Raw genomic sequence first — 72089 nt, 5'->3', positions numbered from 1 at the left:
TGAAGAATATTAAATGAGCATTAAATGCAGTATTTCTCTAACATGGAGACGTAGAGGCTAGACAATGACGGAAACTATTGATGCAGTTCAGTAGCTTAGGAATGCAGAGAAGGAGGGCTGAACTGATAGCTAGAATCATAACATACTCTTGGCAGACTCAGAGGCAGAGCCAGGCTGAGCCGGGCACTGCGAGGCAGGAAGTAAGTGAAGGGTTGAGGATACAGGTGGGGGCTGTATCGCTCCTCAGCGAGGCTTCAGGAGACAGGAGCTGAATCTGGTGTCCAGGCCCTTTTGAGGCCTAGAAACGGGGACTTTACAATGGAATAACGTGCACACTGAGAAACGTGGCAACGTAGCTTTACATAGGCCTGATATTCGTAGTATTCACGAGAACTGGAAACTGGCATACTAGAGGTGGACACAACTGTAATTGCGTCATTAATCGAACATGGGGAATACATATGCATATTAATCATGCATAGATAACATATGATGGAGGACGCGTAGGGACACAGAACATGGCAAAATTTACTTTTCCACATTCCCTCCTTGTCACTACGTTTCCATCAGGAAACATCAATGTTCATGATACCATCTATCATTTCATACAGTATCATTTGCTCGTCTCGAATATTCTTGGAACGGGTTTTAGAACGGGGCTTGGTACTAGGAATACAAGAGGTAGCACAAATGCCGCAAATCGCAGGGCCACATTGTATACAGAGGCAGCAGCTGAATATGATCGCTACTGCAATACCTAGAAAGGACAAGACTTTCCATCCCCAAGCGGAAATTATATTCCTGAACCAACCGGACCATGTCCAGGTGCCTGGATCTTGGTGTAACAGATGCGCAATTTTATGGAGTCTGGTTATAGCTGAGTAAACAGACGGCGCGTTATTAGGAATGAAAATGCAGCAACTAGATCCGATGACTCTACAGGCCCCGCCCCTATCGGCCAATATGACGTCAAGGACGAGACGATTCTGTAAAACGACAAATCTCATAGCAGATTGCTCTTCGGTTAAGTTACCTAGAGCAGAGGCAGTCTCATTGACTACTACTTCAAGGGTTCTGGTTAACCTACGAATTAGCTTACTATTCTGGATAGGTCCTATAAAGAAGAAGAAACCTTTATTGAAATCTGTATACTGTTCTAGAGCAGTTTCAGTATAGTCGACAATGGGGGACTCAATCTCCCTTCTATGTCTAATGTGTACTAGATGTGTGTTTCTGTGATAATCAGATGGGGCTAGGAAAACAGGTGGCAGTAGGAAGGCAATGTAACAGGTTCCCTCCCAATCGAGGGGCAGACGAACATATGCGGTCTGACCACAAATAAAATAAGAATGGCGTGAAGCTTTGAAAATAGATTTCCCACTGTCACTATATTTGACAATAGTAGTACAATCGCTATGTCCTACATGTACGGAACCATTATTTCTAACACATAATTCGCCTTTGACTGGTAGTACTGAAATAGCAGGTAAGTCTGGAGTGGAATCAGACTGAACATTCAGGACCATAAAATTCGAAGAATAATTACCTAAATTGTAAACTTCGTTTTCTAGATCTAACCCTATTCTGTGGGGAAGACCTTGCTTGTCTGGGAAACATGTACTGTTAAGAAAAGACATATCTGTTGAGGATGACGTTAACGTGGACCATGCTCCACACGAACCATTATGTGAAAATGGATAAGGAAAGAGTGGCAGAACTCCCTTCGGTGTCTGGAAAGGGGGGAGTCGACCACACACCCAACAATTTGTGGCATTGCTGGTCTGGTGTGAATAATGTAACATGCGGATAAAGGAATTGTTACGCATAGCGAGGCGGTAAGAGAGTTCATGAGGAGGCAGATCACTAAACGTGTGCTCTACTGTAGCATTAGAAGACTTATTTACATGAGAAACTGGAAAATACAAGTAAAACGCATAACTGGTGCAGGAAATCATAATACTGAGAAATAATATGAAACATAGAAAAACGATACATCGGATTGAGTTTTGACTAACTCTCTCACCATGGGGGTCTATTTTATACATGTCAGAAACCGGTCTAACCGTTTCACCTAGGGGAGGACTTAGACAATCAAACTGGCTGACTTATTTTACTAGACCTTAACTTGAGTTTATACTCCTGTTGCGGAGTTTTCTCTAACAGGGAGGGTGCAGTATCATTGTCTTTTGCGGGACAGTCCTTAAAAATAGTACTTTTGCAGTCCTTTGAATCCTGGGAAATGTTCTTTGAGACTGGCTTCACTCCATAAAATTTTTTAATATGCGAAAGATGCACCCAGCCTTTGCGTCCCTCCAACTTCACGGCTGTACGGGTGGCCAGGAGGACCTGTCGGGGCTCCTTCCAGCGAGGCTCCAGCGGACTTGAGCGATCGAAATTTCGCACTAGGACCATGGATCCGGGAACGATTTCATGCGGTGCCACCTCGGTATTGTCTGGAAATGCGGCGGCAACCTGTGAACGACAAGAGTTGAGGGCAGACATCAAGGAAGCTAGGTAATCTGTCAGCATATTACTTGAAACATCGGTAATACTTCGGGGTCTAGGAGTACCCCACATATTAGGGGGGCGGCCGAAAACGACCTCATACGGGGACAGGCCTGATCTGGAATGTGCGACCATGCGCATATAGAACAGAGCGACTGGCAGAGCTACGAGCCAGTCCACACCTTTCTCTTGACAAACTTTTGCAATTCGGATTTTCAGGGTCTGATTATGTCTCTCTACGAGACCGGCTGCTTCAGGATGGCGTACACAATGGAACTTCCACTGGTACCCTAACAAAAGGGACACGTGTTTCATGAGTTCAGATGAGAATGGTTGGCCGTTGTCAGAATATACGACCCTAGGGAGTCCATAACGGGGGAAGAACTCACGAACCAACTGCTTGGCAGTGGTCGCTGCTGTGTAATCTGGGATTGGATATGCCTCCGTCCACCTGGACAAAGCGCATACAACTACAAGGACATACTTGAAACCTCGACATCGCTCCATCTGAATGTAATCCATCTGGAGGACTTCAAAAGGGTGGTCAGGGGGTTGGAATCCACCTTGTTCCACCGTGACACTTTTACCTGGATTAAACTGACAACATATCATACAGGTACGGACCTTCTGCTTGGCTGCAGCTCGTAAATGCTTGTTGAACCAAATATTCTGGATACTGTCTAACATGGCTTTTTCTCCTAAATGTGCTGGACTATGTGCGGTATTAATAATGACTTGAACCATGGAGTCGGGGAGAAACCATGTGGCTCTACCCTTCGTTAACCATCCTTGATCTGTCTGGACCCCTCCTTGTTCGGACCATTTCTTGATTTCATCGGGAGTAGCATGTAACTGGATATCTATGACATCTTGAGTAGGGTCTTTAACTGTCATACATGTAGTCGGATCTGGAGTAGGTGTCGGTGCCTTATTAACTGGAATGTCTGGTGTCTGAGCTGTAAGCTTGGCTGTGCGATCTGCTAGATCATTACCTTGGGAAATAGTGTCAGTAACTTTCGTATGTGCTTTGCACTTCATGATAGCAATGGATGTCGGTAAATGTATTGCATCTAACAGAGCCTGAATAAGGAGACCATGCTGAATCTTGGTTCCATGAGAAGTCATGAAACCTCTCTCCTGCCAGAGCACTCCAAAGTCGTGTACAACTCCAAATGCGTAACGTGAATCGGTGTAAACATTAACTTTCAGGTTCTTGGCGTGTATGCAGGCTTGAGTCAGAGCAACTAGCTCTGCTGCTTGAGCAGGCAGGGTGTCAATACGGTGTGTTTCAATAACTTCAGTGTCAGTAGTCACTGCATACGCGGCTACTAGTTCTCCTGTACTAGTTCTCATGCATGAACCATCCACATAAAGTGTCAGGTCGGGATCTGGTAATGGAATATCTGTCAGATCTTGTCTTGGCTTTGTCATGATGTTAACTACTTCCACACAGTCGTGGGTGGCAGAATTCGAAGTAACTGATGGTAACAATGTAGCAGGATTTAAAACGTTGCAGCGTCTGATTTCTATGTGTGGCTGGAACAGTGTCAATTCATAACCTGTTAAACGTGCAATTGTCAAGTGCTGAGTTTGTGTTCGGTTTAAAAGAACTTCCACGGAGTGTGGGACTTGTACTGTCAAGGAATGTCCTAATACTATGGAATCACTTTGTCTGATAGCTAGTGCTGTGGCTGCAACTGACTTGAGGCACGCAGGCAGAGCCTGGGCTACAGGATCTAATGTGCTCGAAAAATAAGCACAGGGCTTGTACTGTCCTGCTTGATCTTGTGTGAGGACAGATAATGCTGTACCTTCACGTTCAGTGACGAAAAGTGTAAAAGGCTTACTGTAGTTCGGTGTTGCTAGAACTGGAGCTTGGCATAGGGCTTTCTTTAACTCATTGAAACTAAGTGTATGTTCAGATGTCCAAGGGAGGACAGTCGATACGGCTGCCTCCTGTGTCGTTAACTGTATCAGTGGCTTGGCTAGAAATGCATACTGAGGAATCCATTGTCTGCAATAAGAAGTGAGGCCAATAAAAGCACGTACCTCCTTCTGGGTCTTGGGCTGAGGAAGACTCGCTATTAACTGGATACGGTCTGGTGTCAACTGCCTACCCCTCTTGGACAGTAAGTGTCCTAAGTAGACCACTTGCTGGACACAGAATTGAAGCTTAGAAGGGGACACCTTGTGTCCCATCTCGGCTAGGAAATACAAGACTGTAAGGGATGCTCGCTCGCAAGCACGTTCAGAACGGGCTGTGATCAGTAGATCATCGACATACTGGAGCAGGGCAGTGTCAGTTGGCATGTGAATGTTGTCTAGTTGTCTCTTGAGTGCTTGACTGTAAATACTAGGACTTTCTGTGAAACCTTGAGGAGCTCGTGTGAACATATAGCTCCTTCCATTTAAACAAAATCCGAAAAGAAACTGGCTGTCTGGATGAATGGGAACACTAAAAAATGCGTTCTTGAGGTCTATGACTGTAAAAAATGAGGCTTCAGAATCAATGACTGTCAACAGGGAAGAGATATCTGGGACAACTGGATACTGGGGAATAATACATTTATTAAGTTCTCGGAGATCAATCACTAAACGATATACTGGAGGTGCATTCGGATCAGTACGTTTCATAACAGGAATGATCGGAGAATTGCATACATTGGAGTCGGTTTCTACAACTACTCCTTGAGCCATGAGCTCGTCAATAATTTTGGATAAGGCTGCTACAGCCTCAGGTGGCAATCTGTACTGCCTGATTCGTGGCAGGACTACACCTGGCTTGAGAGTCACACGATGGGGTGTGATTTGCATAAAGCCAACATCAGTTGGACCTTGCGCCCATAGATGCTGCGGAACATTGGACAATCTGGGATCAAAATCTCGTAATACATAGTGACCCTTAAAGTCACGTAGGAACAATCGTATTCCCTCTGGGGAACAGCATATAACTGCACCTAATTCTTTCAGTGTTTTAATGCCTAACAGATTTTCTGGACATGACTTAGTAAGTAACAGATCAGTAGTGCGGGACAATGGACCTACTTCTAGAGTAACTGGCTTTGATATTTCATTTACAATAGGTTTTCCTGAAAATCCAAGGGAAACATTTCTTGAGCCTGAGAGCGGAGCCCCTGGAACTTCGGCGTGGCTTATAGTGGTCCTACTTGCCCCTGTATCAATCAAAAACTTTCTGTCTTTCCCTAATACTTGACTATGAACATAGGGACCTTCTTGATCTACAGGTATCTCGATGAGAGGCAAGCCTACCTCCCTCTCTAGGCTGTTTCATGAATATGGCTGATACTCTGGATACTCAGACTGTGCATACTGTTACATCTGCTGTGTAACATGCTGTGTTGCAGCGATAGGCTGCGGAGCTGTAACTGTCTGTGGTGCATTCTGTGACTGAGGAGTCTGTGAAACTTGCTCTTGTCTCGGCGGACGTGGTCTTTCTTTAGTCTTACCGGTAGCTATGTTGTGTTTCAGAACTGCACACTCGTTTATAAAATGACCTGGCTGTTTACAATAATTGCAGTTCCCTTTAACGGGAGCTGCAGGATGACTGGCTTGATTTGTACCCCTCTTCTGACTATCTTGAGGAACGGATTGTGCAACTAGTACTTTCATTTTCGTGTCTTTCATACGTTTTCTCTCATGTTCTTGCTCTTCTCTGATTCTATTCTGGTGATATTGAAGCATCTGTAACATCTGGGACGGGGTATTAGCTTGCCAGGTACTTTCGACTTTCAAAACTCGGTTTTTAATTTGTGGACTTGAATTCTCGACTAATTTAGTAACAAAAAGATGAGGGTATGACTCGCTACTTGTCTTGAGGCCACTGTTTATGGTAAAACATTTCTCAAATCTGGAATAGTAATCACTAATATCTTCGTCTTGTTTCTGTTTACATGCTGAGATTGCATCCCAGTCTTCTTTTCTAGTTGTCAATAACCTAGGCAAAACTTGTATTAACAGTTCAGGTAATTCTTTACATTTATCTCCAAGACCGGTACCTGGTTCTCGTGCCTTGTCTTCAGCTTCTAGAACTGCCCAATCGATCTTTTTCTCTCCCACCTCCCATTCTTTTTCTTTGAGTTTCTCATATACCCCTGCGGGCAACAGGACTTTTAACATTTTAATAATATCTGGATACGTGTATTCTCCCATACGGAGCATGTCCTTTAATTCTCGGTGGAACCCTGCTGGATCTTTATCATGACAGGGAATTAACTTTTTCATCTCTAAGAGTTCCATCTTTGTGATAGGGGTGTAAACAAACACTCGTTGCATTTCACCACCGTCTGTCTTAATTGGATGTACTTCTCGTAACGGATTCTGTCTATCTATGTAAAAGGGTTTACTTTCTGGGGGTGAGACATGAACAAAATGTGGGTTCAGAAACGTTCTGTATTTGTGGCGCTGTTCTAGAATGACACTAATTAAATCGGTACCTAAACCTTTCCATTTATACTGGAGTAACTCGTTCAGGACATCGTGTAACGGACCTGGATCAGAATGTTGACCCTCATACAATGTAATGAGGTGCTGGATCATATACATACCCGCCAGTCGTTGCTCGGCTGGGGGCAATTTCAGAAACATTTGTGCCACTATTTCGTCTGGAAAAGTGGTAGAATCAGTAATCCATCGGACTGCTGATCGGACTAGTTCTTGTTCATGCATGGTACTTAACTCGCTATAACCGATTCGTGATTTCAGAATGTGATCGGTAGCTTGAAATACTTGTTCCAGAGAACCTTGTTCTGGTGCTGGATGATGAAAAATTGACTTGTGTTCTAGGCGCAAATGGCGATCTGGAAATCTAGATTTTCCTACATACGCTATTCTGTCGGGATTCTCGTCCTCTACCTCTTCTGTAGAAGAGTCATTTTCTTTCTCGCTTACTTGTGCTTCTTTACGTTGTTCGTGTACCCTTATTATTTCTTTACGAATCTTCTTGTACATACTCTCTATACTACTGATAGTCTTGTGCTTACCCTCGGCTATATTATCACTCCACCTTGTCAGGACTTTCATTTCGGCTCGATCTTTGGTCGGATAATCTTGTTCCCTTATTAGACAATTAATCAGAAACTTTAATATCATGAGCTGGACTTCAACTTTTCTTTGGCACATGACGTCACTAATACTTTCTGGATCATTCCCTGTACGGATGAAACGATATATTCTGTCTAGATCTTCTTTCATATCTGGTAGGGTGACTAGATACTCGGTCACTTTTCTCACGCGTAATGAATATAAAACCATACTATCCTCGCCTGGGACTGGATCATAGCCACATTCGGTAAGGGCTTTTCTTATTTCTGCAACAGACTGATACCTGGGCGTACGCTGTGACGCTTGTGCATGTAATTCGGCTAACGTTAAACGCCTGTGTGGCGGCGGGGTTTGAGGAGGACCTCCCCCTGCGGCCCCTAAACTAGAGTCGTCTACTGATGCTTTTCGTCCTGGCAGAGTGGGAAATGGAAATGCAGGCTGGACTTGTATGGCGGGCTGGACCGGGGGTACCGTAACAGGTATTCCGGTGTCTGGAGGAGCGGGAATTGCCTGATTTACAGGGACTGGCGGAGTAGGAACAGGATTTGCATATTCTGGGACTGTGTCGTCCAAATAGGACGAAATGAAAATATCAGCTGCGGTCGGTTTGTGACGTAGCTTGGTCGGAACTAGTGGTGGCGGGAAATTACTGGATGCCTCCGGGGTCGCTTTTGGCAAGCCCTCGGCAAGAAGAGGATACATACCCTTAATAAGGGCATGCCTCTGTCTGTCTGACTGTTCGGTTTTAACTCGTTCACCAATCTCGATTAATTCCCTTTCTTGGGCTCGTTCTAAGGATTCTCTACTTAGTTCTGACTTTCTGATTTCTTTTTCGGTTCTTTTATGAGATTCTTTGCGCCATAACTCGATGGCATCTTTCTGTGACTGTCTGGCTTTCTTTTTCCATAATGCTTCTTCTACTCTCATGATGCACTCGGCATCCCATGTGCCTGATACAGGCCATCTATACTTTTCTTCTAACTGTTTGGTATACTCTACCCATAAATCTAGATATAGTATGGCACTTATGCCATGCTTTTGATACATGAAATGACCTGGACTGTCCCTAGGCGGGACAGGAACTGCTGCTTCTAGCAGACCTTTTCTTGTTTTTAACTGACGCAGTTTTGAAAATAGCGGCATGACTGAACTATAATCTGGACACAATACAATACACAATAAACACGAGAATCACTTCGCACTCATACCACGACATTAAAATACATGAAGAACATTATGAATAACAGTTCGAACAGAATACTACCTGGAATACGGAAAACAGAATACATGAATTTTCTCGAGAACAGAACTGACTAGGACAGAAACTAGATGCACTGCTGAAACAGTACGAAACTTACCGGTCTCATACAGAGACACGTCAGGACCCGCATCCACCGAAGTGGACACTTCGTTTGTGGGTCTGTGTACCACCAACCCACGGACCAGAGTCAATTAAATTGACCCTGTCTAGATACTACCCCAGCAACGATACTCACCGGGCAGCAAGAACGGAAGGCCTCGGACTGGACTGGACTGCTTCGACGCCGGACGGACGAACTTCGGACTTCTGTTACGGGTGGGCCTCCGGATACCTCGGACCTTGGACTCTCGGCTTGGGCTCTGGTCGGGACTCGCCGCGTTCCTCCACCGTCTCGTCTGGATGCTGGACCGCCTCCTCCGTCTCCTCCGTGGGCCTGAGGGATACTTGAAGCAGAAATATCTGCCGGTGCGCAGAAGAGTTCCGTCACGACTGCAGAGGGTCAGGGGGTCGGCGTGGCTTCACCGACGCGTGGGGAAAGGGCAAGTCCCTGTTCGGGCGCCATTATGTGGTATATAAATAAATAATACCGGATCTAGGTTTGTCTGGACTTAGCAATAACAGATAGCTCAATAAATAAGAGTCAAGATTCGAGGTAGTAGGAGTTTGCAGGTTTATTACAGCATAAAGGACAGGAACAGGACAACCTGCACAGGAACAGGATGGCAGCGCTGCCGGGGGCAGAATCGGGATCGGCGTGCTCGGCGTAACATTAAATAACAAGACATGATCATATATACTAAAACAGTTGCATTACAATACATACGATAGGCGGAGCAGTGGGTGTGGTCAATAGCAGTCGCGAAAGATAAGGGTGAAAGTAGGTGTAACAGAGGCGTATACATAGACATGTGATGCAAACGTAACAGACTATGTCATAAATGGGGCGGAAACATGGAGGGGGCTACCTAAGGAGCCGGGACCTCTGACCTAATGGTGCGCGCAAACTGGCAATGACGTGTTACTAGGAGAAGCTGGGGGCTACGAACTCTGTGCTAGGAGCAGAGACTGAAGTCTGGAGAGTCAGGGCGACATGTACCTAAACACTATCTAGTATCTGATGTTTAGAGAACATGTTGATAGAATCCAAAAGTTATCGGGGTAAAGGCTAACAGACTCTAAGACTGGAGCATGCATTATTCTACATGTAGTGCGTGATGAAGAATATTAAATGAGCATTAAATGCAGTATTTCTCTAACATGGAGACGTAGAGGCTAGACAATGACGGAAACTATTGATGCAGTTCAGTAGCTTAGGAATGCAGAGAAGGAGGGCTGAACTGATAGCTAGAATCATAACATACTCTTGGCAGACTCAGAGGCAGAGCCAGGCTGAGCCGGGCACTGCGAGGCAGGAAGTAAGTGAAGGGTCGAGGATACAGGTGGGGGCTGTATCGCTCCTCAGCGAGGCTTCAGGAGACAGGAGCTGAATCTGGTGTCCAGGCCCTTTTGAGGCCTAGAAACGGGGACTTTACAATGGAATAACGTGCACACTGAGAAACGTGGCAACGTAGCTTTACATAGGCCTGATATTCGTAGTATTCACGAGAACTGGAAACTGGCATACTAGAGGTGGACACAACTGTAATTGCGTCATTAATCGAACATGGGGAATACATATGCATATTAATCATGCATAGATAACATATGATGGAGGACGCGTAGGGACACAGAACATGGCAAAATTTACTTTTCCACAAAGCTTCAGATTCAGGGGTCATTTAGAGTTTGGCAGATGTCCTAGCTACCCTTTTAAGTTATAGTCATGGGTATACAGTCTAAACAGAATGGATGGAAATCTGTCAATTTTTGCCCCATGCCCTGAATCCTTTAAATTCTAAACTACACCAAAAGTGCCTTATTTATTTATTTCTATATAGGGCACACAGAAAACTGAAATACCTTTATTCGTTAGTGTTTAAGTGTGATCTCATTCTGTTAACAATTGTCGGTCTGAGATGGTCTGTAAAGGCTTAAGTCTTCCCCAACATTGTATATTCCTTACAATACCTATACGTGTGCTCCCGGTTGCTTTTATTTTCATGTAGTGAACATTCTGTGCCAATTAAACTCTGGGCCTTGTTGCGAGACTTATTATGCACATAATGATTTGTGCATCTTACCCAATAAAATCAAGGTGGCATCAATGATTTATTTTCAGCCTACACGTTGACAGAGAGAGGCATAACTACGTGCCATTGTTTCCTTGATGACTGTGTGACTACAGGGAGACGCTCCCGCTTGCACTCCAGTTTCAGACATTTGTTTGGAAAGACTTGGTATTCCGGGTGTATGTATATATATATATATATAATATAGAAAGTGACCAGCAAGGTCATTATAACAAGTACATCAATATCCTCATTACTACATTGAGTTATTCTAAAAGGCTAATTTAAGGGGTTCACGAGTCCTGAGGAAGGACGAACGACCCCTTGAGGACGACAACTAAATGGCAGAAACATGTTGACAGTATGAGCAGTAAAAGTAGGAATAAAGACGCCCTAATTATTCTCTAGGGTCATCCTTGTTTGTGTATTTTTTGACCGCATCCAGGGAGTCCAGCAATAAAGATAGTTTAGGATTTAACTGAGATAGTTTTATTTATGTACTTTTGTTCTGCTACATGGATCCCATAGTATAAGTTTGTATTGTCTCCCCCCACCCCTTTGCTCCATCCCAGGCATTGCTCTGTGCTGGGATGCTGCAGCAGCCCTGGGATGAAACATGCTCTGGTAGTGGGTAAGGGCTTTTTAAAAAAACTTGCGTTATTCCTGTGTGTTGAGTCTGCTTACCCAGAACACTCACATTTCCTCCTTTTCCTCTTTTTGTGGATACAAAAAATATTTCTTACACTACCTATACAGATGCTCCCAGTTGCTTTTCCTTTCATGTAGTGAAAATTCTGTGCCAAAAACTCTGGGCCTTGTTGCAAGACTAATCATGTGCATAGTGATTTGTGGCATTTGTGAGTGCACAGCTCTCATCTTACACGATAAAATCAGAGTGGTATCAAGGTCTTATTTTCAGCCTGGAGCACTTAACATGCTTTGACTTTCCTAATGCTAAGCATGCTGTGAAAAGTTAACCTAGAAGGGAATGCTTTTTGAGGTCAGAGGGGATGTGCCTGCACTGTATGGGAGGAATTATTTGATTTGGTTGCGAGTGCCAAAGGTTGTGGTGGCTGTGGTGGAGGTGTTTAATAAGAGCCAGAGCAGGATGGTGTGTTGTTAGAGGTCAAGTGTCTGCATTTTCTTTTGGAGTGAAGTCCCAGTGTGAGGTATGTACCATTGCCTTTCCTTTATATTTTATAAGGACATTATTGCACAGGAGTGGAGGGAGGAGGACGCTGGCAATAGGCAGGGTTTAATGATCTGAGAGAATGGTTTGAACAGTTCTTTGTGAAGGGTTTTGATTTCTCTTAGTTTACCACTAAATTACAGTTTGTTAACTTGGCATATGGCCTTTTGTGAAAGCTTTACATGGATTCATTTCTGTTCAGCAGGTGAATTCTAATCCTCGGCAGAGTTAGTGGAGCTACTCAGTACTCTGCCAAGTGCAAGAAAACCCTCTGCCGTGCAGCAGCAGAGTGTGTTAGAAAAATGGCATTCACCATAATTTTTAGCGCCGGGTGTTTGTCCGCACTGTGAAATTATCGCAAACGGCACAATGCACAATGCAAGCGGGAGCTGCTTCCTTTCTGCCGCTCAAGTAGATTTTCTACTCGAGTGGCAGCTTTCTCAATGCGTACGGGCGGTTTCTCAATGCGAGTGATCCCCGAGCATACGCTGCCACCCACATTGAGAAATCTGACTGCCCGCGTTGAGAAATCTCGCAAGAAGGTTTAATTTCCCTCACTTGCCCCTGACAACTTGACGTTCACGAGTGCGAATGAGGAAAAATCCCACACAGAGGTGGATTATCCTCACTCATCACCTTGATGTTGACAAGCGCGAGCAAGGAAAAATACTCCTCTTCATGTATTTTGGAACTCCGTGAGCTCGCCTAACGTGAAGTGCGTAAAACTCTGTGAGCAGTGCAGAGTTCACCACCCAGACTTAGTGAATTCCCTCCAATTTCTGTCCTGAGGCCCATGGTGGTCAAAGCAACACAAGGTTTGCAAGTGTGTTGTATTTTGTTCATAGTTGCTTGGAGGCTGAAGAGAAGTGTTAGGTCCTGTGCACGACACTTTCGACTCGAGTTGATGCTGTTTGTGAGCTGTCATTGAATATAGGCAGTGCCTAATTTGAGCCGGTGGTTGCAAGTGGAGACCACCTACGATCCATTTTGGGAATGGGGACTTATTTTTCATCTTCAGACTTTCACCCAACGCAAAAGAGAGGCAGGAGAAGGAAGGAGGAAAACAACACAAAGGGAGAATGTGGGGTTGAAAAAGAAACCATTCATAACAGGGGGTGGTGATGGACAGAGTATCTGAATTAAGCAGAACACTCCTACCCTACCCTTGCTCACTGCACCATCAGGATTCAAGCAAGCCGGGCCGAAGACGGCTGTAATGCCAGAAACCGGTCCCCGGAAGCTTGTTTCCTTTCCAGTGAAGAATTGGCTTGGTAGTTTGGTCTGCCCTGTTCCCATGATGCACTGGGCCAGGGACAGACTAATTTGCATATAGCCAGGTTCTGAACTGGGATGGTGCAGTGAGCTAAAAAACGGTGATGAATCAAGCCCTGATCTGTTGACTGGGTAGGAGTGTTCTGATTAACTCAGATACTCTGTCCATCACCACCCCCTTTTTGAAATATTTTGGCCACCACAAGTGTGGAAGGGTATGCTCAGACATGAGTCCCTTGCTCACTGCACCATCAGGATTCAAGCAAGCCGGCCCGAAGACGGCTGTAATGCCAAAAACCGGTCCCCGGAAGCTTGTTTCCTTTCCAGTGAAGAATTGGCTTGGTAGCTTGGTCTGCCCTGTTCCCATGATGCACTGGGCCAGGGACAGACTAATTTGCATATAGCCAGGTTCTGAACTGGGATGGTGCAGTGAGCTAAAAAACGGTGATGGATCAAGCCCTGATCTGTTGACTTGGTAGGAGTGTTCTGATTAACTCAGATACTCAGTCCATCACCACCCCCTTTTTGAAATATTTTGCCCACCACAAGTGTGGAAGGGTATGCTCAGACATGAGTCCCTTGCTCACTGCACCATCAGGATTCAAGCAAGCCGGGCCGAAGACGGCTGTAATGCCAGAAACCGGTCCCCGGAAGCTTGTTTCCTTTCCAGTGAAGAATTGGCTTGGTAGTTTGGTCTGCCCTGTTCCCATGATGCACTGGGCCAGGGATAGACTAATTTGCATATAGCCAGGTTCTGAACTGGGATGGTGCAGTGAGCTAAAAAACGGTGATGGATCAAGCCCTGATCTGTTGACTGGGTAGGAGTGTTCTGATTAACTCAGATACTCTGTCCATCACCACCCCCTTTTTGAAATATTTTGGCCACCACAAGTGTGGAAGGGTATGCTCAGACATGAGTCCCTTGCTCACTGCACCATCAGGATTCAAGCAAGCCGGGCCGAAGACGGCTGTAATGCCAGAAACCGGTCCCCGGAAGGTTGTTTCCTTTCCAGTGAAGAATTGGCTTGGTAGTTCGGTCTGCCCTGTTCCCATGATGCACTGGGCCAGGGGCAGACTAATTTGCATATAACCAGGTTCTGAACTGGGATGGTGCAGTGAGCTAAAAAACGGTGATGGATCAAGCCCTGATCTGTTGACTGGGTAGGAGTGTTCTGATTAACTCAGATACTCTGTCCATCACCACCCCCTTTTTGAAATATTTTGGCCACCACAAGTGTGGAAGGGTATGCTCAGACATGAGTCCCTTGCTCACTGCACCATCAGGATTCAAGCAAGCCGGGCCGAAGACGGCTGTAATGCCAGAAACCGGTCCCCGGAAGCTTGTTTCCTTTCCAGTGAAGAATTGGCTTGGTAGTTCGGTCTGCCCTGTTCCCATGATGCACTGGGCCAGGGACAGACTAATTTGCATATAGCCAGGTTCTGAACTGGGATGGTGCAGTGAGCTAAAAAACGGTGATGGATCAAGCCCTGATCTGTTGACTGGGTAGGAGTGTTCTGATTAACTCAGATACTCTGTCCATCACCACCCCCTTTTTGAAATATTTTGGCCACCACAAGTGTGGAAGGGTATGCTCAGACATGAGTCCCTTGCTCACTGCACCATCAGGATTCAAGCAAGCCGGCCCGAAGACGGCTGTAATGCCAAAAACCGGTCCCCGGAAGCTTGTTTCCTTTCCAGTGAAGAATTGGCTTGGTAGCTTGGTCTGCCCTGTTCCCATGATGCACTGGGCCAGGGACAGACTAATTTGCATATAGCCAGGTTCTGAACTGGGATGGTGCAGTGAGCTAAAAAACGGTGATGGATCAAGCCCTGATCTGTTGACTTGGTAGGAGTGTTCTGATTAACTCAGATACTCTGTCCATCACCACCGCCTTTTTGAAATATTTTGGCCACCACAAGTGTGGAAGGGTATGCTCAGACATGAGTCCCTTGTTCACTGCACCATCAGGATTCAAGCAAGCCGGGCCGAAGACGGCTGTAATGCCAGAAACCGGTCCCCGGAAGCTTGTTTCCTTTCCAGTGAAGAATTGGCTTGGTAGTTTGGTCTGCCCTGTTCCCATGATGCACTGAGCCAGGGACAGACTAATTTGCATATAGCCAGGTTCTGAACTGGGATGGTGCAGTGAGCTAAAAAACGGTGATGGATCAAGCCCTGATCTGTTGACTGGGTAGGAGTGTTCTGATTAACTCAGATACTCTGTCCATCACCACCCCCTTTTTGAAATATTTTGGCCACCACAAGTGTGGAAGGGTATGCTCAGACATGAGTCCCTTGCTCACTGCACCATCAGGATTCAAGCAAACCGGGCCGAAGACGGCTGTAATGCCAGAAACCAGTCCCCGGAAGCTTGTTTCCTTTCCAGTGAAGAATTGGCTTGGTAGTTTGGTCTGCCCTGTTCCCATGATGCACTGGGCCAGGGACAGACTAATTTGCATATAGCCAGGTTCTGAACTGGGATGGTGCAGTGAGCTACAAAACGGTGATGGATCAAGCCCTGATCTGTTGACTGGGTAGGAGTGTTCTGATTAACTCAGATACTCTGTCCATCACCACCTCCTTTTTGAAAAAGAAACCAACCATCATGAGATAAATGGAAAGGGAATGCATGGTGGTGGATGAAAGAGGGATGAGGTGGGATCAAGACGAGACAGCCATGGTATTCGGCAGTACCCATTTTCGACAGTGCCAGCCACAGGCTTCTGAGAAAAACTTTGAGCCCGGTAACTTGTTCTTTTACAGAATAAACGTTGAATACAGGACTGTAGGGTTTATGGCATAGGCATATTGACCTAGTTTAGTAGGAAAGTTGTGTTACACTGCACATGTTGAACCTTTTCTGGCCTGCCCTATACTTTACACCAGTCACAGTAAACTGAAAATCTGTGAATCCACTGTAACTGCTATTTGTGTTTTTCATGATGTTCCAGAGCTAAGTGAATGTCTCTTCTTGCCAACGGATGCAAAGATGTGCCCACAAAATGAGACCTTACACATAGATGAGATTAGCTCCCACTCCCACATACGGGAATGGAGAAACTAGACATTTTGTGGCAGCTGTTTCGAGTTCAAGGGAACCTCTGCCTGTAGCCCTGGAGTTGAGATGCCCACTTGCACCTCTCATCTGAAATTCATCCAGTCCACACGAGTTAAGTCCTTCCATCCATTGCTCCATTGTGGTTGGTGTGTGGCATGTTGCATGTTTGTGGTGCCATTTGAAGACATTACACTGAAAGAACGGTGTCCAATGGATACTCAAAAAAACAAACAGCTCTTGTGGAGGATGGTTCAAAGACACAAGCCACACAGGACCCACAGTGACCTTGACAGTCCAGCTACTCACAACAGATCCAATAATGCTTGCGTCATCTGGAAAGCCGCGAGCAGCAGAAAGCAATACAGACTGTGGGGCAGATTTACGAGCCCCTTGCGCCACTTTTGCGTCAATTTTCCCATGTTAAAAATGAGGCAAAAGAGGAGCAAGGGCCTTGTAAATAAGCCCCTGAGTTTGTATCAAGCTTGCACTGCCGCAGACCCATTCCACACCATATCTGATATTTTGGGCCTTCCTACTGCCCCTGTTCAGCGTATTTGCCCCATGGGTCCAACAGCTTGGTTCTTTTAGCTGTGGCCAGTAGCCATGATTCCAGAGAGTCGTATTAGTCATGTGGATTCTGTTGACATCGCAGCTTGAAGTTGCAGTTTGATGTTAAACCTATATCCAACATCCACAGCCCCACCTGGTGCCTGTGTAGATCCGGAGGGTGCCCTGGGCATTTGACAGGCTTTAAGGTGGTGATGCCACAGAAAACATACTTTGGCTTTCAGCCAGCACCTGTAGTCCCCCTTCGCTTTGAAACCAGTTTAAACCCTAGATTTTGCCACATTGACGTTTGCCCATTGCCACTGCAAATCAACCACCCCTGAAATAGCCCACTGGTGCACTGCGGCATCCTCCTTTACTCAATTGCAGCCCAAATATATTTTTGCTATTGGGGTTTTAGGCTACTTGGGGCCTCATTTATGAAAAGTGACTCATTGCTGCGAGAAAAAAGTGATGCGTCACTTTTCATTGCACCCTCCTTGCGACACCAATGATGCGTCATATTTACAGTATGACGCATAATGTTGCAAGGAGTTACAGATGCGTCAGTATTTCTGTTGTATCTGTAAGCGCAAAAATTACGCATTGCTGGAGTGTGTCACAAAAGTGACGCAACTCTAGCAATGGGTCATTACACATGGGCAAGTCCCATGTGAAATGTGCCTGCATCAGTCTTACGCCTGCCACGAGGCAGGAGTAAGATATTGACGCATTTGCTTCCTAGAAGTTGTGCAGTGAAATCCTATAGATTTCACTGCGTCACTTCTATGACCCTTTCTTGCGTCGGAACGCCCCCCTGCATACATTATACCTGGCGCAGGTATAACGTGGCGCAGGAGTTTACAAAGATATGCATCTACCTAAATGAGTCTGTTGAATTTCTATCTAGGACCCTAATTTGATATTCCTAATTTATGCCCTTATGTGGCTATATCAAATAATATCCTTATAAAGGCATAAGAATCATATCCATATTTGGTCATAGCCCATGCAGTCCAAATTAAGCAAGGCTACTTCCCCTGACTCCTAGAGAGTACAACGCGTTCTCTAAACAAAGCAAACCTCCAGCAACCTGGGAAATCCCCATTGCTTCTGTTTTGATTTGTCCTAGAACTCCTACAAACACTGAAAGAACGGCCAGTTCTTAGTGACATCTTTATTGACGTCTTATGTCCAACCTTACATCAAACCCGGTACCTTTCAGGTATAAATATACCAACGTTGCCTTAAGCAAACACACGGTGGTTTGGAGCAGAGTGGCTATCTACTTGCCCGAGAACCCAGCTGATGCGAGAGCCCACGGACGCCGCCCCTCCCTTTTGACGCACTGAGAGAGACGCTGCCTTTTCTCCTGCTGAGAAATCCAGCTCCTGTGTTCTCAGCCGCCCTTGCGGGTTGCTGGGATATCGAGTCCTGAGAGAGAGATACCAGACCTCCTGCTTTCTATTACCCAGGTACGAAGCTGACTAAACCCTTAAAGAGAATTCTTGAATCAGATTCTTGGCAAAACCAACTTAACTTAAACTGCTACTTACTTACTCCTTCCCAAGTATTAGGCTTAGGTCAGGTACACCGGGGTAGGCGTATTTAGAAACACCAGTTGAGTACATTAGTCAATGTATATATGTATGTATATATTTTATCTATTTTAAAGTATCATATGGCTAAGAAACCATATCAATGCTTTTACAGTATTATTTTATAATACTCCTTTTACTGTACGCACTTTACTTTACTATGAGTATTGCAATTGTGGCAATTCATTTCTCTTGCATGAGAAAGAAGACTGCTCAATAAATAACACCTTTTATTGAACACGCCCGTCTCTCTATTTCTCTGCACTCTGGTGAAACTAAGTATGCACAATTGACTGAGTGAAATAGCTGTCTATTGTTTTCACACGACTCTAGAGATACACTCTTATTCTGAGGGAGCAAAGTTGTCATGTTTTATGGTTGTCAGAAGCTAATCCCTTCTTGTCTATCCAGAGGAGTTAAACTCCTCCTTGTTTATTCGAGAAAGTTTCTAGTGACCTCTGAGCTAGCTGGCAAAACTAATTAAGTCTAATATAGTCAGTAGAGACCTAGATGACCTCAGTCCTACGTCTAAACTGCTGTTTATATTATTCCAATGCGCAGAGCCTATTGGGAATATAGGAACTACACTACAAGTCACTTTGTAAATATGGTGCAAGAAGGCACATTTTTTACGCCGCTGGTGCGTCACAAAGAGTGACGCACCAGCGGCGTAAAAGTGACACAAGGGCTCATAAATAAGGCCCTTGGTCTTTTGTCTATTTTTGATAGGTTGTCTGCTATTTCAGCTCTTTCGGGGCTTATGATCTGAGCTGGTAAGAAACAGTGGCAGATAACAGATGCAGCACAGCTTTCTTTATTATTGTAGCATTATCTGTTGCTTCTGCCCATTGAATGACTGCAACAAGCAAGCCCCTTAGTAAACTCAAAACAATAAAGACTGCTGAAAAAACCCAAACTGTTCGCAATGGAAATCATGGGCTACAGAACCCCATTTTATTTGTAATATTGAACCTTATCCAACATCATTTATACAGCATGTCTTGGGATGTATTTCCGGTTAGAATGGGTCTGCTCTTTTGTCATAGTGTTTGTTTTGATCTGTTGTACTTTTTCTACCTTTATTTCAGAAAAAGTTTTATTAGGTTTTTGAGTACAGGAAATACAGAAAAAGAAGATACATTTCGAGCAATCCATCCAGGGGCTGATACCAATAATCTGAATGAGAAACAAACAAATATTACATAACAAACAACTGTTAAGTCTCTGAGGGTAGGAGGTGTGTGTATATGGTTTTGAAGTTCAATGTTGGCGTGGTGAATGGGTTGGTTACTTTTAAATAATCTGCTGGTTTGTTTTGAAACACACCTCTCATTGGCCATTACATTAATTGACTAATTTATTGTGAGAGACAGTATCCGAGTTCCAAACCCTCTAGCAATTATGACTGCATATGTTAGCTACCTTTCTAGAGTCAACTTTACAAAGAAAATGATTTGCTTAACCAGCTGAAGTGCAACTCTGGGGCAGTAGAAGTAAACAAGGATATTGACAGCAACCAATGACTAACCCAAGAACCAGAGAAAGGTTCTACAGGTGATTAGCTGTAGATTAGGTGTGGGTTCAAGGGAGCAGGCATTCAATGAAAGTCTGAGAGGGTCAGTGATTGGCCCATGGCACATCAATGGCGTCTCAGTACGCAATGCTGCTCTTTTATGGAAAGTGAATTGAGGATATGCTCTATGTGTGTGTGATGATGTATGTGTATGATGATATCACCCAGCTTGTCCATGGCACAGAGGTTGGTGATGCAGTTGTTGGTTTCAGAGTGATTTTGTGCATTAGTTCAGGGGTTCAATCTCCCTAGAATAAACCTTTTGTCTGAATTAGTTGTGGGAGTCTAGCACAAGGATGAGAAATCGTATGGTTCACAGGCATTTGAATGGAGGTGTTCCAGTTTTAGGTGGAATTTGCAAGGAAACACAGGCTTCCTTCTGAGAGTGATAAATACGGGTTGTAGAATGTAATATGACAAAATGGTTTGGTCAAAAATTGGATTAGCCGAAGTTTGTGACCAAGGTTTGGGATGCTTGAGAACCAATAATTCATGGGAATAGCGTCTGTCTCAGGTGTAATAGAAAAAAATATTTGTCTGCTTGATATCCCCTTCCCTACAGCCGCGGCCGGTGGTGCGTGTACCGGCCGGGCAGTGACTTGGGAAGGGGGAGGGGCAGGGTGGGGGTTAGTAATGTATGGATTACGGAGTTTAACAGGTAAGTAAACATATAAATCAATAAAACGAATTTCGTTGCGTGCACTGCATCACCAAATGCGATGCAGTGCACGCAAGGAAATTTGTTTAATTTATTTATATGTTTACTTACCTGTTAAACTCCATAATCCATACATTACTACCCCCCACCCTGCCCCTCCCCCTCCTCACGTCACCGCCAGGCCGGTACTCCCACCACCGGCCGCGGCTGCTTCCCTAGCCCAATTCTGTCATGTTCAGAGCTAGAGAACATTTCCCTGAAGTACTGCGTACATCTCAACATGTACACTTATATATATCTGGCTCATCGCTTGGGAGAATGAACATTTGTGTAGTAGCTATGTAACACCCTAGCCATGACAGACGTAGTACCAGAACACTCACCAACAGCAATAATTATTTGCTGAAATGGTGCTATTGGCTTGGAGTGGAGAAGCTTGCTGGGGAGCCTTGGAAGACCAGACTGAGCCCAGCCTGTCGCTGCTTGACACTGGGAGTAGCTGCCATTGGAATCGGCGGTATGTTGATCCAACAGAGCCGCCAGCCAGAATTGGCGGCCAGTACGGTCCACCCTGCGGCTTCCAAGGCCCCCATCTGTGAGCTCTACAGACACCAGCTAGGGATTTACCCTGGCGGGCCTGTTTTCTTGAGTCTCTTTTAGCATAAACCAACACACTCTTCCCTGTTGGTTTGGGACATGGTCCAATTGCTAACGCTGGGGCTCAGTCAGAGCTTATGCTGGATGCTCGGTTCCAGCCAATGCCAATATTTCTCCAGCCCAGTGTCTGATACCACAAGCACTCTTCACGCGGAGGATCAGTGTCATCAGCCAGACAAGCGTTATCCCACAGTAAAGCTCTTTCGACTGATCCGTGTAACACCAGGAGGGATAGTGAAACATTAGTGACATGTAGAAGGGACACATGAACCCTTGATTTTCAAAGCAATTCCAAAATCAGGACTCATCCGTTTATCGCCTCCTATAAGGGCAGATTAAGGTTTGTTGGAACTCGCAAGGGTTTCCAAGTGTACTCCTGCAAACCTGCAGCAGCCGCAGTTCCGAGGAGTACCGTAAATGTAACATATTGTGAATTTCAAATTACCACAATGCAGAGGCGTTTCCAATTGAGTAATTGTTCATAATGTACAATTACACATGGTAAACTCTCCCGTGTGCAACTGTACTATTTTTGTTTCATTTTTTCGTTTCTACTCCATAGGGAAAATACTTTTACCGGTGGAAAAAGCTTTTAACCCCACCAGTGCTGGGTGTGTTCTGCTCACCGTCCAACCACTGTCTTTGGCAAGATTAGGGGGCACATGCATCGAGCATCTTACTGGTCGCAAATGGGCAGATTCGCAGAATCGCCCCATTTGAGACCGGTAAAATGCCTTTTCCGTTGCATCAAAAGCATTGCATTTGCAAAATAGGTCATCGCAATTTTTGTGATTACCTAATTTTCTAATTCATTTAGGGAATTGCAATTTGCGATTCCCTAAATGCGACGCATGTAGCATTTCCAAAATGTGACTTTGCATTTAGGAATCGCAAATTACCATCAACTTCAAGCCAATGGTAATTTACGAATTGTTTGAAAAATGCACAAAATTGAATTTTTCAATGTGCAATGTGGCGCACACACATGCCCTTAGGGCGCGTGTGTGCGCCACTTGTGCATACTTACCATTTTTTGGGGGTGCATCAGGGGGCCTTAGGAACCCTAGCACCCTTGCAATTGCATTCGCAATTTGTGATTACCAATTTGGTAATCGCAAATTGCGAATGCATTCCCATTCATTCCTATGGGCCTATAGGCCCGTAAGAATGAATGGGAATGCGTTCCCTAATAGCGAATCTCTATTTGTGATTCACTGTTAGGGAATGTTAGGGATTCACAAAAATATTTGCGAATCCTTCATGCATAGGCATTCACAATTACCAAATCGGGAATCCTTCAAATTCGCTGTTTGGTAATCACAAATCATTACCTTGATGCATGTGCCCCTAAATCTTTGACCATTCCAGTGTGGGAACAATTTGGAAAAAAATTTGTGACACTACAACATCAGGAGTTTGTGGGGGTTACCAAATGTTTTAAGGAATATCATAGCAAAATATTGACAACCAAATCATCGACAAAGTAAATGTACATAGGTATGTATGGGTGTATTATACTCATCTCACCCTATACATACCTTGACAATATATATATGTATTGTATTGTAATTGCATTTATATAGCGCTTACTACCCCAGATGAGGCATTGGGGTGCTTTTTAGGTGAGTAGCACGCTACTCCGGTACCCATAAAGGACTAGTGGTGAATTAGCATAGTGAAATATGGAAGTAATTTGGGCGGGGGATATGTTAGTCTGTTATTTTGATTGAGAAGGATAGTGGAGGGATAGAAGAGGAAAAGGTTTGTATTTATAAAGGGCTTGCTACCCATGATAAGGTGTTGAAGTGCTTTTCAGCGAGTAGCACGCTATTCCTGAACCCAAACAGAATTAGTGGGAAATTAGTATAGGGAAATATGAAATTAATTTGGTGGACATCTTAGTCTGTTATTTGGATTGGAAATGAATTGTGGAGGGATAGAAGAGAGAAGGTTCTAAAACAATGTATTACATTTTTTCTCCCTTTTTGGAGTTCATAGCAGTAGGAGGGGGTTTGGGATGAGTAAAGGGGAGGTGGAGTGAGAAGAGTCAGAGGGAAGGGTTTAGAAAGGCTTGTTTGGGAAATCTGAATTGGAAAAGAGATATGAGATGATGGAAGGAGGGGTAGAGGAGGGAAGAGTCTAGGAATGGTTACTTTGGGGACCAAAGTAGTAGTATAGGTTTTGGGATGAATGAGATAGTGGAGGTACAGCATGTATTGATAGAGGTATAGGGTGAGATATAGTGTAGTGCATTGGATTTGCTGAATTAGAAGCAACGTAACAAATATATAGATACATAAGTACATGGAATGTATATAAATATGCAAAAGGAAGGTAATATATCTAGATTACAGTTGCATTTAATAAAACTCTGGCTTTCAAGTATTGTTGTACTTTAAATTAATGTATTTGTTTTTTGTAATTTAATAGTGAAGTAATTGCAGATAAATATTTATGATAAAAGATTTACTTCTTTATGCAGTCACTTATAAACATGTGAAAACATAGAATAATGTAACTATAAGTAACATGTAAATTTTTTAAGGAGAACGAATATCTATATTTTAAAAAACATAATTATTATACATGTTTATACAAAGCAACACAAATATGTAGGTACATATCTAAGTTCCAAATAACTGCTTTTATACAGAGGGATATGCTGTATATTTATGTTTGAGTATGGTGGTTATGTGGGGAAGAGGCAACTCTTGAGTAGTCTTCTGAAGGTACAGTGGTTATAAGTGAATCTTATGTTTGGGGGTAAAGAGGATTCAAGGTCGACTGCCCTAGCCATTAGGCCAACTCCTCTCCCCGAAGAGTTCCATAGTTTAGCTGCTTGAACCGAGAAGGATGTGTCACCCATGGTTTTTTCATGAACAATGCCATTTTGAAGCAAGGTGCCACTCTAGAGCAGAGGTTCCTTTGTTGATTTTATTCCCGATGAAGAGTGGTCCTATTCCACATATTGCTTTGTGGGTGATACAAAGCAGCTTGAATGTGGATCTTCTGGCAACCGGTAGCCAATAAAGGTGCTTTCAAGGCAGGGGACATGTGGGTTTGTAGCTTTAAATGCAAGAGTAGTCTGGCAGCCGAGTTCTGAATCCATTGTAGTATATTCAGATTTGTTAAAGGTGATCCATGGTGGAGGCTAGTATTGGTGCAATCGAGTCGGACAGGGTAAGAGAGATGGTAGCCTGGAACTTGTGTGGAAATCCCAGATGGGGCAAGATGCGTCGCAGAGTTTTTATAGTAAAAAAGGCTTGATCTTGCTGGTCTATCCACTTGGACATTAATTGATAGCATGGAGTCCATGGTCATTCCGAGGTTTCTTACTTCCTTTGATACTTTAGGCGGAGTTTCCAGGTCATCAGGCCAGGCAGTGAATGGGCCATCATTTTTCCAATCAACACACGTGAGTATTTCCTTTTTTGGAAGTATTCCATTTGAGATGACTCCATGTCATCCATTGATCCACAGAAAATTGGTGAGATTCTAATGTCTTTGGGGCATTCCATTTGAAAGAGTATTTGTGTGTCATTTGCATAGGTATAGCACGTGAAGTGAAATTGATTGATGAGTGCTGGAAATGACATCATGTAGATGTTGTAAAGCATGGGCGATATATTAGCGCCTTGAGCGACCCCTGCTTTTGTGAAGTACGGTTTTGGCGAGAAAGGGGGGATATGGATGACATTAGTGCTGTTGTGAAGGTAGGATATGATCCAGTCTAGAGCAGTCCCCTCTATGCCGGCTTCGTAGAGTCTTTGCATCACAGTGTCATTGTCAACCGTGTCAAAGGCAGCCGAGAGGTCCAAGTGAAGTAGTGCAGCAACCCTGTTCCGGTCAACTGTGTTCTTAAGGTCATCCCAGATGGCAACGAGGGCAGATTCTGTTCTCCTTCCTGGACAAAATCCCATTTGGAAGTCTGAAAGTATGGCATTATCTTCAATGAATTGTGATATCTGGGGGAATGCTACTCTTTCTATCAGTTTGCGCAGGAAAAGTCCATTTGTAATCAGTCTGTAGTTGTCGGGGTTCAGTGGGTCAAGGTGTGTTGTCTTCATATATTTTTTTTTTCGAGGTAGGTAGATGAGGTGTTAAGAATTGTAAATCTATATTTACAAATATATGTTTCCTGATATTTTAGCTGCCGATATTTGTCTGCAATGTTCTTACAGCACAATCCTTCTGTACTTCATACTCTGACATACAGCCAGCAGTAAGGTTCATCCTGTGCTGCAATTACCTCCAATTTTAGTCTTCCTTATTTGAAACTTTCCTTTGGGCTTTGTATGAAGATGTATTTCAGAGCATGGATTTGACAGTACCTGTGGTGTCGTGTCGAAAATATTGCAGTGGCAGCTGTAGTAGATCTTCAGTCCTGTTATTCCATTGTTTCAGTGTACTGATTTGAGCAGTACAGTACTGAAGTTGTAGCGAGGAGAACCGGCCAGTGATATCTGTACAGTACTGACTACTAGCAGTTAGTGGTCCATCAATAACCCCATGGCACTGGCTTTGGAGCAGTGCAAGAGCTTCAATGTTTGCTGTACAGTACTATCCTATTCAAATACATTTTTGTCCATATAATCAGCTGTTATAAAGGTTGATCCTATTTGACACCAGTTTCACCTCCTTATTCTGATTCCGAAACTGAACTGGTTGTTCATGTGCAATAGTTAATGTTCAATTAGTTTAAGTTGTTATTGGTTTTTTAAATGAGAAAACCACAGCATTTATCTGCTAGAGCTATATATTTCCCTGCTCAAAACCCTGTATTATGCGACTGGCATCCAGAAGAAAGCATTTGCAATTGTGAGATCATGTTTTCGACAGTGACTGTCTTGTAGTTAGTGTTCCTTTGTCACCATGGAGCACAGAGATTAGTAATCTCTACCGCATTGCTTAACACATGGTATGCCTATATTTAGTGATCTGAGTTAGTGTTTAAGACTCAGTAATACTAGGCGTACAGTGTTGACTGTATAGTAATCAGTGTGTCACTGCTAGTTGTGCAGTACTGACAGTAAAAAAGTGAACATGTCCCGCTGATTGGCATTGTAAGGACAGAGGTTCCATACCATGGTTCTACTTGTGAGTGAGCTGGAGCATTATCCCCAGTTTAACTGGTGCAAATCTGCATCAAGTGGGATCCCACCTGGCCCTTCTATAGCAAGCGGGTTGCATCTAATGCTCCACTCCACCATCACCTAGCCTTCCACAAAACCTCAAACTACACCCAGCATCGGCCACTCACTGCCAGTCGGAGAGGAATAGTCCAGAGAATCAGGGATAATCATGTGGAAAAGGACCCAATGATCCTGGGTCTGCTTGAATATTCCATTTTGGGGACTTAAATCTGTAATTCCTTGAGTTTCTGATGGAGATAAGAGCGGACATGTGTAGTTCTAACCCTAGCATCTCCCCTCTAAATGTATTGCAATCTGTAATGCACGATAAACAATGTTTATATCCTTGCCATTCATTCCTCTGACAAGCCGTTTTTTGGTATTTTTGTCTTTAGTCATAATTTGGAAAACCCTGGATCTCAAAAGAGATCGTCCTAAATTGCAGCTGAGGTGCTCCTTAGGGATACACACTAGGTGAGACATAACACTAGGCAGATCTTCAATTGATTTGCGTGTCCTGGCTGGGGCACCAGATTATAGTTTCTGTTGTGCTGTAGCAGCATACTGGGTTAATGTCTGCTGCCCCCTTGTAAATTAAGTTTAGTAGCCAATGGGACATCTTTGAGTTTCTTTTTTTAAATGGCTATGAGTGTTCATGAACATGATGTGTATGCCTTTTGCAATAATGATCATAACCATCAGTACAATAGAAGGCACGTGGTTGATCAGGATTCTCTTGTCAGGCTTACTTGGGGGTTGTCACAAAATGTCCTTAATTTGAAGTGGTGAGTGCAAGATGAAAAACAACTACTGTACCAGGGGAAACAACATGGAAACCCATGGCCCATACTTTTTCATAATCTTTGCTTCCTTTGTCTCCTTACACTGTCGGAGGGAATACACCTTTCCAAACAGAGGACAATCTACTTGCCTGATGTCATTAGGGCACCCACCCCTTCCTTGCATCCAGAGAGGAGGTCCAGGCCTCTGCTTCTGAGATATCCCTCTGAGGAAAGACACTTTGCGGCAATTGGGCATTAATTGAGAGTAGATTGCCATCAGGGCCGGCCGGCACAGGTAAACGCGGTGGGGTGGGGCAGGTTGGGAGGGGGGAAGTCGACAGAAGACAGAATAGGAATAGTTAAATAAATAAATAATACCTTTTCCGTTTTCTGTCGTACTTCCCCCTGTGGAAAAGTCAGCCCATAACGCTCCTGATGCCCAGGCTGCTGGCGCAAGACGCCTCTTAGTTCCCATCTTGAATAATTACCAAATAAAGAGACGGGCGCTGGAAGCAGGAAAACAAGAACAGAGTTTTATTACTCATGAGGAGAACCTGTCATTTCGGACACTCGCATAGTGTCTTCAGGAGGTGCTCTGTCAGCCTCTCTGAGGCCTGGTCTTTTATACACTGGTTTAAGACATGTGAACGCTCTTTATTACAACAAAGACATTGTGAAGTATGAGGATGACATCCCCGGCACCCCCCCAGTTCCGGCCCATTCCAACACATGACAACAGTAGAGGCCCTTACCCCTCATACAATGGGAGGGGGCTATCACGCAGCTGAGTGTTCTGCCGATTCCTTTGGAATGTGTGCGCCTGATCGAATCTCAGGGGGTGGGGAGGTCATGATCAATAGTGGCTCCTTTCAAGAGAGGCGAGTGCATACAGTAGTGGGCAATAAACTGTATCCTCAGGCTAAGGGATGACCAGCGGTCCATGTAGACAATTAGGTTCAGAGGAAGAGGTCATCAAAGGAGAGATATTCATGAAAGGAAGGATCAGTGTGGAAAATGGAGCGTAGAGAAAAGGGTTTATCAGAAGAGGGGTATTCATGGAAGGAAAGGAGGTGTTGGTCAGGCGCGGGGTGTGATTCTCAGAGACAGAGTCATGCGGGAGGGGAGGGCTCATGACTTGTGCATGTGAGAGCGGGGGCAGCCAGGGTGCGTGGGGGATGCTTGCAGGGTCAGGGAAGTGCGCCGACGATCGATCGTGAACAGGGAGACCATGATACCTAGAGTGGCTGTCGTGTATGTTCATACGTGAGTCTGCAAGATGGCGCAGATGATGTTCAGTACACGAACTAAAATTCCACAGTCCTCCCTTTTAACATGTCTCGCCAGCTTGTCAGTTCGGATCGATCCCCATGAGACCACGTACCTCTATCTCGTAGAGGGGACTCATGTGCTCAGTTTTAAAGTCCAAAGTCTTAGGGCACATACAGTTGGAAATGAGTGAACACAAAGGTGGTAAACATTGAATACCTAAGCAACACCCACACAGTATCATGATTGGTATCAATATAAACGTAAACAATATCCATCCCCAGTCCTTCAAAGTGTCCCAGAACCAGCCTCCAAGCGACCATCCTTCCTGCTCCTGGTGAACCTCTGAGGACAGTCTGTGGAGGTGTTCGATTGCCTTGTAGACTGAAGGCGAGTTATCTGGCACGTAGGTGCAACAGCTGGAGCCGATGATGCGGCATGCTCCTCTACGGTCGGCCAGAAGCACATCTAGAACAAGACGGTTTTGAAGAGCCACCAGGCGGACTGCCTGAAGCTCAGCCGTGTTGTTGGCGAGGATGCCAGCGGTGATGTTAATGGTTGTTTCTACTGCCTGAGTCAGGTGTCGGATAGCGCGGCTATTTGCCATTGGGCCCCACAGAGGAACAAGTCCCTTCGCCGCATCCAGGAACTGTGCTCCGGTGGAGTCGGCTTGTCCAATGTCTCCGGCGCGCTTTTGCCGGTGATGGTAGGCTGGAGCCACATACGTGGGAGGAAGAATGAAGGCGATGTAGCACGTACCCCTCCAGCCTTTCGGGAGCCAAGTGTAAGCTTTGGTGCCACAAACAAAGTACATATTCGGGGAAGCAACAAAGGAGGGGGGGTCAGCTGAGACCAATGTTCTGGTGATGCGGCAGGGACTGTGACCCACCAGCTGTGTTCCCTGGCCTTCGAGGCATACGAGACCTGTGACATTGATGACAGACAGGGCCACAGTCAGAGTGGCAGCCGTTCGTTTCCGCAGGTTGGAGAAGGCGGATCTAGCTGGATTGTGGAGCACTTGCATTTCAACTCGTTCTTTGGCAGGGATGTTCATAAGGAAGGCTGAACCTGAAATCACAGGGCAAAAGGGGGCAGACGTTCTTCCTGTTTTGTTCAGCCAGAACCCATAGTAGAAGTGCGACACTGTTTGACCAGAAGTGGCGTTGTCCTTGTGGCTTTCCTGCAAGAGGATCAACCAGGCGAGGCAGGAGCCGTGAACTGAGAAGGGAGAAGGGATGAAGGGGATGGAGTGTCCAGTGGCATGCGGGAGCAACCCGCAGATCCAGCAGTTCGTGGCGTTTGCAGCAAGGTTGTGTTGGTGCAGCAGTTGCACGAAGGAATTGTTCCAGAACTCCTTACGCCTTTCTCGGAGCTGAGGCGACAGGGAGATCAAGTGGTGCTCCTTCATGGTGATTGGCTGTGCAGTAGTCAGCAATATCTGATGAGCGGGCGTGCTTTCCTCCAAGATCCAGAAGGAAGTCATGAGGAGGAGGCAAAGGAGGAAGACAATGAAGAAAGCGATTGTCTTTGATTTGTGCAAATTATCAGTCTTTGGGTTCCTGTAGTGGGTATTTCCGGTTGTCTCCGTCATCTTCTCATCTGGCGCTTCCATCATCTTCTTATCTGGCGCTTCCATCATCTTCATCTTCAAGGTGCTCGGTAGTGGGCAGAACCACAGACTTTGTTTAGCTTCTCTCCGGGTAACCCTTGGTTCTTTTTGGGCCACCGTTCTGAGATTTTAACTTAGTCAGTGGCCTACTTAGCCGAAACTCCCTCCTTTCGACGCAGGAAATACCCTTCCCGGGATGGCACAGTGGGATCAGAGTGTTTTGCAAGTTCAAGTGCCTCGGTATCAGGATAGCAGTTCAGTGATGGTCGGTCTTTGTTCAGGAGCTCTTCTTGGGTGCTGACGTTGTCTGTCGTGGCCAGGGTCGAGGAGACCTTCTTGCAGTGGTGTGCGTGCAGCCAGTGCCTCTTCCCCTCTACTCGAAGAGCCGTCCGAGTGGTGATCAGTACTTGCCAGGGGCCCGTCCACCGGGGTTCCAGACTCTTTGCCCGTTGAAAATTCCGGACTAGAACATAATCTCCCGGTTGGATATCGTGACCGGGACCCATGGAAGCATCGGGGATGGCCTGCTGCACCTGTTGATGAATGACAGACAACGTTTTAGTTAACTTGTATAAATAATCTGACAGCAGGACGTCGGGGACGTCGTGAATGGAGGTCGGTTTGGGGGCAGTCCAGAGGTTCATTGGTCGCCCAAACACAACCTCGTAGGGGGTCAAGTGGTGCTTAGTGGGAGTGGAGCGCATCGATAGCAATGCCAATGGGAGGGCATCTGGCCACTTTAGCCCTGTAGTGGCTACTATTTTTGACAATTTCAGTTTCAATGTAGCATTGTGTCGCTCAACCAGGCCAGCGGATTGGGGGTGGAAAACCGCATGAAACCTCTGTTTTACCCCCAGCCCCTTCAGGATTAGTTGGATAACTTCAGCTATGAAGTGGGGGCCATTGTCGCTCCATAAAATTCGACAAAGGCCGTAGCGAGGAAAAACTCTTTCAGTAGTACTTTGGCAGTAGTCATGGCAGTGTTATCACGGGTCGGATAGGCTTCCACCCATTTGCTGAAGGCACATACAATGACTAATACGTACTTCAAGCCTTGGCACCTCTCCAGCTGGATGTAATCCATCTGGAGGACCTCAAAGGGGTGGTCGGGGATCCCAAACCCTCCCCGGGGAACCACAGTTCCTTTCCCGGGGTTGTGTTGTAGGCAGATAAGGCACTGCTGGACCAGGCGTTTGGCTGAGTCGGGGATCTTGTTGTTGTGCCAGACTTTGGAAATGAGTTCAATCATGGGGGCAGAACCTATGTGTGCAGGGGAGTGTGCCATTGTCAGTATGGGGATCAAGTATGCATCAGGCAGCAACCATTTGTTGGTGTCTTTTGTCCGCCAGCAGCCTTCATCGTCCCTTAGACCCACCCGTGCCCACTCAGTCAGTTCGTGAGGTGTGCTGGCCGACTGGATGTCCTTAATCGTTTCCCTAGCGTCAGTCCATTTTTCTGCTTGCGACCTGGTCACATACATGCGTGTCGTTGTCCTATTCTCAGCTGTGGTTCGGGCAGTGATGTCGGCCAGTGCGTTTCCCTGTCCAACTAAGTCCGTCACCTTCTTGTGTGCCTGGCATTTGATTACTGCTAATCGTTTGGGGAGGAGAACTGCTTCAATCAGGGCGGAGACTAGATCTCCGTGAAGGATGGGCGTGCCGTGGGACGTCAGGAATCCCCTTTCCCTCCACAAGAGCCCAAAATGATGAACCACCCCGAAGGCATACTGGCTGTCCGTGTAAATGTTTGCCGTGGTTCCTGCTGCTATGATACATGCTCGTGTGAGGGCAATTAGCTCTGCTGCCTGTGCGGATCGTTGCGTGATGCGGGCTGTTTCAACTACTGTTCGGGCTGTCGTCACCGCATAGGCAGCAGAAGTGGTGCCGTCTGGGAGTTTGATACTAGAGCCATCTACCCATAGTTCTCCATCAGGGTCTGTAAAAGCAACGTCTCGGAGGTCAATTCTACTCCTGGTCTGTTCGTCCGTGAGGGTCACACAGTCGTGTATAGGGGGCACATCGGGGTCATTTTCAGGCAAGGGCAACAGTGTTGCAGGATTCAATGTCGTGCATCTCTTCAGGGTGATGTGGGGTGCAAGTAGAGTCAATTCGTACCCTGTCAGTCGTGCACTAGTCAGGTGTTGAGTCTTGGTCTGGTTCAAAAGGGTGTCAACTGCGTGGGGTACTAACACCGTGAGAGAGTTCGAAAGTACAATTCCCTCACTCTGACGGATAGAGACAGCAGCGGCGGCTACTGCTCGAAGGCAGGCAGGTAAAGCTCTGGCGACTGGGTCAAGAGTGGCAGAGAAGTAGGCACAAGGGCGTTGTTTGGCGCCGATGGGCTGAGTTAGAACAGACAATGCGCATCCCTCCCTTTCGTGCGTGAAGAGGGAGAAGGGCTTGGAGTAATCTGGTGTTCCTAGGACGGGTGCCGAGCAAAGGGCATCCCGCAACTCCTTAAAAGATGCTTGGCAATCGAGGGTCCAAGGGAGTGGGGAAGGAACATCTTTGGCCAACAGGGAAAGTAGGGGTTTTATAATGAGACTGAAATTTGGTAACCATTGTCGGCAAAAAGAGGTAAGGCCCACCAATGAACGGACTTGCTTCTGTGTTTTTGGGATGGGGGTGTCTAGGATGGTTTGGATTCGGTCGGGCGTAAGTTTCCTCCCTTCTTTGGACAGGAGATGGCCTAGGTATGTCACTTGGGGCTGGCAAAACTGTAGTTTCTTTTTGGAGACTTTGTGGCCATTCTCCGCAAGAAAGTGCAAGAGTTGGATAGTGGCCGTGATTGCAAGTGGAGTGGTGTCGGCCGCCAAAAGAATATCATCGACATATTGGATCAACACCACTCCATCCGGTAGCTGGACAGCGTCCAGCTGTCTTTTGAGGGCCTGGCTATAAATGCTGGGACTTTCAGTGTAGCCCTGGGGAGCTCTACAAAATCGGTACGAACGGTTTTTTAAAGTGAAGCCGAAGAGATAACGGCTGTCTGGATGGATGGGGATAGAGAAAAATGCGTTCTTGAGATCAATAACGGTGAAGGTGGTGGCAGTGGACGGGATGAGGGTCAGAATGGTGGTGATGTCTGAGACTAAGGGGTACTGTGGCACCACTATTTTGTTGACTTCTCGCAGATCGATGATGAAGCGGTACGCTTTCTCATCTCCCTCGCCTTGCTTCTTAATAATGGGTAGGATAGGGCTATTGCAGACATTACTAACCACTTCCTCTACCACTCCTGCATCTACCAAGGACTGAATAATCGCTACCAATGCCTTCTCGCCTTCGGGCGATATCCGGTACTGTGGGAGTTTCGGGAGTATTGCATCTGGTCGAACAGTTATGTGTACAGGATCGATCATCATTCGTCCTACATCCGAGTCGTTTCTGGCCCATAGGTACAGGGGTATGGTATCGAGCAAGGATAGGTCAGCATCTGTTATGGTGTACATATGTCGTGCGGGGTAGGGTCTGGACATGCTCGGGTTGTCGTACAGGATGACTCGGACTCCATCCGGGGAACACCTAATAGTAGCTCGGAAATGTTTCAGTAAATCAATACCCATAATGGTGTCAGGGGAGTTGGAGGAGAGCAGAAACGTTGTGTCAGTGGGATTGTTTCCTAGGTCAAAGGAGATAGGTACAGACAGGGGATTAGTGGAGGGCGTTCCATCGAAACCTATCGATGTAATGTGTGAGCCAGACAAGGGTGCCCTTGGAATCAGTCGCTTTGATAATACACTACGTGTCGCTCCAGTGTCTACCAAGAATGGAGACTTTGTACCCAGGACCTTAGCAGTGACGTAAGGACCTTGCTGGTCAACACAGAGCTCGACTGGATCCCTCCCTTGCCCCTGGCAGTCCTATGCAGAGTCGTGCGCATTGTTGCAGTCGGACTGTTGGCACTGATTCTGTCGGGGGCGGTCAAATGTGTTTGGTCTGCCAGGTCTGTCATTGGTGGTGTCGTAGGTCTGCCCTCGCCCCTGCCCTCCAGTTTTGGGGCCATTTGTCATGTCCCTTGTCTCTTTATTTTTAATCATTTCCCGAAGGGCCAGGCATTGAGACTTCCAATGTCCAAATTCTTTACAAAATGCACACTGGTTCTCATCGAGGTCAGTTCGTGGAGCACCGGGTGTGGGGTTGCGGTCTCTAGGGGGCGGATTCCTAGGGGCATTCGACTGGTAGTTTCCCCTATACCGTTCCCTTCCTGTAGTCACTCCCTGCAATTGAGCAATCATCACTCGTTCCTTTAAGTCCTTTTTCTTTCTCTCAGTCGCCCTCTCGTTCTCGTTCTTTTGGTGTTCGTAATACTGAGCCATCTGAAGGATAGCTGCAGGTTTGCAGGCTCCCCAGCTACTCTCGCTCGTCTGTAACTTTTGGGAGACCTCTTGCGATAGCCCCTTTACGTAGTTTTGCACGAATAGGTGTTGTCCGGTTGCGGTGGTCATGTCTTGGCCACTGTAGTCGGAGAACACCGTTTCAAATCGGGAGAAATATTCTGATACGTCTTCCTGGGGTTTCTGACGGCAAGCCGTGACTACCGACCAGTCTACCTTTTTCTCTGGGATCAATGTCTTTAGTTTCTGCACTATTTTGTCCGGGAGTTCCAGTATGTCTTTTACAGGTTTCTTTCCGGGCTCTCGCTGCCTATCTAGTTCAATGAGTTGCTTCCAGGTGTGTCCGAACAGATCTGTGTGGTCGGCTTTCCGGATTTGCTTCCACTCATCGGCCGGCAGACATAACCCGAAAAACAAATCTATGTCCGATAGAGTCATTATGGTTGAGGCCAAGGCTGTGCCTAGTTCGGTATAAAATGCTGTCGGGTTCTTTCTTAAATCGGGCAGGGTTTGCCTAAAAGTTAAAATATCTTGCCGATCCCATGGTTGGTAAACCCAATTGTACACAACCCTCCCTTTTGCATCTGCGTGGTTCATATCATCGTTTGTTCCCTGACCTCTTGGGGGAACCCAGTAGGGGGCGGCTTCTCTGATAGGCATCATAGTGTTGGCTGCTTCTAATGGGGGCTCAACCGTTTCAGGGACTGTGATCTTGACCTCTGGTTTCTGTTCCGCGAGGTGGCGGAAGACTTCAAGTGTTTGCATGAAGAGGTCCGTCACATCGCTCTCAGTTCCATCTCCAACATCGACCCTTCTATATAGAGCCGTCAGTTTAGCAGGACCCTTATTCTGGTACCTATCCTCATATGCGTTCAGGGTGTGGTAGCTGAACCGTAAAATGAAATGCCGTCGGTGACTACCGGCATGTGAATTGTGCATATTCATCGTATATTCTTCGCTCTCCTTCCGTTCTACCAGTGTCTTTGCTATTTTGTCAATTCCATCCCGCTCGTCTTTGCTCAACCTATTTGGTCTGGCTGTTGGCTGCTTGCCCGTCTCGAGTTCATCTAATGTTGTTACCAATGCGGCCGGTGCGAAGGCCGTAAGAGCCGGGGCACTAGCGCTAGGGTCACCCTCGGCCGCACTCAGAGCTGGCAGGTGCTGTGCCAGAGGCTGGCAGGGGGCATAAGGAGGGGGCATGTAGATAATCGGAGGGCCTAGCAGTAATTCGTCGTTTGCCCGTTGTTTGGAGGGCACCTCTGGGTAGAGCGCAGAGGGGGTCCTAACAGGGCATTGGCCTGTCGACCCTGATTCTTGCGTTTGCCTAACTTCCTCTCTCCTTCTTATTTCTTCATCTAGTTCTTTAGCGGCCAGGTGGGCTGCTTTTCGTAACTCCTTCCCCATTCTTGTTTCTTCTCTTTTCTTTCGTTGTTCTGCTTCCTTGCGCCACATGCCGATACTATCGAGCATAGTGGGTGTTGCTTTATTTGTTTTAACAGCTGCTTCTAATGTTTTTATTTTATTTTCATCAAAAGAACCTATCAGTGGCCACTGACTTTCGGGATCCTTTTTTGTATATTTATGCCATAACTTACTATAAGCTATAGCGACTAGTCCTTGCTTAGTAAACATGTCCTTATTAGGGGTGCCTTCCAATGGAGCTGGATGGTTCATCTCTAATAAGCGATCCGGGTTGATCCAACTACTAACCAATGGGGAGAAGATAGGCGTGACGGATTACAATGGGGGCAAAAGCCTGCACTACCTATCTTTTCGCTATTTGCAAAGACTAGACGGAATATTCTATTCTACGTTGTTTGCAAACAGAGAATACCTCCAAAAAGAACCAATTCCAAACAGTCAATGTTCGGACAAACAATCAATCAATGAGGGATAAAAATAGGCACGACGGGTTACAATAGGGGCAAAAGCCTGCGTTACCTACCCTTCACTATCTGCAAAGGGAGAGAGAATATTCCTATTCTTCCCCGTTTGTAGGCAGAGAAAAATCCTTAAGAGAACCGACTTCGAACAATTCAATGCTCGATCAAACAATCAATCAATGGGGAGAAAAATAGGTACGGCAGATTACAATGGGGGACAAAAGTCCGCGTTACCTATCCTTCACTATCCGCAAAGGGAGATAGAATATTCCTATTCCTCCCCGTTTGCAGGCAGCGAATATCTCAAAGAGCGTCAAAGCAAATACTAGTATTTCAATCAATCAATCAAACAATTAATTCACAATTCGTCGTGTGTCACGACCTTACCCGGACCGCATGGACAGTTTCCCGTCTTCCGCTTCCAGCACCCGATCGTCCTCTATTCTCTGTTGCTACCGCGGCACTCCTGATGGTTCCCAGTCAGGACCGTAGATCACTCGGGAGAGGTCTGCTCGGAATCAGTGAAGTTCAGATGATCGGCTGTCAGACGAGGGTCTATCGGACAGGAGCTCTCCCGATCGTTGCAGTCGTTCACTCCGTCGTCGGGACCTCTCCCACTGGATCCACGTGTCGCTGATGGGCCCCGCGTTTGGGACGCCAATTGTGGAAAAGTCAGCCCATAACGCTCCTGATGCCCAGGCTGCTGGCGCAAGACGCCTCTTAGTTCCCATCTTGAATAATTACCAAATAAAGAGACGGGCGCTGGAAGCAGGAAAACAAGAACAGAGTTTTATTTCTCATGAGGAGAGCCTGTCATTTCGGACACTCGCATAGTGTCTTCAGGAGGTGCTCTGTCTACCTCTCTGAGGCCTGGTCTTTTATACACTGGTTTAAGACATGTGAACGCTCTTTATTACAACAAAGACATTGTGAAGTATGAGGATGACATCCCCGGCACCCCCCCAATTCCGGCCCATTCCAACACATGACAACAGTAGAGGCCCTTACCCCTCATACAATGGGAGGGGGCTATCACGCAGCTGAGTGTTCTGCCGATTCCTTTGGAATGTGTGCGCCTGATCGAATCTCAGGGGGTGGGGAGGTCATAATCAATAGTGGCTCCTTTCAAGAGAGGCGAGTGCATACAGTAGTGGGCAATAAACTGTATCCTCAGGCTAAGGGATGACCAGCGGTCCATGTAGACAATTAGGTTCAGAGGAAGAGGTCATCAAAGGAGAGATATTCATGAAAGGAAGGATCAGTGTGGAAAATGGAGCGTAGAGAAAAGGGTTTATCAGAAGAGGGGTATTCATGGAAGGAAAGGAGGTGTTGGTCAGGCGCGGGGTGTGATTCTCAGAGACAGAGTCATGCGGGAGGGGAGGGCTCATGACTTGTGCATGTGAGAGCGGGGGCAGCCAGGGTGCGTGGGGGATGCTTGCAGGGTCAGGGAAGTGCGCCGACGATCGATCGTGAACAGGGAGACCATGATACCTAGAATGGCTGTCGTGTATGTTCATACGTGAGTCTGCAAGATGGCGCAGATGATGTTCAGTACACGAACTAAAATTCCCCCCCCCCGCTGCGTCCTGCCCAGCACCACCACCCCACTGCATTTACCTGTGCCGGCTGGCACTGATTCGCGAACAAGAAAAAGGCGGACCCTACTCACTAGGAACTAAGGTATGTCATACGTAACAGAAACAACGGTTCCAGCGGAAAGTTAGGCTAGTCTATAATGATAATAATATGCACAATCGCAATCACAAAACGGTGCATGGTGAGGTCAGAAAGAAATAAGGCCTTGCAGACTTTGTATTAACATTAATTCTTTTTATCAGAATTGCAAAATTCAAACTGATCTATACACAAACCCAGAAAAAAAAAATAATGGTACTTTTGTGTCCCCAAGTGAAATGGAACCATAAAACACAAAGTGAAAAACATGTGATGTGTACAACTTGGTTTCCACAATTTTTAAAGACGACCAAAAAATGACTTGGTAATAATTCCAGCTGCTGTATACAATAATCAGAGCTGTTCAACTGGTTCACTTTAAAATAGAGTCGACAACGTCTCAACCCTTTTACAGTATAGGGGCGCTTCAGGACCAAGGGATATGGGGACAATCTAATGATCAGAAAAACAAAAAGAAGACTTACGCTTAGAATGCTATATGTCAGCTAAAATCCTTAAAAGGGAATGTGATTGAATAGAGAGTACCTGATGGCGATTGCTCAGCCTCGTGAGACAGTGAGATAAGGGAGACACTGGTAAAGTAAGAGAAAGGAAAAGTGATACTCACACGGTGACCCAGTTGGGTGCTGCACATGTGAGAGTACAAAGGCGGTATAGGTTAATAAACTGAAAGTTGATTTTGAGGCAGTAGTAAACTGTTAGCTATCGAGTGACTGGTTATCTTACCCCCGTATAAGAGATGGACTGGTAGGCTGACAAACGGTCTATTCATAAGTTGCTCAATCGCGGTGGATGGCAGATATACATGACCACCTGAAATGGTGAGCACGGCGTGTATGAGTATTCAGCATTGCATCTGCGAATAAATGGGTACAATAATATAATACGTGTGCAAGCAGGCTTCCACTGTAGTAGTGATGGAGCAGATTCTTCAATTTAGTTGAAGCAGCCGCGGGACCAATCGTGCCACGGGAAAATGTATTACTATGTGGAGTAATGGCAAAGGTTAGTGACAGCCCAACTCCTTTCCAAAGTCATAATTAGGATGCATTAGCGGCGGGTTAATTAGGGTGACACTAGGGGCTCACCGCTCTTTAACTGATACAAGTTGCACAAGGCACGGAAATAACTAGCTTTTCAACCCATAGCCAAGGAACATATGTAAAACAAGCATTTACAATGCAACGGTCTCGCCTTAGCAAAAGTTAGAGCTACTGGCATTGTAAATGACAATTTTTTTATTTATGTGTTGGTTTTGAAAACCGATAACTAAATGGCATTGTCATTTATAATGCCAATAGCTTAATCTCTCGCAAATGCGAGACCTATTGCATTTGCACCCACACACACACACACACACAGCCTCACACACACACAGAGCCACACACACACAGAGCCACACACACTGTCCCACAAACTCACTGTCCCGCACACTCACTGTCCCACACACTTACTGTCACACACACACACTGTCGCACACACACACACTGTCACACACACACACACTGTCACACACACACACTGCCACACACACACAGACTGTCACACACACACACTGTCTCACACACACTGTCTCACATACAGTGTCTAATTTGGGGTTCGCCCACTTAGTGCTGTTTATGGAGCACAGTGTTTGTGGGGACCCCCTCCAAGATGCACAGACACAGAACAGGCAGGAGACACATTACTTTAAAAAAAACAATCCACTCTCCTGAACCATCAGAGTCCACCCTTAAAAAGCTGGAGGTGACCACCCAGCAAGTAGCCAGAGGGGGACCCCGAAGCTTACCTTGGTCACAGTGCAGGTGGCTTAGAGTGCGGGTCCCTTGAGGGGAGGGGCCGGGGTGTGCCCCTCCTGCAGAGTCACTGTGCTCCAAAGAATGATACAGATCCAATAAAGGGGTGCAAGGAATCCTGGTGTCTCCAGCAGCCGGGCCTCTCAGAGAGCCCCTGTGAAACCTGCCCCTAGAGACTTTTGTCAGGCCTCGCAAGATCTCAATTATACAGCTGATGAATAGCCACCTTTGTGTCCCCCCAGCACCCTCCCAACCTCTAACTCCTCACCTCCTTCTGGAGTCTAGATAGAAATTTTCATACATCTTCCATAGCTGGTACATACTGGTCTCCACGGAAGTTGCACAAAGTAGCTACTGGCGATGCATCAACATGTTTGTGATCTTGTTCACCCTCTCCGGGGCTGTACTGCCATTGGACGGGAGTGGTCAGGTCTGGTGGACATTGACTGACATTGACGGCATTACCTTGCTGCCTCCAGGCTGCTGTTTGACCATACATATTACATGGCTTGACTGACAGCACGGTTCCTTCCAAGGTCAGGCGCCATTGGCTTGCAGCCTCACTCGCGGTCACGCACGTTTGCCCTGGCGCACTCCTGTGAATCCCAACCGTGACGAATCGTTGACCAAATTGGCGCGTGCTGCTGCATGCAAACGTCTTGTTGATTAGACAAACGATCATATAGAGATATGGCCACCTTTGAGTCTGCTTCACCAGGCAAACATAACCTTTGCTAGCCATGAAATATACTGTTCGCGTTCACCTCAACTTCAAGCGCCTAGTAAGCGCTAGATAAAAGCAATTTTAATTCAGTTCAATAGAGCACCTAACATTTGCACGGTCACCCCCGGAGCAGCTTTCAGACCACCCTACCCAGTACTTCTCTCTTCTTCACACCTTCCCTTGTGACGCGTTCCCGTTTTTGTGAGGTATGCATCTGTGCCCATTTCGCTCACCTCAGCCACCTGGAAACTGGTTTGGAAGATGGATAAACTGCCTCTCTGCTCTGCATAGGGGAAATGCGTCGTTTTGATTAGCCAGTTGTGAATCGTTTTGTGTCCCAATTTATTCTCTAACGATTTTTGAACCATTCGCATCCGTTTAGTTGTACTGCATTGTTTTGCTAACCTTAGTAGATAGCAACACAAGTCCCTTGTAACGAGAACTGCTGGTCTGTAAATGTTTGTCAGTGAGCTTGTCTCCATCTATATCTTTTTTTGTTTAAATTTGTAAATAAAGAACAATTGCAACAAAAAACAAAGTGCCGGTCCCGCGGGGAGCGCTGGCTGCAAGGCGCGGTCATGTGACTGCGCGCCCCCGCCCTCTCCTCCAAGAGTCGATGCGAGGCGCGGGGCTGCCGGGGATGGCCATTGTTCTGACGCGGCTTGTTTAACCAGCACGTGGGTGGGTTTAAGACCACTGTCCGCCTTTCAAGCTGTTCAACTTTCCAAAGGAAACCGTTATACACAAAAGCAGTTAATATACCCGTCCACAGTCTATTTTCCTCGCAAGAGCACCTCTTCTAAGCCGATAATCTGTTCATCTCATCACCTGCACCCCCCAGAGACAGCATGGTGCTAAAGTTCACTGTGTCCCTGGGGCAGCGTCTAGTACATTAATAATCATTGCCATTCTCCCTCCCAAAGCCCGATTTATCTCCCAGACAATTACAAACTTCTTGGTTGCTACTTTTGATGTCAATTCTGTACAACATCTCTGTGCGGGCTATTTACCAAACGCATAAATAACAAGCCGTGAGCGTGCACGCTCCCGAACTTCCGGTTTCGGGATGTGCACGCTCACGGCTGTTGTGGGGCGGGACTTCCGTCTTTGCGAGAAGCCCGCGCCCACGGAGTGGATGGCCCAGAGGACCGGTGGCAGCAGAAGTCAGGAGTGGCGGCCGAGGCCGCTGATGCGGTAAGTGGGGCTTGGGGGTCTTGGCACGTGTGTGTGTGTGTGTCTGTGTGTCTGTGTGTGTGTCTGCGTGTGTGTCTGCGTGTGTGCCTGCGCGTGTGTGTGTGCGTGCCTTCGGCCGGCCTGCGTAAGCGCGTCCACAGACCCTGGTAGGCTCGTGCACCGCTCTGTCTCCCTTCAGAGGCAACTGGGCGACAATAGGTCTCGAGAGCGAGACCTAAAAAGGTGTTGGGGATGTGGGCCACCACCAGTCTATAATGTGGCAACGATATGCGTACCAAGGCGCGTGCTGGCAGCGGGGGACACCATGCAGGAAGGGCGCTCACCTTTGGAACGAATCAGTGAAGTACTCTCTAATCGATCTGCTCAGGTCGTCTGCCTGGTAACAATGATGACTGGCTGGCAGTGCGTGTGTGCTTAAATACACTGCATGGCTGCTTATACCGGTTTTTGGCAGACATCAGTTCTGATCGCCACTTACCGATGTAATCTAGTTATCTGCAATCTTAGTGTGTTGTGAAGAAAGACCGGTGTCTCAGAGGAGTGAAGGAAGTAAAGATGGAAATAGGGTAATGAGTAGATTTAGTGCAGTCTACAAACACTAGGATGAAGGCCTAATTTTTATATATCCTAAGCACAGATGGGCATATATTCGATATTTGGAAACATATTTGATATTGGAGGAAAAACATGGTATTACAATTGCATGACATGTCATACAAGTCTCAACTTGACTTTAAAATTAAAATGATTGCGTTACTTCTGTGTGCCACATCTATAGTATATCTGCAATATGAAATACAATTTCATGAACATTACACATTGATATAACAATATAGCGATAAAAAAGTGCACTGGAATATGCCTTACATAGTGTGTTCATACATCGTGGGCCACATTTCTAAAAATACTTAACTATAGGGAAACTTTTATCTCCTATACATTACAAAGAACACACTTTAGGGAAGAAAATTAAAAAGATATGTCATGCCGGTATTTACAAGAAGATTTGTAGAGACAATAATAGAGTGGTATCATTTTGTAGGTGGGCTACATGCAAGTTAAAGCCGTTGTGGGAGAACATTGACGGCATAGCGTGCACCGGGGGCAACTCTTCGAGGGTGTGCTGAGATCAATGTACTATGTTTCCTCTGTGCTAGGTCGTTAGAGAATCATTGCTTGCATCAACCCAATGTAGTTACAAACCCCGCCATTCTTCAGCGGAATTCAATCCCTGACTTATGGAGTTAGTTCTTTCTATCCAACGAATTTCCCAATGTTGTAAGATTTGTTTCATATCCCCACCTCTTGCAGGGATGTTGGCTTTCTCAATGACTTGCCATTTAATCTCATCTGGTGTGTGGTTGGCCTCGGAGAAATATGCTACCAGTGGTGCATTTAGGACTGAACACCGTATCCAGCTTCTGTGTTGCCCGATACGTGCTTTGTTAGGCTGTTGTGTCTGTCCTATATATATGGCAGGCCGCACGGGCACCATATACCGTAGACCACATTCGTGTGTTACAGTTGGAAAAGGATTGGAGGGTATGTTTTACATTATTGTGTTCAAAGATGTTCGTATTAGATGTAAAGGGGCACGCAACACAGTTGCCACAGGGAAAATGGCCCTTTATTTCAGGTAGGTTCCACGTTGATTGCAACGTATTTGTTTGTTGTGTCATCTTTTCAGTAGAGGAGTAGATAAGGTGGTCTTTCAAATTCTTACCTCTTTTGTACGCAAAGAGAGGCGCTTCATTGGAAGAGTCAATACTTTTTATTATGTGCAAGTTTTTCATGATGTAACTACGGACCTTATTGGAGTGTACCCCAAAGGTTGTCACACATATAAGTTTGTCCATAGACTTTTTTTGTTTGGTCTTTAGCAATTCTTCTCTAGGGCATAACCAGGCCCTTTGTAAAGATCGTCGGACTATCCTATTGGGATATCCTTTTGCCACCAATTTGGATTTGAGTATTTCTGCCTCTGCCATGTAATCTTTTTCATATGTGCAATTTCTGCGTAGACGCAAAAATTGACCGAACGGTAAGCCATCTCACAGTGCCCTTGGATGTTGGCTTTTGTAAGATAGGAGAGTGTTTCGCTACGTGGGTTTTCTATGCAAAGACGTAATTAGGGAGCCATTCTCATGTTGTATCTTAAGTTCTAAGAAAGCACTACATGTTTTGTGAATGTTGGAGGTATAAGTTAAATGTGTCTGAATGGTGTTCAGATATCTCACAAATTCGTCAAATTCTGTAGGGGTCCCAGACCAAATTAAGAAAACGTCGTCAATATATCTTTTCCAACATCTAATGTTGGAACGGTAGATGTTGAAAGCAGTCAAAACACATTTTTTTTCCACATTGTTCATGTAGATATTCGCCAGGTTCGACGCAAAAATGGCCCCCATACTGGTGCCAGAACATTGCTGATAATAGACACAGTTAGATACAAAATAGTTGGATTTCAAGGTGATACATAGTAGTGAGATGATGAAAGAAGCGGATACCTGCAGTGGCCTTGGTCTTGTTTCTAATTAATCCTCTATTAACTTGATGCTTTCATTTTGAGCGATATTGGTATATAGTGAGGAGACATCTAATATGGCCAGCTAGTCTGTATCTGTGTTGCAAGGTAAGCCATCTACTAAGTTAATTATAAACTTTTGTCTCTAACATATGCTTCTTGTACGAGCACAAATTATTTTATGAAAAAGTCTATGTACTTGCCGATGGGTTCCAGGATGGACCCACATCCTGATAGTATCGGTTGCCCTGGCGGATTAGTAGTGCTCTTATGGATTTTAGGTAGTGTATACAATACTGGGGTTCTGGGATATACTGCATTTAGAAATTCAAATTCTTTCTGGCTAATATATCCCTCATCATTGCCTTCGGTGGTCATTTTCAAGATTTTTGTTTTGATATCGGGTAATGCATCTGTGGTCATTTTTTTGTAATGTTTTTCTTCACTAATTTGTTTGTTGATCTCTGTATCATAATCTTTCCTATCTTGAACCACTATTCCTCCCCCTTTATCGGCTGGCTTTAGAATTATTGAGTTGTCATTTTTTAAGGACTGTAAAGCATATCTCTCTTGAATAGTTATGTTACATGGTACAAAAGAATGGCTGGTATTAAGACTGTCTAGTCCTCCCAGTATGATTTTCTCAAATGTCAACAGTTCATGTGGCATCATGTTGTTGGTGGGGTAAAAAGTGTATGGCGGTCGAAGGCTGGTCACAGAGTCGTGTGTCATTGGCTCCTTATTCATAAAGAATAGTTTAAGACGTATTTTTTGAAAAAACTGAAAAAGTTCAGTTTTTAGATCAAAGAACTCTAATGGACCACATAAGTAAGCTGGAGCTCCCCTCCTGCCCACGAAAGATATACACTAATCTAGACCTATGTGGAACTTGCTGAGAGGCTTCCTTAATGTGTGTCTGCTTTCAGCAAGCTCCTCCTGTGCTAGGACTAAGAACTAACAGAGGATGTAACAAATCCATGTACAGTTTTAGAACAAGATAACATAAATCATAGGTGCCACCATCATCAGCTTATGTGCCGATTAGATGGATTCAAAAAGTCTGTTCACCGGCTGACTCATGCCATAGCCACTTTATCAAGGTGCATTGTCAACATGTGGTAGAGATGGGTCGCTACAGTGAGGATGTTGCACTTGACCTTGTACAGGTTACCACTACTTTAGAAAATATCTTAACATTACAGATCTCTGTGATTGGTGAATTAGGTAGAGGTGTAAGTGAAGAGGATTCAAGCCTCAGCAGCATCTCTGTACTAGAAGCCATGAGTCTGCGTCTCACTCAAAGGTAGTGATGAATCATGAGGTCCTAATGTTGAGACCATTGAAAGGGCAAGTGCTTTGAGAGGGATAAAGAGGTAGTAGATCAATGTACTTGTTATCTTTTTTTTTAACCATTTTTTTATTAGCATTTGATGTAAAGAGCATTTACACATATACATATATAGTATATATCCTAGGTACTAGCCCAAGGTGAATAGTAACATTGTGGTACATATCATCATTCCTTGAGGACTGTACAGAGGTGTTACATGTATAACACGTCAGGACATTATGTCATGCATAGTACACATTACAACTTACTTGTCAATATAGATAATCTCGCCCCATAAGCCATCAGGCATCTATTCGTGGGTACCATAGAAATAAACAATACTATATTTCAAATGTATGTTCTGTTATCTGTTTTTAAATTAAACAGAATAATACAGAGCTTTTGGCAGTCATTGGCGGTAGTGGCACAATACAATAGTATATATATATTTTTAACATTCAGATGGGCCCGTTTATATGCTAGCAATTGTCTCCCACATGTCCCACCCCACAGGAGTGATCCCACTTGCTCTGGATAGGAGGGGGGGGGATACGGCTGTGAGGGTTTCCATTAAATATCCAGTGCCAGGCAACAGGGAGCCAACACAGCTAATATGAGTAGGCATGGGATACACAGGCACCTTAGTTGCGCCCCATCGAGGGCCCACATAAGGGAAATGCGACTGGGGTACAAGACTCTGAAGTCCCCACCCCCAATATACCAGTCAATCTACTCATTTGTTAACCACGGTCACTGTCAGACAGTGGGAAAGTTTCAGACAGCAGCACATGCTGTGAGGCAATTGCCACCTAAGGCAGGTCAGCTGTATCCACAATCGGTTGATCAGCCGCCTGTATTCTCTCTAGCATAATACTCCATGTCTCCAAGTCTCGTTCAGCATTTTCATACGAGCGAACAGAGCGCAGGCGGCCTTCCTCTGCAAACCCCCATTCACACATATCTGCCTTCCATTTAATCGGACGAGGGGTCATAGACTGCCTCCAATGTATAGCAATTTGGCGTCCATCAACACCAACCCCAGAGAAGCAAATTTGTATTGCAAGTGGGTCTTTGATTTTGGGGGATGGTAACACACCTAAAAGGCAATGTTTAATCGACACCTCGACTGGGAATCTCATAGCTTTTCACAACATTTCCAGGATCTCCGTCCAGTAAAGGACAGTCCCAGGTAATACGTGTAAAATGGGCTGGCCTTGCTCCACATCAGGGGCATGTCGATGCGCGCACCGGATCAAATCTCGTTAATCTGAGGGGGTCATATATGTGTGATGCAGGTAATAAAATTGGGTGAGTTTAAAGCGAGCATTGATGGCTACTTCCTGGACCTGCACGAATACTCTCTTCCACTCCCCCTCTATTAGAGGTGTCAGCAAGTCTTCCAACCACCTACCCTAGACTCTTGATAAATCTACTCTAGCGTCCGCCTCTAGGCCTTTATACAACGGGAGATAAGTCCCATAAATGAACCTTGATCCATGATTGTCAGCTCCTCAGGGAATGTGGTCCATATTTCATGTGGGGTGCGCGTTAATTTAGCGTATTACAGGAAATGATCCTCCGGGATGTGGTAACATTCTCTCACATCTGCAAACTAGAGAAAGGTTCGGGTTAATTATAGATCACCTTCTGTTACCCAACTCATGTCAAACCATCAAGACAGATCCATCACCGTCTGTATGTGACGGAAACTAAGAAGCCATTTTAAGGGTTTTGACCAGGCGTATGTGGCACTCTGTAATACAAGGGTGACCACACGCTCACTTGCCATGGGAAACTGAATGACCACAAATGGACACTCCTGGGGGTCCTCAAGCCCATCATACGGTATCATGGTAGGTCTGCCTCTGTGTTCCAGCCCAGCAATAACTCCTTCTTTGTGTTTGGCCCCTCAGTGCACCACTGTGCCACGTACTGGAGGAGTCCTGCGAGATAATAAAGATGAAGGTCTGGAAGGCCAAGGCTTCTCTTGTCCATATCAAGCTTTAACAATTTCAAAAGACAGCCAACAGTGGTGTTTCTGGATGGCACCGGTCAAATATCCCATTCTTATAGTTCTCTTATGCCCACTCCTGGAGTACTGACTGCCCAACAAACTCAATCCTTGTTAAATGCTTTCATAATATTAGGAGGGCAACCTAATTTCCTTGTTCACATTGAACTTTCCAATTCGAATTGCATGTTTCTGTAGTCACTCTTTTGTTTTCAATTTCCTTCTGTATCTCGTTTTTCAACTAATTGCTAGATGTTGGAGTCTTTTTCCATAAAGTTCTTTTTATTCCAGCACACTTAAAACAGACCCAGCCAATGCATTTCATCCCTTACAGGGACTTCACTGGGGCAATTTGTTTTATCCTCCTTCTCCAAATTCTTCTTTTCCATTCATCCTGTTTAAATATCTTGGCTCCTTTTGAGCAGCCTTTTGGCATGTTTGTCCTGGTCCTACCCGATCTGATCAGAAGAAGGATAACGCACATTGCCCTGATGAAGGGATGCAATGTGTTGGCTGGGTCTGTTTTAAGTGTGAGGGAATTGGATAGTTAATAAAAAGAACTTTATGGAAAAAGACACCAATGTCTGGAAATTAATTCAATGTGAACAAGGAAATTAATATGCCCTCCAGTTTTAACAGCTAAAGCTTCCCTTTACTGCATTTCCTGTCCCACATCAGGGAGACTAGAAGGCTGTTCAGGGTAGTAAATATAACATTGGGGATTCAACAGAAGATGTTTTGCAACACATATAGGCAACACAGCAGTAGGAACATTTTCGCCAGGGCTAGCGTCCCATAACACACAGGGGGAGGCGATACCAGAAGTGTATTGTTGCCTCTAGGCCTGATAGGACCGCTCCCGCATTCAAGGCGTATTGGGCTTCGACTGTATGGGCAACTTGAATACCCAAATAACGGAAATGATCGCACTCACATGTAGATGCCAAGGTGGAGAGTTCTGGAATTTTTCTCCCAGCTAGATCTTCCTGGGGAAGCATAACGGATTTCTGGCTATTGATAAACAAACCCGACACTGTAGCAAACTCAGTCAGCACTGTCAGGAGGGTAGGCATGGTCTCTGTGGGGTGATGCATATAAAGCAGCGTGTCATTCAAAGAAATGATATGAGTGTGCCCACCCATAACTATGCCCCACTGGGCCATGTCCCGCCATAGCTGGATCAGCAGTGGTTTAATCACAAGTGGTTACATCACTCTAGCAGTGGGGTGACAATATAGTAGACAAACCCAAGACATAAAATCTGGTCCAAGCCCCATTCTATCCTATACCTCCCATACATAGTCCCATCATAGGGTATCAAAGGCTTTCTCGATATCCAAGGTGACCGCAGCCGCCTGAATATCCATGTCAGCTATAAAGTGCAATACACGAGAGAGTCTGCGCAAATTTACGTGAGTCTCCCGGCCTGGTATAAACCCACATTGATCTTCATGTAATAGCTGAGTAACCACCCTACTTGTCGCATTGCTAATGCTTTAGACAGAATTTTTGTTTCTACCCCTAACATGGACAGTGGGGTCCTTGCCTGGTTTGGGGAGCATAACTATCTGGGGCTCCTGCATGGAGGAAGGAAGAGTCCCTACGCGCTTGGCTTCATGCAGAATCTCTAGCAAACTAGGGAGTAGTGCATCCGCAAACGCCTGGTAATATTACACCGGGAGGTCACCTGGACCCTGGGCTTTACAGTGTGCCATACCCTGCACTGCCTACTGGAGGTCTTCAAGACAAATCTCTCCCCCCTAGTTTGTCACGTTGTTCATAGGTAATTTGTGGTAGTATTATATAATCAAGGAACAATCCCATTTATGACCTGTTAACCACCTTGTCCTCTCCATACACCGTTTCCAAGTGTGTACAAAGTAAGGAGTTTATGGCTGCCTGAGTATAGACGAGGGCCCTATCAGTTCACTTTAATGTCAATATAATCAGGGGGTTGGGGTGTTCTTGCTTGAGGAACCATGCCAAGAGCTTACCTGATTTATCCCCTTCCTGGTGCAGAAGCTGGCAGTATTCCCTAAGGTCCAGCAGTCCAGTATGTCCCATGTGTCTCCTACTGTGCGCTGGGCACACAGCAATGCCTCACTGTGTGTCCCCAAGTCTGGACCATCGTTCTGTAGTGGGGTCAATGCAACCTTCGTGTCTGTGAGATCTTTCTCCAACCGCTTCTGCATGCCTATCATCTTTGACAGGCATTCCGCACCCATCACCACCTTTAACGCATTTCATTCTACCCCCTGGCATCAGTGGACAACCAGTTTGCATGAAATTAGCAGTGGGTCATCTCTCCGAGCTCCTTTTGAAAGATATCATCCTTCTGGGCTTCCGTTTGCAGTGCCAAAGAGGAACCTTTGGCCGGCCACTCCTGGTCCCCCATGTCAATAACACAGGGGAGTGATCTGAAAGGAATCTCCTTAATATCTGTATCTGTAGGGTGGCAGCGTCTTCAGTAAGCAAAAAGTGATCTAGGCAGTTATAAACTGAACAAGCTCGGGTGTAGCGCTTGTAACCCTGTTCATCTGGATGTGTTGTGTGCCACAATTCCACAAACCCTAGCGGTCCAAGACCCCCCAGAGAGCAGTTGACATATTGGGTTTTGTGTGTATTTTTGGGGTTGCCTATCCATTGTGCCATCTAATACACAGTTAAAATCATCTGCACACAAAATTGGAATTGCCGCATATGGCAATAGTGTTTCTCCAGGTCTAGTACTTGTTATTTCTACCCATTCATTACTATTGTTAAGAAAATATAAAGTTATTTGATGAAACGTGTGAATATGTAATTATTGTTTAAAAATGTACCTAAACTTGAAGGGAAGGGAATAAAACATTCTGGTACAAGTAACCAGGAGTGGCCGGCAACGGTCGTGGGTGGCGGGGTAGGGTGGTGTGGGTAAGTGGGAGTAAAAAATAAAATGATAACTTACCCCTCACCGTGCCTCTCTGCTGTTGTCCTGGTGTATTCTATCCTGGCCAGTCTTCCAAATAGAAAGCACCCAGGCTGAGGCTCCCCTGAGCCAATCACAAGGCTGCAATTCAGCATGGTGATTGGTTCCCATAAGCTAATTACAAGGCTGCAATCTTGCCTTGTGATTGGTCTGAGCGCTGTGGTTTGGTGCTCAGACAGGGGCAGGGGCAGGGGGCCCGGGCACGTAGATTGAAATGCAGCCTGCATGGAAAACATACAAAGTGCGCATGACAGTTTGGCTGGTACAGGTAGGCCGGCCAAGCGGTCATGCACATTTTTCAGTGGGCAAACCACTCCTTCCCTGCTCCTCTGTCATCAGAGCAGCCCCCTCATTTTATTTTTCCTTTCTTTCACTGCTACAAAGCAGTGGGATGATGCTCCTACATAATAGCGGAGGAGCCACCGCTGCAAATAGCATTGTTGTGCCTGGGTTCCGTAGTACATTGAATTTGGTACTTACTGAAGAAATAATTGATAGTGATCTCTGCACATTGCGCTCTTCCTTCTCCTGCCCATGAGCCATTTTAAGGGTGATGTGGTATTAGCAGATCATCTTCATCCGACTCTTGTTCTGACGAGATGAAAGGTATTCCTCTTTATGTTGCTATGTTGTGCAATATAGTACATATTGTTCCTATCTTGCAACGAGTCTCTGGTGCATACTGGAGTGCCCCACCACTTTTATGGAGATAGAGGAAATGAGTTTTCAGCAGCCCAAATGTACACTCTACCACACTTCATGTAGGTTTATGAGCAGCACTGTAGCATTGCACACTTGGATTTGCAAGGTTTGGATAAGGTGATCCAGGAATGCAAAGCATAAGCATTGTCTTTCTACAATATGAAAGTGTGAAATATTTTAAAGATAAAATGGATTACCATGTTCAGCATATACGTATGTAAGTATGCTAAAATTACTAATATATGTCTCCAAATTCTACTCTAAAATGGCATGCGTAAAGCCCATTATGCCTAATCCTAAATGAACCCTGGGTACTTCCAAGTAATCTTGCATCAATATTTGAAATTAAGTTTGATGCATTGTAAGCAACTTGTATGTTTAGCAAATGCGTATACCTTCTATTTCTGAAACTGACCTCATTGTCAGACGGTGGGCATATTGGAACATAGGTTCCATCAATACATCCAATGACATGGTGAAATTGCCGAGTTTGATGCAATTTTACCTTGTTTAACTGCAAATCCCATGCAGTTGTTGGAAATGTAATATAAAAGTTCATTTTCATCAACATTGCATCATGAAAACCGTTGAAAAACTGGGAGAGTGTACTTTGTGATATTGCACCTGTTTCAGCAATCACATCTTGGTTGCTACCAGAGGCTAAAGGTTGGAATGAGCAAAATACCTGTGTATGGGTGGGGATTGAATTGCTCCTCAGGGTGTTTTTCTGTCTAGCTGAGGCTTAATTTTATCTATAGAGTCTAATATGAGTGCACTGCTTAGCAGAGATGTTTAACGATTGGGGAAAGTGGGCAATTACCAGGACCACACCCTCCAAAGGGCCCCATTCAAAAGTGAACTTTCTCTCTGTCCCACATCTGTCTATTGCTCCATCTCAACCTTTAATGTATTATTCAATATTGTTCGGGGTTGTGGGGCTTAAATTAGCAGAAACTGGGAAGTAAAATGCAAAGCTTTTCTCGTCCGGTGCCGCTAAAGTTTGTCTTGACCAGGTCCTGCTGAAATCCTTAAGGTGACACTGTTACTTAGCTTGTGTTTGTCAATTATTTCCTCCTCTGTCAGTTGCCACATTTGTCGAGTCTCACCATCATGTATAAAGCAGCCACTGTGGAAAATGGTGAGGCTTTCTCTGGCTGTTTTTTATAGTTTGCACCTGATTACCACCTGTTTTGGGGAAACATCCTTTACAACACAACTTTTACCACGCAGTGCCTTTACGACGCAACTTTTACAACGCAAACTATTACAACGCATTGCGCTGGGGGGCGCTCTAGGATAGGGAATAGGTTTAATTTACTATCCAACACCTTCCCTACTATCCACGGGGACTGGAGTTGGAATAGTAAATTAAACTATTCACTATCCAGCGTCCCAAAGCACTATGCGTTGTAAAGGCATGGGTTGTAAAAACAGCGCTGTAAAGGCATGCGTGGTAAAAGCATGCATTGTAATGTCATACATCCCCTGTTTTGAGTTGGTGGGAAACTGCACTTACAAACCTAGCAGTCTGCGACTAGTCACAATTTGCGAATGCTTGATGCATACAAATACAAAATCACTATTAGGAAATCCCGATTAGCGATTCGGTATTTGGAGCCACAAACATATCGATTCGGCAGTCATCCAGTTTGCTAAACTAGCAAAGAAAATGCCACTCATACATAAACAAGCATTTACAATGCAATGGTCTCGTCTTTGCTAAAGTTAGAGCTATTGGCATTGCAAATGGCATTTTTTTCATTCTTTGTTTTTTTTAAAACATAAATAAATGGTATTGTCATTTACAATGGCAATAGTAGAGAGTATTAGCAGTGATTAATAGTTAGTAGACAGTGACTAGTTTATTAATAGAGTATACTTGAATAGAGTAGACGACGATGCGGTAATTCTTGCAAGAACCCCATTACAGCTCCAACGGGTCTTAGATAAATACTGTATGTTCATGACAAGTTTGAACCTTATAGTAAATATAAAAAAAACATTTGTGATGCATGCTGGTTTTGGGAAAAAAAAAGCTAAAGACATAATTGTCAACAATGCCGTATTAGACTGTACAACAACATATCCCTATTTAGGGATCTTAGTCGATAATAAGCTTCAATGGTCAGAAGCCATTAATTCAAGAAAACTATCATTCTTGAGGGCCACTACGGCATTAGTAGCGTTTGCTCAGAAACTGGGAAAGTGATCCCCTACAGAAATGCTAAAGATTTTTTAAAGCAAAATGTGTGGGTGTTGCAATTTACGGGGCGGGGGTTTGGGGATATGCAAATGTTGACCAGTTACAGAAAGTTGAAAATTCCTTTTTAAGGTATCTACTTGCAGTCCCCAAGAGCACTACAACGTATGGCTGTCATCTGGAACTGGGGTTGGACTATATATCGAATATAGCAAAAATCGAACCAATCATGCTATGGCGACGGATTTGGTCCACTGACCAGTGTGAGCTAACAAGATTACTTGTCCAGGATTGTATGACCCTCAATAATATGGAGAAGATTAAATGGCTGGCATATGTCAAGACATTTTTTATTGATCAAGGCTCTCCGAGATTTTTTACCGAGCCCAAAATGATAGTTGAGATCTCAAGAAAAGAGGTAAAAAATGCTTGTTTAACACATTTGGACCAGTTGCGACTAGCAACCGAAATAGGGAAATCTTCTGAGCAACACCACGTATTAGCTCAGACTACTTTTAGGATTCAACCATATTTAGTGTATAATCTAAACCAGTTTGAAAAATTTTTGTTGACTCGTTTTAGGTTCAACATCCTGCATCGATTGATTTCTTTCCCACTCCAGAATGACTGGTCTTCGACCTTACCCCTCTGCCCTTGTAATTCCATTTCTACACAATCTACTATCCATGTACTCCTTTTTAGGTCTCACCTTTTCCATTCCGCAGGAATGGATTGGAGAGAATTCTAGTGGTCAAAATACTCGTCAAACTATGGCTTTTTCGGTGCGGTTTTCTTCGAGTTCACGTGGCCACAGTCACGCGCTTTTGGGCCATAAACGTTTTTTTCACGAGCTTTTGTTGTTTTTCATTGGCTCTTCACTTTGTCCACGCCTCATTGAAGCTGTTCCCTCCGCCTACCTTCTCTCTGTCCTGCGCGTGCCTCTTGCTTATCTCACCGTGGCACGACAACATTCAGACCTGCACTCTTTCCAAGCATACCCCACTGCCTTTAACTCGCGGAAACACGCACACTAAACACAAACAGCCCACAGACTCTCTCCCATTCACGCACGGCAACACGCACACATCAACAACATTGAGACGTGCACTCTTTCCAAGCATACCCCCCATGCCTTTAACTCGCGGAAACACGCACACTAAACACAAACAGCCCACAGACTCTCTCCCATTCATGCACGGCAACACGCACACGTCGACAACATTCAGACGTGCACTCTTTCCAAGCATACCCCTCCTGCCTTTACCTCGCGGAAACACGCACACTAAACACAAACAGCTCACAGACTCTCTCCCATTCTCGCACGGCAACACGCACACGTCGACAACATTCAGACGTGCACTCTTTCCAAGCGGATGTATGACGTTACAAAACAGGCTATTACAACGCCTGCCTTTACAATGCGGTTTTTACATCGCATACCATTACAACGCATAGCGCTCTTGGGTGTTGGATAGTGAATAGTTTAATTTACTATTCCAACTCCAGTCCCCGTGGACACTAGGGAAGGTTATTGAATAGTAAATTAACCTATTCCCTATCCTAGAGCGCCCCCCCAGCGCAATGCGTTGTAATAGTTTGCGTTGTAATGACCGCGTTGTAATGGTAGTGCGTTGTAAAAGTTTTGTTGTAAGTGATGTTTACCTTTCCAAGCATACCCCCCCCTGCCTTTAACTCACGGAAACACGCACACTAAACACAAACAGCCCACAGACTCTCTCCCATTCATGCACGGCAACACGCACATGTCGACAACATTCAGACGTGCACTCTTTCCAAGCATACCCCCCCTGCCTTTAACTCGCGGAAACACGCACACCAAACAGAAACAGCCCACAGGGAGCATAAGACCAGCACACGTGGTAGTAATGAAAACTATACAGAGTCCAGCCGCTGCTCACCAAATTCGATCTTTTGGGACCCACATGTAGCTTACATTACGAGCAAGATGGCTACCGGCGTTCATCCAGCCTATCAGTGCCACGCATCGAAAGCCCCCGTGTCCCTATTACCCAGAAGCCCAGCACCATAGAGAGACACAGGACAGCTGGCACTCTCCTAGATGTCCATGCTCTACAAATCGGGACACTAACGATAAATGTATTTTTGGTCAGAGGAGTTAAAACACCCTTTTGTGTCTGCAAATAAATCATCATTTTGGGACAGAAATAACAAGGAACACCAATCCATGAAGTTATTCAAGGACAGAGGTCTGAGGATAACTAGCACCAAGACAGGTAATAGACTGTGCCCGGCACAACTGCAAAAATTATTCACGCACGGCAACACGCACACGTCGACAACATTCAGACATGCACTCTTTCCAAGCATAACCCCCCTGCCTTTAACTCGCGGAAACACGCACACTAAACACAAACAGCCCACAGACTCTCTCCCATTCACGCACGGCAACACGCACACGTCGACAACATTCAGACGTGCACTCTTTCCAAGCATACCCCCCCTGCCTTTAACTCGCGGAAACACGCACACTAAACACAAACAGCCCACAGACTCTCTCCCATTCACGCACGGCAACACACACACGTCGACAACATTCAGACGTGCACTCTTTCCAAGCATACCCCCCTGCTTTTCACTCGCGAAACACGCACACCAAACACAAACAGCCTACAGACTCTCTCCCATTCATGCACGGCAACACTCACACCGAACACAAACAGCCCACAGGGAGCATAAGACCAGCACACGTGGTAGTAATGAAAACTATACAGAGTCCAGCCGCTGCGCACCAAATTCAATCTTTTGGGACTCACCCCGTGTCCCTATTACCCAGAAGCCCAGCACCATAGAGAGACACAGGACAGCTGGCACTCTCCTAGATGTCCATGCTCTACAAATCGGGACACTAACGATAAATGTATTTTTGGTCAGAGGAGTTAAAACACCCTTTTGTGTCTGCAAATAAATCATCATTTTGGGACAGAAATAACAAAGGAACACCAATCCATGCAGTTATTCAAGGACAGAGGTCTGAGGATAACTAGCACCAAGACAGGTAATAGACTGTGACCGGCACAACTGCAAAAATTATTCACGCACGGCAACACGCACACGTCGACAACATTCAGACGTGCACTCTTTCCAAGCATACCCCCCCCTGCCTTTAACTCGCGGAAACACGCACACTAAACACAGACAGCCCACAGACTCTCTCCCATTCACGCACGGTAACACACACACGTCGACAACATTCAGACGTGCACTCTTTCCAAGCATACCCCCCTGCCTTTTACTCGCGGAAACACGCACACCAAACACAAACAGCCCATAGACTCTCTCTCTCCCATTCACGCACGGCAACACGCACACGTCGAAAACATTCAGACATGCACTCTTTCCAAGCATACCCCCTGTGCCTTTCACTCACGGAAACACGCACACCAAACACAAACAGCCCATAGACTCTCGCTCTCCTATTCACCCACGGTAACACGCACACGTCGACAACATTCCGACGTGCACTCTTTCCAAGCATACCCCCTCTTGCCTTTCACTCGCGGAAACACACACACCAAACACAAACAGCCCACAGACTCTCTCCCACCACCTCCCCCACCCAGACTCTCTCCTATTCACGCACGGCAACACGCACACCATAGCTTCTCTCTCATTCATTCATCTGCACGTTTCTGCCTTTCACTCGCGGAAACACGCACACCAAACTCAAACAGCCCATAGACTCTCTCCCATTCACGCACCGCAACACGCACACGTCGACAACATTCAGACGTGCACTCTTTCCAAGCATACCCCCCCTGCCTTTAACTCGCGGAAACACGCACACTAAACACAAACAGCCCACAGACTCTTTCCCATTCACGCACGGCAACACGCACACGTCGACAACATTCAGACGTGCACTCTTTCCAAGCATACCCCCCCTGCCTTTAACTCGCGGAAACACGCACACCAAACATAAACAGCCTACAGACTCTCTCCCATTCACGCACTGCAACACGCACACCAATCAGAAACAGCCCACAGGGAGCATAAGACCAGCACACGTGGTAGTAATGAAAACTATACAGAGTCCAGCCGCTGCGCACCAAATTCGATCTTTTGGGACTCACATGTAGCTTACGTTACGAGCAAGATGGCTACCGGCGTTCATCCAGCCTATCAGTGCCACGCATCGAAAGCCCCCGTGTCCCTATTAACCAGAAGCCCAGCACCATAGAGAGACACAGGACAGCTGGCACTCTCCTAGATGTCCATGCTCTACAAATTAGGACACTAACGATAAATGTATTTTTGTCAGAGAAGTTAAAACACCCTTTTGTGTCTGCAAATAAATCATCATTTTGGGACAGAAATAACAAGGAACACCAATCCATGCAGTTATTCAAGGACAGAGGTCTGAGGATAACTAGCACCAAGACAGGTAATAGACTGTGACCGGCACAACTGCAAAAATAATTCACGCACGGCAACACGCACACGTCGACAACATTCAGACGTGCACTCTTTCCAAGCATACCCGCCCCCTGCCTTTAACTCGCGGAAACACCAACACTAAACACAAACAGCCCACAGACTCTCTCCTATTCACGCACGGCAACACGCACACGTCGACAACATTCAGACTTTCACTCTTTCCACGCATACCCCCTCCCTGCCTTTAAGTCGCGGAAACACGCACACTAAACAGAAACAGCCCACAGGGAGCATAAGACCAGCACACGTGGTAGTAATGAAAACTATACAGAGTCCAGCCGCTGCTCACCAAATTCGATCTTTTGGGACCCACATGTAGCTTACATTACGAGCAAGATGGCTACCGGCGTTCATCCAGCCTATCAGTGCCACGCATCGAAAGCCCCCGTGTCCCTATTACCCAGAAGCCCAGCACCATAGAGAGACACAGGACAGCTGGCACTCTCCTAGATGTCCATGCTCTACAAATCGGGACACTAACGATAAATGTATTTTTGGTCAGAGGAGTTAAAACACCCTTTTGTGTCTGCAAATAAATCATCATTTTGGGACAGAAATAACAAGGAACACCAATCCATGAAGTTATTCAAGGACAGAGGTCTGAGGATAACTAGCACCAAGACAGGTAATAGACTGTGCCCGGCACAACTGCAAAAATTATTCACGCACGGCAACACGCACACGTCGACAACATTCAGACATGCACTCTTTCCAAGCATAACCCCCCTGCCTTTAACTCGCGGAAACACGCACACTAAACACAAACAGCCCACAGACTCTCTCCCATTCACGCACGGCAACACGCACACGTCGACAACATTCAGACGTGCACTCTTTCCAAGCATACCCCCCCTGCCTTTAACTCGCGGAAACACGCACACTAAACACAAACAGCCCACAGACTCTCTCCCATTCACGCACGGCAACACACACACGTCGACAACATTCAGACGTGCACTCTTTCCAAGCATACCCCCCTGCTTTTCACTCGCGAAACACGCACACCAAACACAAACAGCCTACAGACTCTCTCCCATTCATGCACGGCAACACTCACACCGAACACAAACAGCCCACAGGGAGCATAAGACCAGCACACGTGGTAGTAATGAAAACTATACAGAGTCCAGCCGCTGCGCACCAAATTCAATCTTTTGGGACTCACCCCGTGTCCCTATTACCCAGAGGCCCAGCACCATAGAGAGACACAGGACAGCTGGCACTCTCCTAGATGTCCATGCTCTACAAATCGGGACACTAACGATAAATGTATTTTTGGTCAGAGGAGTTAAAACACCCTTTTGTGTCTGCAAATAAATCATCATTTTGGGACAGAAATAACAAAGGAACACCAATCCATGCAGTTATTCAAGGACAGAGGTCTGAGGATAACTAGCACCAAGACAGGTAATAGACTGTGACCGGCACAACTGCAAAAATTATTCACGCACGGCAACACGCACACGTCGACAACATTCAGACGTGCACTCTTTCCAAGCATACCCCCCCCTGCCTTTAACTCGCGGAAACACGCACACTAAACACAGACAGCCCACAGACTCTCTCCCATTCACGCACGGTAACACACACACGTCGACAACATTCAGACGTGCACTCTTTCCAAGCATACCCCCCTGCCTTTTACTCGCGGAAACACGCACACCAAACACAAACAGCCCATAGACTCTCTCTCTCCCATTCACGCACGGCAACACGCACACGTCGAAAACATTCAGACATGCACTCTTTCCAAGCATACCCCCTGTGCCTTTCACTCACGGAAACACGCACACCAAACACAAACAGCCCATAGACTCTCGCTCTCCTATTCACCCACGGTAACACGCACACGTCGACAACATTCCGACGTGCACTCTTTCCAAGCATACCCCCTCTTGCCTTTCACTCGCGGAAACACACACACCAAACACAAACAGCCCACAGACTCTCTCCCACCACCTCCCCCACCCAGACTCTCTCCTATTCACCCACGGCAACACGCACACCATAGCTTCTCTCTCATTCATTCATCTGCACGTTTCTGCCTTTCACTCGCGGAAACACGCACACCAAACTCAAACAGCCCATAGACTCTCTCCCATTCACGCACCGCAACACGCACACGTCGACAACATTCAGACGTGCACTCTTTCCAAGCATACCCCCCCTGCCTTTAACTCGCGGAAACACGCACACTAAACACAAACAGCCCACAGACTCTTTCCCATTCACGCACGGCAACACGCACACGTCGACAACATTCAGACGTGCACTCTTTCCAAGCATACCCCCCCTGCCTTTAACTCGCGGAAACACGCACACCAAACATAAACAGCCTACAGACTCTCTCCCATTCACGCACTGCAACACGCACACCAATCAGAAACAGCCCACAGGGAGCATAAGACCAGCACACGTGGTAGTAATGAAAACTATACAGAGTCCAGCCGCTGCGCACCAAATTCGATCTTTTGGGACTCACATGTAGCTTACGTTACGAGCAAGATGGCTACCGGCGTTCATCCAGCCTATCAGTGCCACGCATCGAAAGCCCCCGTGTCCCTATTAACCAGAAGCCCAGCACCATAGAGAGACACAGGACAGCTGGCACTCTCCTAGATGTCCATGCTCTACAAATTAGGACACTAACGATAAATGTATTTTTGTCAGAGGAGTTAAAACACCCTTTTGTGTCTGCAAATAAATCATCATTTTGGGACAGAAATAACAAGGAACACCAATCCATGCAGTTATTCAAGGACAGAGGTCTGAGGATAACTAGCACCAAGACAGGTAATAGACTGTGACCGGCACAACTGCAAAAATAATTCACGCACGGCAACACGCACACGTCGACAACATTCAGACGTGCACTCTTTCCAAGCATACCCGCCCCCTGCCTTTAACTCGTGGAAACACCAACACTAAACACAAACAGCCCACAGACTCTCTCCTATTCACGCACGGCAACACGCACACGTCGACAACATTCAGACTTTCACTCTTTCCACGCATACCCCCTCCCTGCCTTTAAGTCGGGGAAACACGCACACTAAACACAAACAGCCCACAGACTCTCTCCCATTCACGCACGGCAACACGCACACGTCAACAACATTCAGACGTGCACTCTTTCCAAGCATACCCCCCCTGCCTTTAACTCGCGGAAACACGCACACTAAACACAAACAGCCCACAGACTCTTTCCCATTCACGCACGGCAACACGCACACGTCGACAACATTCAGACGTGCACTCTTTCCAAGCATACCCCCCCTGCCTTTAACTCGCGGAAACACGCACACCAAACATAAACAGCCTACAGACTCTCTCCCATTCACGCACTGCAACACGCACACCAATCAGAAACAGCCCACAGGGAGCATAAGACCAGCACACGTGGTAGTAATGAAAACTATACAGAGTCCAGCCGCTGTGCACCAAATTCGATCTTTTGGGACTCACATGTAGCTTACGTTACGAGCAAGATGGCTACCGGCGTTCATCCAGCCTATCAGTGCCACGCATCGAAAGCCCCCGTGTCCCTATTAACCAGAAGCCCAGCACCATAGAGAGACACAGGACAGCTGGCACTCTCCTAGATGTCCATGCTCTACAAATTAGAACACTAACGATAAATGTATTTTTGTCAGAGGAGTTAAAACACCCTTTTGTGTCTGCAAATAAATCATCATTTTGGGACAGAAATAACAAGGAACACCAATCCATGCAGTTATTCAAGGACAGAGGTCTGAGGATAACTAGCACCAAGACAGGTAATAGACTGTGACCGGCACAACTGCAAAAATAATTCACGCACGGCAACACGCACACGTCGACAACATTCAGACGTGCACTCTTTCCAAGCATACCCGCCCCCTGCCTTTAACTCGCGGAAACACCAACACTAAACACAAACAGCCCACAGACTCTCTCCCATTCACGCACGGCAACACGCACACGTCGACAACATTCAGACTTTCACTCTTTCCACGCATACCCCCTCCCTGCCTTTAAGTCGCGGAAACACGCACACTAAACACAAACAGCCCACAGACTCTCTCCCATTCACGCACGGCAACACGCACACGTCGACAACATTCAGACGTGCACTCTTTCCAGGCATACCACCCTGCTTTTCACTCGCGGAAACACGCACACCAAACACAAACAGCCTACAGACTCTCTCCCATTCACGCACAGCAACACGCACACCAAACACAAACAGCCCACAGGGAGCATAAGACCAGCACACGTGGTAGTAATGAAAACTATACAGAGTCCAGCCGCTACGCACCAAATTCGATCTTTTGGGACTCACATGTAGCTTACGTTACGAGCAAGATGGCTACCGGCGTTCATCCAGCCTATCAGTGCCATGCATCGAAAACCCCCGTGTCCCTATTACCCCGAAGCCCTGCACCATAGAGAGACACAGGACAGCTGGCACTCTCCTAGATGTCCATGCTCTACAAATCGGGACACTAACGATAAATGTATTTTTGGTCAGAGGAGTTAAAACACCCTTTTGTGTCTGCAAATAAATCATCATTTTGGGACAGAAATAACAAGGAACACCAATCCATGCAGTTATTCAAGGACAGAGGTCTGAGGATAACTAGCACCAAGACAGGTAATAGACTGTGATCGGCACAACTGCAAAAATTATTAACGCACAGCAACACGCACACGTCGACAACATTCAGACGTGCACTCTTTCCAAGCATACCCCCCTGCCTTTAACTCGCGGAAAAACGGACACTAAACACAGACAGCCCACAGACTCTCTCCCATTCACGCACGGTAACACGTACACGTCGACAACATTCAGACGTGCACTCTTTCCAAGCATACCCCCCTGCCTTTTACTCGCGGAAACACGCACACCAAACACAAACAGCCCATAGACTCTCTCTCTCCCATTCACGCACGGCAACACACACACGTCGACAACATTGAGACGTGCACTCTTTCCAAGCATACCCCCCCTGCCTTTCACTCGCGGAAACACGCACACCAAACACAAACAGCCCATAGACTCTCTCTCTCCCATCCACGCACGGCAACACGCACACGTCAACAACATTCCGACGTGCACTCTTTCCAAGCATACCCCCACTGCCTTTCACTCGCGGAAACACGCACACCAAACACAAACAGCCCACAGACTCTCTCCCATTTACGCACGGCAACACGCACACCAAACACAAAAAGCCCACAGACTCTCTCCCATTCACGCACGGCTACACGCACACCAACCACAAACAGCCCACGGACTCTCTCCCACCCCCGCCCCCTCCTAGACTCTCTCCTATTCACGCACGGCAACACGCACACCATAGCTTCTCTCTTATTCATTCTTCTGCACGTTCCTGCCTTTCACTCGTTGAAACACGCACACCAAACTCAAACAGCCTACAGACTCTCTCTCCCACCCCCCCACACTCCCAGTCTCTCTCCCATTCACGCACAGCAACACGCACACCATAGCTTCTCTCTCATTCATCTGCACGTTCTCCCCCCCTCCCAGACTCTCTCCCATTCACGGACGGCAACACGCACACCATAGCTTCTCTCTCATTCATCTGCACGTTCTCCCACCCCCCCTTCTACTTTTATGCCTGCTTTTCTCTCAAAACATTTTAAAACACAACCAACAGCCCCCAGACTCTTTCACATTCACTCACACCATCTGCTTCTTCCTTCTACCCTCTCTAAGGTCCATCGTGCGCCTTTTGCTGAACCCACCCCCTTCCTCTGTAGCACGACAACATTCAGACGTGCACTCTTTCCAAGCATACCACTTCCTGCCTTTCAACTCGCGGCAACACGCACACGCACTTCTCTCTCAATAATCTGCCCGTTTCCCCCCCTTCTCTAGCTTGACAACATTCTGTAGTAATTAAGTACGGTAAAATTAGCAAAGCACCAAAAGACACATTTTTTACGAATTTCCTTTGTTTTCCAACACTTTACATTATCTAACAATTCTAAAACATGGAAAATATCTATTTTTTGCAATTTTTAGGAGATACTTACTTAGGGTAAAAATTCAAGGATACTGCAGTTGGTTAATCTCAGTTGTAAAGATTCTAATCTGTTGTCGGACATCCGCTGTGAAATGTAAATGTGGTGCGAAAATGCAGACCACTGCCTCTCTCACATCCAGCTGCACGTTCTTCTACTCCCCACACCCCCTCCCTCTCATGCGCGCTCTACGCTCTCCTTTTTTTTTTTTCTCAAAACTCAAGTGAGGCCTCAGACTTGCTACATAACTTGCGTTCTATTTCTTAATTTTAAAGTGACAGAAGACTTACTCACTCTGGCCTCTGCAACACAACATTATTACTTAACACTAGTAAGCACAACCACAGTACCAACACAGCCTAACTCACCACCAGCACAAACCACAAATAACTGCTTTTGAATTTGATGAAAAATAAAAACATATTTTAACTAAACCTTTACGTTACTTAGCATTTGTGCAACATGTTCTGCTAAACATCTCATTTGCGGAATGCTTTTTAGTACTTTGGAATTCTTAACATTTGAAACAGAGAGTAACATAGTAAGTCTGCTATAGTGGTGGCCATTTTTTTTTTGGGGGGGAGGGGACGAGAGCAACAAAAAAACGTCTGGGGCCTAACCACCCCAGGAGACTGGAGTGCTTTAATCTCAGTCGTAAAGATTCTAATCTGTTGTCGGCCATCCGCTGTGAAATGCAAACATAAACTAAAGGGAATGAAACTCGCCTTCTCACCAAATACCCTAAAATACAAGGGAACCAACTTTAGAAACACTGTGAAAACCAACACTTTTTTTACACAAACTATTACATGCAGGCAAAATGCTATTTCTTTTTATTCTTACGTATGTTAGTGCAAAGTTACACACCAGACACGCATAACACTAGCCGTAAGTGCCTGCTTAGGCCATGCACACACACCAACACTGTAAATGCCTAGCAATTTTAAGTGTGCGGATTAAGAAAAATACCACATTTAGTATGACACAAAAATGAGTACTAGGAATACGCAAAACAATTTTGTATTTGTATATTTGTGGTGCGAGTGTTCCTTTAACACTTACTCACACTTTTTATCGCCATGTTTTGCAAACCTCAATAGTGAACACAAATTGCATATATTGTGGAACTCTACACAGCCCTCACTCACACTGCACACAGGCCTCACTCAGTGCACACAGCCCTCACTCACACTGCACAAAGTCTTCGATCGCACTGCATACAGGCCTCACTCAGTGCATACAGCCCTCACTCAGTGCACACAGCCCTAACTCACAGTGCACACATTCCTCACTCGCACTGCACAAAGGCCTCACTCGCACTGCACACATGCCTCACTCAGTGCATACAGTACACACTTAGTGCATACAGCCCTAACTCACAGTGCACAGAGCCCTCACTCACACTGCACAAAGGCCTCACTCGCAGTGCACACAGCCCTCACTTACACTACCCACAGTCCTCACTCAGTGCACACAGCCCTCACTCACACTGCACAAAGGCCTCAAACACACTGCATACAGGCCTCACTCAGTGCACACAGCCATCACTCAGTGCACACAGCTCTCACTCGCACTCCACACAGGCCCCACTCACACTGCACACAGGCGTTACTCAGTGCACACAGCCCTCAATCACACTGCACACAGTCCGCACTCAGTGCATACTGCACACACTCAGTGCACACAGCCCTAACTCACAGTGCACACAGCCCTCACTTAGTGCACACAGCTCTCACTCGCACTGCACACAGGCCTCACTCACACTGCACACAGGCGTTACTCAGTGCAAACAGCCCTCACTCAGTGCACACAGCCCTCACTCACACTGCACACAGGCTTCACTCACTTCCACCCGCCTCCTTCTTTAAATACATGTTCTCTTCTCTTGTCATGATCTGCTGTTCTCTTCCACCCACCTCCTTCTCTAACTCCCTATTCACTTCTCTTCTGCAGAGCTGATCTGCTACTCTCTTCAACACGCCTCCTTCTCTACCTCCCTGTTCTCTTCTGCTGTGCTAATCTGCAGCTCTCTTCCACCCGCCTCATTCTTTAACTACCTGTTCTCTTTTGCTGTGCTGATCTGCTAGTCTCTTCCAGCCGCCTCCTTCTTTAACTACCTGTTCTCTTTTGCTGTGCTAATCTGCTGTTCTCTTACAACATGCCTCCTTCTTTAACGCCCTGCTCTCTTCTCCTGTGCTAATCTGCAGCTCTCATCAACCACACCTCCTTCTTGAACTCCCTTTTCTCTTCTCCCTAGCTGATCTGCTGCTCTCTTCCACTCGCATTCTTCTCTAGCTCCCTGTTCTCTTCTCTTCTCCTGTGCTGATCTGCTGCACTCGAGCTGATATGCTGCTCTCTTCCACCTGCATTCTTCTATAGCTCCCTGTTATCCTCTCTTCTCCTGTGCTAATATGCAGCTCTCTTCCACCCGCATTCTTCTCTAGATCCCTGTTCTCTTCTCTTTTCCTGTGCTGATCTGCTGCTCTCTTCCACTCGCCTCCTTCTTTAACTACATGTTCGCTTTTGCTCTGCTGATCTACTGCTCTATTCCACCCGCATCCTTCGTTAACTCCTTGGTCTCTTCTCCTGTGCTAATCTGCAGCTCTCATCCACCCCACCTCCTTCTTTAAATAACTAGTCTCTTCTCTTCTCCCAAGCTGATCTGCTGCTCTCTTCCACCTGCATTCTTCTCTACCTGCCTGTTCTCTTCTCTTCTCCTGTGCTGATCTGCTGCTCGCTTCCACCCCACCTCCTTCTCTAACTCCCTTTCCTCTTTTTTCTCACTATGCTGATCTGCTGCTCTCCTCCACCCCGCTTCCTTCTTTAACTCCATGTTCTATTCTCCTGTGATGATATGCTGCTCTATTCAACCACACTTCCTTCTTTAACTCCCTGTTCTCTTCTCTTCTCCTGTGCTCATCTACCTCATTCTATCTATCTATCGCCCTCACTCTATCTATCGCCGTCACTCTATTTATCTATGTATCGCCCTGAATATATCTTTAGCACTCAATCTATATATCGCAACACCACAGCATCACTCAAAGGCACCACAGCATCACTCAAAGGCACCACAACATCACTATGCGCTACCACAGCATCACTGAACGCCACAGCATCACTCATCGCAACAACAACATCTATCCGCACCACCACAGCATCAATCAATGCAAAAATTCAACAACAACTATTTATAAAATCTTCGCTCAATGTTTCAAACTTTATTACAAATGCCACAAAAAAAATTAAGATTTCACTTCTAATCTTAGATATTCTTCACCAAAACAAAAACTGAACATAATATTCACAAAAGGTATTTAGGAAAGTTTACAATATTGCCATTATACATTATAAATAACTTTTATTTAATATTAATTAATTACCAAAAAAAACACATTTATATTAGTAAGATATATACATCTAAGTCACGTAAATACAAAACATGTGGCATTACAAATGCTATAAGTGTCATATTTGCTAAAGTTAAAAGTATTGGCATTGTAAATCACAAAACATAAATATAAAATGTCATTTACAAAACCAATAGCTCCAAATTTCCTACTGCGAGACCTATTGGCAACGCCAGTGCTTGTTTGTAAATTTTATGTAATACCGCGTAGGAGATGGATAGTTCCTGTACTGAAAGTATTAGGCATACGAGAGTGTCGCCCAGATTTTTTAGTGCTCCAGTACTTGGAAAACGAATCATATGCTAAATCTATAGCCTGCTTTTTAAAATTCTGCGTAAAGCATAGCCCCAATCTGTGATAAAAGAAAGATCAAATACAATTACATACAGAAATCTAGCACATTTTAGTTGGAATGATGAAGTTTAATATGATGCATCTGTAATAGAATTAATTGATGAAATCGTAATTACATGAGAGCTTCTGTATTTTTTTAATTGTTAAAGAAATGGTCAAAATATTTTATATTCTTTTAAAACTGTATTGTATTTTTTATATGAACTTTTATGGTGTTCTTACAATTATGCAAACCGAATAAAGCTGAATTGAATTGAATTGAATAGAGTAGAGTAGCGTAGGAGTGAGTTGTAGGCAATAGTAGTTAGTGAGTAGTGTAGATTAGTAGAGAGTAGTATAGAGTGAGTAGTAGATAGTGTGTAGAGAGCGTGTAGAAGTTAGCGAGTAGTAGAGACAGAGTAGTAGTGAGTAATGAAAAGTATTGTATAGAAATAGATTTAGTGTAGTGCAGTGGTTCCCAAACTTTTGCCTCCTGAGGACCCCCACTGAGTCACTACTGGAAGCTGGGGACCCCCAAGCAATTTGTACAATTTAAATTAAAAAAAATTAAAACAGTAATTCGCAAAAAATAGACAAACAAGTATACACCAAATAAATGTTTGCATTACTAAAGCTTTTATTATTTTATATTGAAAAATATGCAAAAATCAAAACTTTTTAATGGGAAGGATGGTGCTGCATCTCGGCCTCATTAACAAGCAAATTGTCTTTTAAAGACCTGTGAAGTACTTGGGTGTGGCTGTGTGTAAGCCCGGGAAGCTGTCTCTGCCCAGGCTGCCACACACAACAGGGGAGGTGGAGGGGGCGGCGGGGGGTGTGACTGAAGCACTTTGAGCCCAATGGGCGTTGCGCGCCTGGTGTGCACTGCAGAAGGAATGGCCCGAGGCTGGAGCCCTGCTCCAGGAACTCACACTGATGCAGTTTAAATTAGGTAAGTGCTTGTGATAACCTATGAATGCTTGAAGTGTCACTCATAGTATTTGAATGTAACTCAAAATTACACTGAAATTCGGCCGTGCTTGTGCGTCATTATCTTCTTCTGTTCACCCTTTGTCCCTTTCTGCCCTAGTTTCCCTTCTCCCCAGACACTACTTGCCCACCTTTCCGTCTATTGACAAAGTCGACCTTCTTTCATAATACCTACTTACCTCTAACTTTTCTCCCCCCCTCTTTCTTGCAGTCTTTAATGCCTTCTAGGTCTCGCGTTTGCAAAGATTTTGGTTGTAGTAATACTTTGTTGGACAGTTGCGCCATTCACAAGTCAGTGTGCCAGCCCACTTTAGCTAATCTCACGCTGTTATTTGCACTTAGTACTTATTTCCAGGGACTGTAATACATGTGTATTTCTTGACACAAAAGCCTCCAACCAAAGATTTTTTAATATTGACTTGTCCCCCGGTAGCCCCCTAACAAAGTTTTGCAGAGGACAAAATAAGCAATGACAAACAAGACTCGCAGACAGTGCTGGGCCTACTGACTATGACAATGCTTGGTTCTTCTAGCTTCCTCTTGATGAAGGCTGGGGGCCCACTTTAAATGTTTTACGGCGCCTTTTCTTCAAAGTCAGTGTCTATTAAGTGGTTCTGATAAGGGAGCATATTCCACAACCATTCAGGCATACACAAATAGGTGTTTTACACAGGGGCAGCTCGTAGCTCCCTGAAGTCCCTAGCGACTGGTTCCTCCAGGTTCAGACCAGTGAACCTTCATACAGTTGAAGCATAAAACATCTTGCTGCCTTTTGCAAGTGCTCCTCTTAGACTTAAACAGCTATTATTCCCTTTAGTTATTACTGTCACTTAGCCTAACTCCCTTCCATAAATATAAAAACATGCCGTCCCATGATGCTATTTGTAGTGACTACAGCTCTGCTCATCTTCATTCTGTCGCTCGTATTTAAAATAACCAGATTCCCATCAAGCCGATTAGGAGGCTGGAATACCTCGGTACTGAGAGCTGGGTGATTGAATGATAACGTGACCTGCTAGGCCACGCTGCAGCTGCCATTAGTAAACACTGAAGACATCAGTACGTTATCAAAAGTGCATTAATCTCGTCTAACGTAGAGTAACTTGATAATGTGCTGCAGGACTAACCCTGACTTATAAGGTCCCAAAGGCGAGCGTGCGCTTTTACTGTAAATACGTACACACAAGTTCCAAACGGAGAAACGTCCTCCTGCCCGTTCGAGGTGCTCCAGCCTCTAATGCTCTTCAGTCTCGTTAGACGAGGCACAGCTGTGCCTCACTTTCAGTGCAAATGGGGACATATGCAAAATGCCCATGGCCTGGCCACAAACAGAGGAAGAAACGCACGCACTGCTGTGCGAGTGCGACTTTGGGTGATGGGCTGAAGCGAATAGTAAAATAAAGGCAATCACCCTTCAGCTTGCACCAAAAGTGGAATGGTGATTGACCAGTGCGGTGTTGCTGCATTGTATTGTAGTCTTAACGCCCTGGCGCCAGCAACATTCACACCTCTTTAAGTGCTGTGAGGGCACATGGGCGTTTCGTTTTTTTACAAGGACAGTAGGCAATCAAGTCCTGCGGACCCCCTGTTAATGTGTCACGGACCCCTGGGGGTCCGCGGACCACAGTTTGGGAAACACTGGTGTAGTGAGTCGTAGATAGTATATGGAGTAGTATTTAGTAGAGTGAGTAGTGAATGATTTTTAGAATAGAGTAAATATTAGAGACCAATAGTTAGTACTTTTGAGTATTAGAGTGTAGTAGAGAGTAGTAGAGTAGCAGAGAGTGAGTATAAAATTGTGGATAGTGTAATTGAGTGAGTTGTGTGACTTGTATGTAGTAGAGAGTAGTTAGAGGGTGTATTAGAGTGTGATTAGTAGAGTGAGTAGTAGAGTGTGAATTGAGAGTATTAGAGAGTAGTAGAGATTGAGTAAAGTGTGAGTAGCCCCACATACACACAGAGAGCCCAACACACACACAGAGCCCAACACACACACACACACACACACACAGAGCCCAACACACACACAGAGCCCAACACACACACACACACACAGAGCCCAACACACACACACATAGAGACCAACACACACACACACACAGCCCAACACACACACACAGCCACACACACACATAGAGCCACACACACACACACAGAGCCACACACACACATAGCGAGCCACACACACACACAGCGAGCCACACACACAGCGAGCCACATACACACACAGCGAGCCACACACACACATTGAGACACACACACACGCAGAGCCACACACACACAGCCACACACACAGCCACACACACACACAGAGAGCCACACACACACACAGAGCCACACACACACAGAGAGCCACACACACACACACACAGAGCCACACACACACACAGAGCCACACACACACACACACAGAATAACGCACACACACACACAGAGCCACACACACACACACACAGAGCCACACACACACACACACACACAGAGCCACACACACACACACAGAGAGCCACACACACACACACAGAGCCACACACACACACAGAGCCCAACACACAGAGCCCAACACACACACACACACAGAGCCCAACACACACACACACAGCCCAACACACACACACAGAGCCCAACACACACACACGAAGCCCAACACACACACACAGAGCCCAAAATACACATACAGAGCCCAACACACACACACAGAGCCCAACACACACACACAGAGCCCAACACTCACATACACATAGAGTCCAACACACACACACACAGCAAGCCACACACACACAGAGAGCCACACACACACGGAGAGCCACACACACACACACACACAGAGCCACACACAGAGAGCCACACACACACACAGAGCCACACACACACACAGCCACACACACACACAGAGCCACACACACAAAGAGAGCCACACACACATACACACACACACAGAGAGACACACACACACACAGAGCCACACACACACAGAGCCCAACACACACACATAGAGCCCAACACACACACACAGAGCCCAACACACACATACAGAGCCCAACACACACACACAGAGCCCAACACACACACACAGAGCCCAACACACACACACAGAGCCCAACACACACACACACAGAGCCCAACACATACACACAGAGCCCAACACACACTCTC

The sequence above is a fragment of the Lissotriton helveticus genome, chromosome 9 (genome assembly GCF_964261635.1).
Source record: "Lissotriton helveticus chromosome 9, aLisHel1.1, whole genome shotgun sequence".
Classification (NCBI taxonomy): Eukaryota; Metazoa; Chordata; class Amphibia; order Caudata; family Salamandridae; genus Lissotriton; species Lissotriton helveticus.
Note: the sequence above shows the minus strand (reverse complement) of the source record.